The 68,564-nt window shown below is 41.1% G+C and overlaps 3 protein-coding genes and 2 long non-coding RNA genes across 8 annotated transcripts in view; 2 read left to right on the top strand and 3 right to left on the bottom strand.

Moving 5' to 3' along the window:
- LOC139614550 (POU domain class 2-associating factor 1) overlaps nucleotides 1–10,941 on the top strand; it is a 15,681-nt gene extending 4,740 nt beyond the window's left edge. Inside the window, exons 2-5 of the mRNA XM_071471897.1 lie at nucleotides 2,261–2,388; nucleotides 6,117–6,156; nucleotides 6,249–6,526; nucleotides 8,926–10,941. Of these exons, the coding sequence (XP_071327998.1) occupies nucleotides 2,261–2,388; nucleotides 6,117–6,156; nucleotides 6,249–6,526; nucleotides 8,926–9,360 (881 nt within the window). The 3' untranslated portion in view covers nucleotides 9,361–10,941. The remainder of the gene's footprint in view (nucleotides 1–2,260; nucleotides 2,389–6,116; nucleotides 6,157–6,248; nucleotides 6,527–8,925) is intronic.
- A 4,853-nt stretch (nucleotides 10,942–15,794) lies between these two features.
- Nucleotides 15,795–19,089, bottom strand: LOC139614564 (uncharacterized). Its single transcript, XR_011687079.1, has 3 exons — nucleotides 18,573–19,089; nucleotides 16,519–16,566; nucleotides 15,795–15,923 (listed from the first exon to the last, which is right to left on the bottom strand). It is a non-coding gene; the product is annotated as an uncharacterized lncRNA (long non-coding RNA).
- Nucleotides 19,090–25,492: 6,403 nt separating this feature from the next.
- linc.pou2af1 (lnc RNA pou2af1) lies at nucleotides 25,493–30,180 on the bottom strand. 2 transcript variants are annotated; one of them, XM_071471845.1, is made up of 5 exons: nucleotides 30,015–30,180; nucleotides 28,075–28,178; nucleotides 27,569–27,620; nucleotides 26,767–27,062; nucleotides 25,493–26,091 (listed from the first exon to the last, which is right to left on the bottom strand). In XM_071471845.1, the coding sequence occupies exons 1-5, from the start codon at nucleotides 30,019–30,021 to the stop codon at nucleotides 25,741–25,743; spliced, it is 810 nt and encodes a 269-aa protein (XP_071327946.1). In that variant the 5' UTR covers nucleotides 30,022–30,180; the 3' UTR covers nucleotides 25,493–25,740. The 2 variants fall into 2 exon arrangements, with proteins under 2 accessions (XP_071327946.1, XP_071327945.1); XM_071471844.1 differs by lacking the exon at nucleotides 30,015–30,180 and adding an exon at nucleotides 28,303–28,333.
- On the top strand, nucleotides 28,448–31,833 carry LOC139614514 (uncharacterized). Its single transcript, XR_011687069.1, has 2 exons — nucleotides 28,448–28,756; nucleotides 29,964–31,833. It is a non-coding gene; the product is annotated as an uncharacterized lncRNA (long non-coding RNA).
- Nucleotides 31,834–31,865: 32 nt separating this feature from the next.
- pou2af2 (POU class 2 homeobox associating factor 2) lies at nucleotides 31,866–45,128 on the bottom strand. Of its 3 annotated transcripts, XM_071471840.1 has the most exons (5): nucleotides 44,966–45,128; nucleotides 43,803–43,903; nucleotides 36,029–36,068; nucleotides 35,460–35,764; nucleotides 31,866–33,601 (listed from the first exon to the last, which is right to left on the bottom strand). In XM_071471840.1, the coding sequence occupies exons 1-5, from the start codon at nucleotides 44,973–44,975 to the stop codon at nucleotides 33,170–33,172; spliced, it is 888 nt and encodes a 295-aa protein (XP_071327941.1). In that variant the 5' UTR covers nucleotides 44,976–45,128; the 3' UTR covers nucleotides 31,866–33,169. The 3 variants fall into 3 exon arrangements, with proteins under 3 accessions (XP_071327941.1, XP_071327943.1, XP_071327942.1); XM_071471842.1 differs by lacking the exons at nucleotides 43,803–43,903; nucleotides 44,966–45,128 and adding an exon at nucleotides 36,147–36,584; XM_071471841.1 differs by lacking the exons at nucleotides 43,803–43,903; nucleotides 44,966–45,128 and adding an exon at nucleotides 36,287–36,584.
- Between the last annotated feature and the right edge of the window lie 23,436 nt (nucleotides 45,129–68,564).

The raw sequence follows: 68,564 nt of genomic DNA, 5'->3' as shown, positions 1-68,564 counted from the left end.
AAGTAGCATTCTGATGTTGGCTTTTAGCTCAAATCATCAAAGTGCAGCATTTATAGTGTAATACTGGCATTAGTTTATTGGCTTAAATATCACAATAAATATGAAATAGCTACATGATCAAATCAAAAAAAATATTGCATTTACACTGCAAGTCTGTCAACACACACTTGGCAACAGCAACACGTTTTTCTTTCTGTATTCCAGCCGCAGAGGTGCATCCTCACAAGAAGCAAACCAGGCAAATGCTTGGGGCCCCCAGCAGGAAAGGGGGCCCCTGATGGCTCTTCATACTGGCACATTCTGTAATGATGACTATAAACCCCCATAACCCCCTAAGTGGCACCCCTGATTATGTGTCCTGTAGCCAGCATCTACCCATTGCCTGCATATGAGGCATTCAGTGAAAATCTGTGAATTGTAGCATCTCCCATTATCTGCATGTGGGGGTTGGGGGTGCGACTTCTGGGCCTCTTTGCCTGGGGGCCCCCCAGAGTCCAGGATCACTGCTGACAAGAGCAATGATGTCGTTAAAGTGGCTGTCAGGGAATAAGTGGAGGTTACTCATCTCCTGATCTTCCTGTAAAACTACACCTGTCAATGTGCATAAAAGTAAAAGTGGAAAAGGGAGATGGAAGGGTAAGTGTCAAAGTCAGAGTGATGGAGAGAGATGGTGCAGATCAACTTTCTTGGTGCTTAATGAGTTATTCCACCCTCCATTTCCATCCTTCACATTTTAAAAAATACTTATTTTTAGTCATTAATACAGGGTCAGGAAGACTGGGCAAGATGGATGCTCTGGTCAAATCCTGTTCATTTTATTTTATTTCCCCTGAAAAATGAAACTGATCCGATATTGCCCTGCAGCCTTTTTTATCTATTGTGGGTTTAGAGCTGTTTAGGTTCATGTGCTCTGACTTTGTAGCCTCGGGATGCACTGAGGGATGGCACTCTCTGCAGGTTCACAGGTACAGTACTGTGGCTCTGACTTTATTCAAAAGAGGCCCTCGCTGTCAGATCAGATTTCTCCCCATGCTCATACTTGCATGAAATCACTGGTTGTAAACATTTGGATGTACTGGGAAACCATTTACCCTGAAGTGTCTGTCAGTGTGGCTCCACAGGACACTCAGTAAAATATTCAAATCAATACAAGTGTGTGTAAGAACAGAAAATCTTTAACTGGAAAACACAAATAAACTGTTGCTACTCTAATGGTTCACAAGTCAACGGTAACTGGTTATTAAATTATAATAATAATAATATTATAAATATTACTGAAATATTTGTTTGAGGTGTGACTTATGTGAATTATATGTTATTATATTATATTTGTATTTCATTGTATTATTACATTTTATTTCTTATTTTTCCTAATTTGAAAATTAAACACATCTATGATCTATTTCACACAGAATTGTCATCAGCCTTTATAATATGCAGTATTACAGTGTTTTACAATATAATAAGGTATTATGATGCAAGATCATAATTTAGTGTCATTCTGCCATCTTCCATAAAGTTTATAAAATCCAATGAATCTGACCATCCTGTTGAGTGTAGCTGCGGCTTATTGCTTTTTGACAGTTGATTTAAATTTATGAGATTTACAGAATTTACAAAATGAAATTTGTTTAAAATTTATTTGCATGGTTTGGTCAAAAAAAGGAATACATAAAAGAAAAATATCATATATATATAGATTACACTAAAAATACTGTTGTAAATATAAGTTTGTATTTTATTTCACTTTTATTTCATTTTATTTTTTATTTTTGCTGAAAACTATATAGGAACACGAGTTCAGAATAAAATTTCTTGAATTCCACATTTAACTTTGAAAGACAAAAAAAGTGCTCAGAATATTTTTTGCAATATATACAATAAATATACTTTGACAAAGCAATTTCAGCATAGCATCACCATGTCCATGTCCATTAGTAGCTGTTCTGGAGCTTTTGACTATATGACATTATCTTCATCAGCAGATTGCCAAGAAATTGTATATGATCAAATTTCCATTTCTCTGAGGAATAGAGGGAAATAGAAATGTTAGCATCTACAACCTTTACTGGCTGCTTCATGTGTAAATGTGACTCCTTATCACAGGTTTAGCTTTTTACACTGCACAAAAAAAAAAAATTTGTTATGGTTCATGGTCGTGAACCCTGTGAACCCAACATGTCCATCACAGAAACTGCCTCCAGACAACTGACGGGAAATGAAGTCATGTATCTCTGGTTCTCTTTGTGTCTCTCTCTAGCGCCACCAGCAGCACTGGCCAGGTCCAGACCATATCAAGGTGTTCGAGTCAGAGACCCGGTCAAAGAGCTGCTGAGAAGGAAGAGGAGTCTGGAGCCGCAGAGCGCCAAGACAGCACCCCCTGCTGCGGTGAGGACACCGTGACACATGACGTTCACATGTGATAACATGACGCTCTTTATCACACACTTCGGATGATTAACAGATGTGTGTGATCAGTTGCACATCATCATTTTGACTCATTTAAAACTAGGTGCACATTTAAGTAAAAAATTATGTAGAGTCAACCTTATGTATTCTTCATCATGTAATCTTACATTTACATACTGACACATAAACCAAAGTTCCCCACAAGGTTTGGCAGCATGTTGGCCCTCTGCCTTTTCAAAGAAAATCCCTTTCCAAAGAGCCTTGCAAACAGCGAAACCACATTCTTCCCTGTACGTTTAGGATTAGTCATTAAACAAATAAGAAGCACAGGATTTACTGTAGCATCATTTGCTGATTGATTAATCAAACACTGCAAACCTGTCCTTCGTGAGATTTCCAGTACCTGTTCTTTGAAAGAGCAGAAGATACTGAAATAAAGAGAGTTTATGAAATTAAAAAAAAAAAGATCATATAAAGTAGAACAAAGGAGCACAATTACTTTTAAATGCATTTGCCTGGAGAAGACTCACAAACACTGTTGTCAGTCCCGGGTCAGTAGCAGCTACTTCAGGCTTTTAATTGAGTTCAAGTTCATGAACGTTTGTGGTGTTGTGTGGGAATCGTTTCCATGACAAACATGACAATATATTTAAATTTTCTCTTTGATGTACCACAGAATAATCTCTGAATACCATGGTGCATTTCCTAGTAACAGTGCATTGATTGCACTCTGATGATTTATGTGCATTAGTCTCCAGGCTAACATTAAGTCCATGATCTTGATGCTTTCTGCAGCAGGTAGGCCTCTGCAGACATCCAAAGAAATGCACATGTGCTGAAATGCAGGCTGACGGTTGTAAAAGCTGAAGCTGCCACACGACAGATCAAAATTGTTCTGTTTTGGGACATTATGGCTTTCTCAAAAGCAGAAATTAAGGGTCCCCGTGGGGCCATCAGGATGTGAGCAGTCAGGACCCAGGGCCTATCCCAGGGCAAAGAGGGGGGATTTTGCCCTTATATAATCCAGGTGTTTTTCCATGACAGTTACAGCCATTCCCTGCATGGCTTCAGGGCTGGGCACACAGCCTTATGCAAAATAACTTGCAGCCTTGCCAAAGAGCCCTCCCACTTGCTATTTATTACATCCTCCAGACCAGTAGAGGATAGACACAATATGTTCACACACACATGCACAGAAACCCACACATGCGCAAACACCCTGCGAGAAAAAAAAAAGAAAAAAGAAACATCATTTGATACTAAATGTAGTTGTATGTTATGTTCCAGTCGGTTGCAAGATGCAATAAATTATACTCAACTTTCACTGAGAGAGCATTTCTGAGGAACATGACAATAGTTAACTGACATCAGTGACACTGAATATCACCCAAAAGGCTCTTTAATTTCAGTTTTATACATTTATCATGAGCACGATTCATTTCTCTTGTGCACTTTTGGCCTCAGGGTGCATTTTTATGTTTAAATACCCGGGTTTTCAAATGGTTCCTGTTTTTGTAATCACTACAGTAATGCATTCCACCTTATTAAGAATAGTTTGACATTTGGGAAATATGTCTTTTCACTTTTTTAAACGTAGACACGTAGTTTTGTGTCTGATTGTTCCTCTGATTGTCTCATTGTTACTGTGAGAATTCACTGTTCACTGATAAGAAATAAAAAATATCAGCAGCAACTTTTTCTTTTTATACTTTAGTTTGTGCAAAGATTAAACAAACAATGTATACTGCACAACGACTTCATTAAAGAGCTTTAGAGGCGCCTGCAGGCAGTTTCTTTTTACCTGTGCACAGAGACAAGTTTCCCTCTGGTTTTGGTCGGTATGCTAAACTAACTGCTTCATGTTTAGCACACAGAAATGAGAGTGCTATCGATCTTTGAGATTGTTGTACCATTAAAAAACAACCACATAGATCATCAGCAGCTTATTCTGTGTTGGCGTCATTTTTCAAACGCTGATGTTGCTGCTTGGTTTACCTTCAATGGGACATGATGACAGGAGGGAGGGAGGGAGTCAGGTTATGTTGTTATACATAAGGTCTGCATGGGGAGAAGGTCGGGATCGATGGTCTGACAAAACACTGACCTCATTTGAACTCAAACCATCATCTTTCTCTAAACCTAACCAGGTTGTTTTTGTGCCCAGAGCTAACGAAACCTTTCTGGCAGGTTGACTATCACAGCATAAAGAGTTTTCAACAGTGAATTATCCTGCCGCTGCCAGTGCTGATCCAGAATCTGTCCTCAGTATTATTTTCTGAATCTATTCTATGATATAAATTCTGAATGACATTTTGTCAAAAGACAGAGTATATTGGTATTTTACATGTAACAATGTCTGTGCAAATGTGCTTTAATTTTTAATTAGTGTTAGTTTTTATTAACTGATTTTTCTACCATCCTCAGCTCTTTGTTAAAAAGATATTAGGAGCTGAGTAATCTGCCTTTGATGTGATGACTAACACTGTAACACCTGCTGTCAAAGCTGTCACGCTAACCAGCTCCCCGGTGCTCTGCAGCCCTTCAGGTGCCTGACAGCACATGTCCTGCAGGACGCTGTCGTTCACTGCTGCTCGTGTCAAACAGCAGCCTGAACGCTGACACCGGCTGTCACCAGCTGTCACCGCTGCCTCCCTCACTCCCTCTGTGCTGAATCGCTGCTCGCACCCTTATAGAAACCAAATAAAGCAAATACAGTTTTTCATATATTTTCACGTCTTTCAAGAGAGATTACATTATGTGGTTCTGCATGACGGACATTTAGGTTTTCACATTCAACCTAGAGAGGTTACACAGGAAGTAGAGAGGGAATGACTGGACAGATTTTCTTCTTCAGGGTCAGAGAGTTCAAACTGACAAAATGTCAGACAAATGATAAACAGATTCATCCCAGTGAATAACACTCAAACAGCTGAATAACAAATGAAGAGCAACAGTTGGGAAATGTAAATCCAGTGCATTCATTCAAAATAAAAACAGTGATAACACTGAATATAAGTTTAATTTGTGGTCCAGGAACAACAGATGTAAAATTTCATTTTGCCGACCTCTGGTATATTTACAGCTTCGTTAAGGTGAACTCTCCCTGATAAATGAACCGATACATATATTATAGAGATAATTTAAGTTACGCTACTTTCTGGTCAGCTGAGTGTTTACATAGTTATAGATATATATCCTGTCTGTTTACATGGATGTGATCTAAAAACATCAACACTCAACATCAGTTAAGATTTAAAGTTCAGTCTTGACATTGGAGGCAGCGAAAAACTAATCTCAACATATTTTGATCATATGACAGGGTCTTCATTGGTGGACAGAGTTTGCACAGTTGTCATGGAAACGTAATCATTAAAAATTCAGTTTTTCTGAGGAAACTTTTCCAACAGTTCTGATTAAGTCTGATAATGCAACTCATCACAAATATTATGACAAAAAAGAAATGAAACTGAAGATCTGTTTACTAGTCTGTTTTCTCTGTTCTCACACACACACTTTATTTATGATCTTGACAGCTGCTGTTCACACCTGGACTTGATCGGTACAAGTGTAAATACTGAATATTTACATATCAACATGAAAACATGGTCCGGTTCTGCAGCAGCAACATGTTATGAATCTTCTGCAACTAGTGAGTTGCTCAACTTTCTTTTTTTAATTGATATAATCTTTTTTTTTTTCTTTTTAAGGATGTGGTCGCACACAACAACCAGTCACCGTACACACAAGGTATTTGTTCATTGATAATTGATTCCTGTAAGTGAAGCACGTGTCTCTGCATGTTCTTAAAGAGTCACACTCAGCGTCTCTCTGTCTTTCAGCCATCTTTGGCTCTGATGTTGCCGGCGGCTCCACAGCTGAGTCTTCAGCCGCGGCTGGAGATGGAGGGCTGCAGTGCACAGGATGGAAAGCTCCGCCCCCTGCCACCAGCGCCGGCCTGCAGCCGTGGACCTCGCCTGAATACGGCCAGCAGGACCCCTCAGCTCAGCCCCTGGCCTACCCCGCCACCACCCTGACTGCAGACCTGTACATGCAGACTCTGTGCCCCAGCTACACCATGCTGACCTACACACACACCCCACTGCTCACTAACTTTGGGGTGAGTAGGAGACAGCTCCAAAAGTATGTTTAAAGTTTTAACAGGCAGGACCTTATATAGAAAAATAAGCTGGCAGAATGAAAAAAGGAGACTGAAAAAAGAAAGACTTCTTGGGTCCTGCAGTCTCTTCTCCACGAGTCACAACCACTGACTTCAACAACTGATGCAACTGATGTTTATTCCTTTGCTTGTGTGAATCAAAATGACTGGGAACTGGAGGAATTTGTTGCACTATAGTTGATAAAAACAAAGAAAAATGCTGAAAATGAAATAAGCAAGAACCCTGTCTCTGAGACATTATGTCTGTATACAACCAAACTGCAACAGAAGATTTAGAAATACTAAGTAAATAAACATGTGTCTGTTTATCACTGTCACTGAACTTTTTCTGTATTAAACCAGGATCTTTCTCTAAGCTTAACCTTAAGTCCAGTCAGAGTCTGAACATAAACACAAAACAATTTAATAACGCTGCAGCTGCTACAAGTACTTATTGTTTTGGTGGAAAAGAAAAAAAATGTACTGATACATTGAAAAATACATAAATTAACAACATATCCTCGCTTCATCCATTAGAAGAACAAAACAAAACAAACAAACAAAAAAACGTAATCCAGTTGTGATTTCCTGAGACATGTGTTTGCTGCTTCAGTTCAGTTGCACAGAGACATCATTTCTAAGAAGCAGGGTTGTAAGGAAACAGCTGTGGCCAACTTTCGAGTCTTCTTGCCCTGAGTTCAGTCTTGCAGGCACACCTTTGTGCAAACCCCACCTTGGTAGATCCCAACCTGCTCCTAACCTTAAAGTCATACTCCCCTGAAAACCTAGATTTTAGCTTTTTAGTATCAAACACACTCAGTTATCTTTTGGAACCAACCTCCAGTGGCCATTTGAGGAACTGCAGTTTTTGACACTTCCATGTTGGCTTCACTTTTCAGCCCAGGAAGTTGCTGCTTGTTTGGAGCCAGTGCTGGGGAGTAGCGAGGCTATACTGTCAGCAGGGACGTGAGCAGCACTCACATTTTGGGTTGTGCATAGTTTTACAAGAAATTTTTCCAGTAATAAATTACTTTTCCACTCATTAGCAGAAGAAAACACGACATCACTACGTTTTCTCTTGTGGTGAAAGATGTTGCATCAAGCAGTCTGTTAGTCCGCCACAAGCTGTCGACCTGCAGCTGCACATCTTGTGATCCAAAGAGAAACTCCATCAGTTTCACACATCAAGGTTTTACACTTTTACACGTCTTAAGGAGAACCGCTGCATGTTTGAAAAAAAGTTGTATGGAGCCTTTTTTGACTCCAGAGGGAGCTGTGCAAAATCTGGTAAATCATCAAATCAGCTCGAAGCCACAGCTAGCATCCAACCCAAGTTGAGTTGCATTGTGGGTAATGTAGGCACCAGGAAAGCTGGGAGTGATCACGGTTTGCTGGCCTGGAGCTCCAGTCCCTGTCACTCTCTCTGCTTTATCCTGTCAACTCCCTGATGTAGGTGGGGCCAACCAGTCCTACTGCCTGAAAGAGCCACACGACAGAGAGCCCACAACCCGCAGTTAACTTCATGATAATGACGTTTTAAAGAGATTCTATTAATCTGTCAGTGAGAGAGCTGGAGCTCTACACTGCACCGGTCTGACAACCTGGTTAGTTTGTTTTGTGGTGTAATAAATCTCACCAGAAACACTAAGGTGACACTTGTTTATTACTTAATTGAATAGTGTTGTTGTATACCTGGTGGCCTCATTCGCTACAGAAAGTTCCTCAACACTGTTTGAAACATATGCTGGTTACTCGTAGTGTCGACCATAAACTTAGCTCTGATGACTGTCATACATCATCTCTGGCCTTACTATCACTAACTTTACAGGCAAAGTAGATGATGTAGCTCCAGATGTTAATTAAGGAACAGAATGTATTATATATATATATATATATATGTACTGTCTCTGTACTGTAGTTACAATATCTTCAGCTAATTAAATCCTCTCAATAACCCTGAGGAAAATAATGTAATGTACAAAATAAATCTTAAAACTAAATCCCATATGATAATACGAAGGATACAGACGGTCATTTCTCCACCTGTGCATCAACACTGACATTAATACTGACTGACAGCAGCTGCTGTTCTCGCTCCCTCCCTTCAAACCTGCAGTGAGCGGGCCATAAATAACAAGAGAGATTAGCTGTGATGGATGAGGTTAACGTCTTCAAAGCCGCCTAAACTTAAAGGATTTGGTTTTTAGACCTTGTTGAGAGGTTGTGGTCCTGGAGGCTCGATGGTCCTCACCACACAGTTTCCCTGCTCAACATATTTTCCTATTATTTAATTTCAGTTTTAAGCACATTTGTATCTTTGTGATCAACAGTAACATTTCTGTCTTATCTGTTCTATCTAGACCATCCCAGTGGGCCCAGCACCAGCCGCCCTCCCCCAGATGGAGCTCCCAGACTCGGGGCTGACCTACCTCCCCTGGGCCCAGCCCCTCACCACCATATCTACCATGCCCAACCCGGGGGTCCAGTTTGCTCCCGGCTCTGCAGCCCTCTCCGGCTCGCCTCTGGTGCACATGCCCTTGTCCATGTCTTTGACCACCATGATCCCTCAGCTGGAGGCTCAGGGTGCAGACCCTCAGCCCCAGATCCTCGACCTCCCGCAGCGTTCAGAGCACCAGCTGGACCCCGAAGCGCAGGGCCAGTCTCTGGACGAAGATCCAGGGATAGAGCCGGAATCACCGAACCTACTGGATAAACTTCTGGAGGATCAAAAGGAAGATGGTGAAGAGGAGGACAAGGACTCGTACAGCAGCTCGATCTTCATACCTAATGTCTGAAAACATGAGGGCTCATTTAGTCTGTGGTGCAGGTTTCCTCCAGGTGTCATTTCTAATATTAATAGTGACTGTCATAGTGCTGGATAATTTCACTCTGTTATAACTTGGGTCTTGATGTTGCAGCTGTGGACAAAGTAACTTCAAAAATCAAGGCTGGATTGTCAAATGGGCCCCAGAGCTCCTGGTCCTAAAGCCCCCGGTTCTCTGTGTGAAACATAATTTGTGTGATTTGATTCATTTCAAATTTGTTTGGTAGTTGGCACCTTAAGGTCCTGCTTTGTAGCTATAGACTAATTAACTCAGGGTAGGTTATTGTGGGGCAGTAATACTGGTTGGGTTCTCATGCTCTGGGAAAAATGGGTTGGGGGAAGATGCATGTAGGGTGGGGGTCAGTGGGGGCCCATAGTGCAGTTTCGCCCTCTGGGCCCCTCACAGGTTAGTGTGGCCCTGCCTGAGATCTGGGAACATGGCGACAATGATGTCGAACAGGGTGAAAAAAAGTTGTTGTAAAGTTGTAAACAAGCCAAGAGTTAACCAGATTATCTTGTGGAGGTTTATGAGAGACAGTTTGAGTAATAAAAACCTGGTTTATATTAAATACCAACATTTATAATCATGAAACTGTTGCTAAAACCCATCTGATGATCTTTTTAGTGATTTACCATGTTCCCAGATCTCAGTGATTACTTTCATGCTACAATAACCAACAGGCAAAAATAAGACCTGAGCTGTATTAAACCATGTTAATAGTTACAGTTTCACACTTTTCCTCCCCCGCAGGTACAGAGCTGGCCACCGACGTCATTAGATTTAGGTATTTGGGTGAATGTATATTGTGACGTCTGGTGACCAAAATTCAATGTCAGGACACATCTAATGCCAACTTTAATTTGACTTAACGACAGCTGACGTTGATATTTTGCTGGTTTCATGTTGTGTTCAAAATCCAATGTTGACATTCAAGTGAATGTTGGGTTTTGATGTCAACCCAATTTTCATTTCCAACCAAAATTTAACTCTGGTTGACATTAGGGTGGTTTGAGTCTTTCTGAGGGTACATTTACATCCGGTGCCAGGAGGGTCGAATTACAGCCAAAATGCCTGCAATGTCTCTTCTTTCCAATGAGGTTTAGTTTATTTTATGTTTCAAATCATATCAAACTGATGGGATTTTTTTTGGGAATATTTTAAGGCTGTTTTTATTGAGTATGTAATAAGATGTAACACTTTTCTTAACATTTATTGTATTTATATTGTTGTTAGCGGCTCTTTCCTTTTCATGCTGTTGTCCTGATCAGTCATGTTTGCTGGGACACAGTTAACATAATGCTGCCCAGATTTGTTTAACCTTGGTTATAAAAACTGTCATTGATGTTGTCAGTTGACAGAGGAACAAAGATTAAGTTGAACTGTGCAGTGTCACAACACAGAATTTTTAAAGGTTTTCAAAGCTGACAGAAATACTGTGTTAGAAAACAGACCGTGGGTTTGGGAAGTGCTGTTTGAATCCTGCAAGAAAAAGAAGGTCATGGGCACAAAGTGAAAATTAGTGTTTACAAATAAATAATCTGAAGATTCAAACTGAGCCGTCACCAGTGTGTCAACCGACTGACTTTAAACTGCATTAGGAAGGATCTTCATGTGAAAATGCAGCAGTTTTATCAGTGTAAATCACAAGACAGGCTGCAACAGAGAAGCTTCGGACTTCCAATACAGTATTTCTGCTCCCACAGGAAACTGAAACAGTTAATGAAATGCAACACATTACATTTTTCATAGGAAATATACAGCAAATGATAAATCGACACACAGATACAACAGGAATGTTTAGACAAAGTTTTGTAATTCAGTTCACATAAAAAATACTAATAAATAACTAATTCAACAAATTGTCTTTTTGACATCTGGGGCTGCCGACACTAATCTGTTGGTGCAGCTTTAAATTTAAGGAAATGTTCCTGTTTTAAACAACATGTTCAAGCAGAAATATGTGAGATAACTCAGACTTTTTCATCTCTGAGGCTTTTAAGTTTGTAACACTCAGCAGAGAGTTGGACCTGAGCTCAGGATTTTACCCTGGCGCTCATGCTTCCTCTTGGCAGGGAAGGCCTCCGAGTCTCTGGGGTTTTCCTGCAGGGGAAACTGACATCGTGAGAAGGGGCTTCAACTCATCTGTCAAAGTCCACACCTGGAAACACCTGAGATCGTATCACATGGGGAGAAAATGTGCCAAGCCTGCTCATGTGATGGGAACACATGAAAAGAAGTTGGGTTCGGTTCAGTTTTCTCCTGCAGAATTACAAACTGTGCAAACAACAAAACAAACGCTGAGAGTATATGATCGATAGTAGATGATACTAAAAGAGAAAAATAAAGGGAGAGAGAATAAATCAAAATGATTGACATGTGAGGGTAGTGAAGTTGAGAAATTGCATAATTCTCATGCAGGGGGGGTTTGTACGAATTCCAGGAGCTGACGGACATAACGAGAGGTAATATGTAACTATGTGGAACAAACATTTAACTGTTTCACTGTCAAAATCCTTGGTGAACGAAACAGGAAGGTTTTCAGTTTTTGGAAGAAGCAGGAAATGGAGAAACAAACTACTTGTACAAACTCTAAATTTCACCTGAGGATTAATAAAGTATCTATCTATCTATCTATCTATCTATCTATCTATCTATCTATCTATCTATCTATCTATCTATCTATCTATCTTTAGTATCAAGGCAACTTTAAAGCAGAGGTAGTGTGATTTTAAGAGCCATCATCATCATCATTAACAGTGCTAATATGCACCAGCCTCCTCCTGCTCACGTAAACCTCTCATGTCTCTCATCCTCCGTCTGTTCTCTTTGACTCTTGGCAAATGGTTTATCTGATGACTCATCAGCCAACTCGTTTTGTTCTTTAAGTCTCTGCACCAGAACCTTGGTTGTGGATCAGAGACCGTGCAGTTCGTCCTCTGCTGCCTCGCTCTCACAGCTGATGTCTTTCAGCAGCAACGACAGAGATAAATTGTGTTGAAAGGTAACGTCATGTGCGATGCAATAGTTACATTATCTCAGACAGAGCCACGTGTGCTGATTCACAGATTCCCTTTAAAGCGTTCCATTTTGGGCCAAGAGGCGTTGTGGAGACATGCCTGTGCAGCACCTTCGGTACGTGCAGGGGTGGGACACGTGGAGCCCTCCTCCTGGAGGTTGTGTCAGGGTCCCACAGATCTACCACCCCAGGAGGCTGAGAGTGACAGTATTATTATCTCTTTTAACATTCACTCCGCTGTCACTATTACAAACTTATATCTTGGCAGCGCTCTCTATTAACTGGTCCTTTTTAAAGGGTTTATAAGTTAAACTCACAGCTTTATTAACGGATGGTAACTAATTTACTGATGCGTTGTACAGCTTTTATTGATAAGAACAACTTTTGGTTGGGAGTGTTCATCCTTTACTGTTTAGAATATAATACACTTTTAATTTAACTATAAATACTTGTTTTCCCACCTTCTGCTGAGCCATGAAGTTTGAAGTTATAAATATTAGTAAGTCGTTCATTATTGGAAACAGAACTGAAACACTATAGTCTCATTATAAGGTCCATTTAGAGCTTTTGAATTCATTGCATTATTGTAAATGTTGAAAGGCACTTTAAAGGGCCTGTTTGTAAGTTTTGCTATTGCTACATAGCTAACATTAGCATTAACAGCTGTTAGCAACTCACTGCAGCCTCCAATCTGCCCTGAAAACATAGTGCTGCTCAGAGGACGTCTTATAACCTCGTCCTCGAAACACAACGATAGCCGAAAGCTCTTCCCACCTGCACCTAAACAGCCCATTTAAGGACTTATCATGGATTTTGTCTCAAGTGCTCAGAAAAAACTAAATGTTCCATGACAACTGAAGGATTGTGTGATATGATTAAAAGCTCCAGAACAGCCACTAAATGGGCCGTGTGGTGAGATTGTGCAGTTTGTGAGCTGTTGTCTAGGAAGTCAAGGATGAACGTCTACATCAGCTTTACGAAAATCTCTGCCTTGACCTGAGTATGTGAAAAGCCATTGTTGTGTTCATGGCTGGGTGAACCTGCTCAGGGGTCCTGGGACATGTTGGAGCCTCTCTACATGTGCATTATATTCCTATGGTTGCTATTATTAGGTTTGCTGTGTGATCATTTTATTAAACACAAGTTAATTTAGTCACATGCAGTTTAACATGGCGTCCAGAGACATGCAGTTCAGGTTAATTTGCGACTCTAAATTGCCCGTAAGTGTGAATGTGAGCTTGGATTTGCTCCAGGCTCCATGCAACCCTAAAAGGATGAGCAGTTTGGCAAATAGAATAATTATAATCCATATAAAGGCCACTATTGCTATGGCTGATGTTTTGTTTAAGTGGTAAAAATTATGACTTTGAATTGCCTAACAGTGACCAAGGGCTGTTGGGGGTCAGGATCCGTGGGGTTGTTAATGTCACCATCGCGGTTTAATGCATGTGAGTAAATAAAAGTATACAATCAGACCAGAGAGCTGTATCAGGTTACTATAGAGATCAAATTCATGGGAGTGACTCAGGATAAAAACAGTGACTCACTTTGTCAACACTTCCCCACCTCAGTGGCATAGAGTCTATTTTCCCTCTTAAGTGGCTCAAGTGGTTTGTATGTATTTTAGCCTCCTGCACTGTTAAATCATGTTTATCTAGGAGGATCTTCACAGGATGTGAACCGTGAATGACGGAAATGTCATTTAATGATTTCAGCATCTAATATTATGTTAGTCCTTTAATGAGCTGAGTTGCAAATTTATTGGTGATGTAAACAGATGAGTTACAGTGGAGAAAATCTCCTGATGGTTTGACGGTGGCAGAGGGGAAGCAGCACATCCCAGGTACTTGGAAAGTTGCCCCCTTGATGGCATCTCGTGAGGGCCAGGTTTAAGAACTTAAAGGAAAAGTTTGACATTTTGGGAAAATGCATTTATTGACTTTGTGTGTGAGAGTCAGCTGAAAAAGTTTCACTCTCATATCTGTCTGTTAAATATTAAATATTTGCAGCTTTACGGGAAGTTTTGAGTCAATCCCAGCCAAAAAATATTCTGGCACCAAACCTCCTGTACATCGAACTGTGCTTATCACGCTTCAGGAGTTTTAAGAGCTGCTGTGTAGTATCTGAAGTTCTGTATGTTATGTTGTGTGAATTTATGGATTTGGTATGTTTAGCTAGTAGTCCCCTGGTCAATAAGATTTAATGGCCTTAGTCAGAAGGTACTAGGGTAAAAAGATTTAAGGACCTTAGCTAAAAGGTTTTAGGTCAAAAGGTCTAGGTGCCACTGGGAGATGGGTGACTCCCTCATCTTACGTAAGGAAGCCCTTTTTCTGCATTTACAGAAACCATATGTTTTACCTTAGGTTCACGAAAACAACCAACTCATATAGATGGGGAGTTAGAGCAGTTATTCAGAGGAGATTCACATTGGCTTCGACTCCTCTCTCAGGCAATCCATGGTGCTTGATTTGATGCTGGACTTCTTTGTAATAAACCTCATTATATACAAGCAAGACGGTGTCAGCGGAGTTTTCTTCATCATCATCACATCATCGCTGCTTAAGAAACAACAGCTGGTAGGCAGATAATTTTAACCTTTGGACAGAGATAGGCTTTTCTCCCTGCTCCTAATTCTTAGGCCAAAGCTAACTGCAAACTGCCGGCTGTAGCATCATATTTAGCACACACACAGTGAGAGAGTGGTACCAGTCTTTTCATCTGAAAATGTTGAACTCTTCCTTTAAAAGGACCAGAATTTTTGTACATGAACAGACGTCCATTGACTGACTGACTGACTGGATCTGAATGTAACTGGATTCTGGCTCTAAAAATTAGCACAAAGTTTATGGAAAAAAAAAAAAAAGCAAAACGTCAGTGTTAGATTGGCTGGTGCATGATTTTGAAATTCTACTACAGCTTTCCAGAGGGTTTTTCTAAAAGCCCTGTGGGGCATCTATGTTCTGCAAATCTTGTTCAGACAATGCACAACATCTGCCTTCATTTTTTACACATCAGCTTTATCTCGGTTTCCATCTGAGAAGTAAAACAGCCCTTTGCAGGAGGGACAACATCAACAACAGGAGCTGTGCTGGCACCAGTGCAGTCATGCCAAGGCCCGTTCTTCCTGCTCTGCTCTCAGACACTTAATGCAAACGTTTTTTTTTTCCTGAAACAGTCCAAGAGCAACAGAGATCAAGATTGCAAGTTCACAAGTACGCTTTCTGAAATTTTGTCACCAGTTCTCACGCAGAGGTATCTCCACGGTTATCTAATAAGAAGAGCGATGCAGGTAGAGTCTTACTGCAGGAATGTTGTGGTTGAACAAAGAAGGGGTTGACAATTATCTGCCCTTGATTTTATTTACATTACACCTATATATTATGAAGTACCTGACAGGTGAACTCTGCCTGTTCCCTGGAAATTTCCATATTAATTTCTGTAGATGGTGCTGGAGTGTGAATTATACAGCGTCAATCGGGGGGATCCAGCGCAGACATGTGCCTCAGTCAACTGAAAGCTGTCAAAGAAATGAAGCAGATTAGAAAGAACAATATTTCCCTCTGAAATGTAGAGGAGTGGAAGTGCAAAGTAGCATAAAATGGAAATACTCAAGTAAGGAGTAAGAATAAATATAAGTAAACATAAATGTACATAATTGTTTTCCACCACTGCTGATACAATTCAGTACACAAACTAAATTCCTGAGTGAAAACAAAGATGCCGCCTATTTTTGAAGCATCAAAAAGGTAAAAGACTATAACAAAAGCACCACAGACACACAAAAAGACCATTAAAATGAAATAATAAAGTCTAATACCCAATACCGCAACTAACCCTTCATTGTCTCACTACTCATGACTTAGCACCAGTGTTTGCTAAAATTATAGCATATATGACATTTTATATTGGAAATGAAATGTCAAGCCTGCATTGGAAATGAAAGCCAGCTAACGTTAGTTGTCTAAACTGTAACTTACGGCTAAAGTTAGAACCTAGCTAACATTAGTTTTCATTTGTAGCTACTTGACACAATCCAGTTCAGAAACTCTGAAGGTAAGACAGTAAAGTGTATTAAACTGGCTCAGTAATTAGCTACTGATACATTTACTTACGGTGTCTGAATTTGCTTGTGCGACGTTCAGGGGCAGAGACTTGAGGCACTGATGGAGTGAAGCAGAGACAAGACGTCAAGGTTAACGACCTGTATGATCCACTTTAGGTGCGTCTGAAATCATATCACAAGTTTCTTCCAGACAGGAATATGGGAAATATATTGTTACAATTATAGGTAAGTAGGATATATACATGTTTCAACCCCCCAAACTGTTGCTTTCACCCCTTTTAGGGGGTCCAAGTCTTCATTAGGGGGTCACATCCCCCCAATAATTGAACCCTGGATGGTGCTCTTTTGTTCTGCCGAAGCAGCTATCATGGATCTCTGGTAACTAAACACCTGGTTAACATAAAAACATTCACAGAGGGTTATTCTTTGGAAAGTGCTACCAGACTGAACAGGTTGATTCATCTTCATGTTCTTTTTCACAGCAACTGATTTACATGAAAACTATGACTCTGTACATGTTGGCTAATCTGCCTCCCCTTCCACCTCAGGTGTGTCCGCCCTCCACTTCCTCTGTTTGATGTGTAAATAGGACTTTCCTGTCACTCTCCCAGTGTGTGACCTGTCGACCCACTCTCTGTTATCAGGCCTGGGTGTGTGTCGGTGTTATGTGCAGAAAACATGAATGAGTGCAAACAGCCCTCGATTTACTCAATAAAGAAAGCACCTATAAGATATGAGTACACACATGTCAAGAGCTCACTTATCAGTTGTTGTGAAATACAGTGTGATGTTATCTGCACTGCTTTCCATCCACCTTTGCTTTATCCATGATGGGGTTTTATTTAAAGGCTTCCAGAGTTTAATGTTACTGAGATCAAACATGTTTCCATAGTTATCAGATGATAGTTGTTAAATGGCATCCAATCGAAAAAACATTAATTCTGCCGTTTAAATATTAACAAGAACAAAAGAAGCTCTATGTCTAGACCCAATAAATCTGATCATAAAACTTCAAAGAAGTCTCATAAAGGTGTACAACAGCATCACAGTGAACATCTTGTTTAATTTGGAGCATTTGTTTAATTTCCAGGGCGGTGAAGATACTTTGAAAACACAGCTTTGCAGCTACCAATCACTTTACAGTGGAAGAAGTTGAACTAGGGAGAAATCTAGTTTAGTTTACTAAAGCTATTTAGAAAAAGAAGTTCGACATGCTTTGTAAAAAAATGATCAAACTGACAATGATACAAAATTATAAGAAAATATGATACAAAACAGTGACAAAAAATAGCTGGAAAAGTGCTGGAATCTGGTTTGGTTCAGTGAGAGGATGTGTGTAGATGTGGCAGCCGTGTCACCACCGAGCAACACCCACCGTTGGCTTTTGCACATGCATTAAACAAAGGTGAAGTGTGGTGGTGGCTGTCTGACAAATGCATTGTCTGGGCTGCTTTCACAGTGGTCGACTGTGGTTTGACACTGGTCAAAGGGGTTCAACTACAGTGGAGAAGCAATGATAAAATAAAAGTAAGAAATCAGTCATTTCCTTTAATGGCCCAAGATGTTTTTTAGTTTCAGTAGGTAGGTACACAAAAATAGCAAAAAGGTAATTTAACGACTTGAATCACTATGTATATATGAATGTAGTTGAACTACCAGCATCTACTGCAAAATGTAGTTAAACGAATGGAGTCAAGTCGTGTTACATGAAATTCTGATGATCAGCCCAGATTCCCACATTTAAATTAGATTTGTACCAAACTCGGTGAAGGGATGGGGGCAGGCTGAGATATTATACATCGAAGTTCATTCTAGCAAATTTTCTGTTTAAGAAACTTGCTCCATTTCCTTATTCATGGCACTTTATTGCATTTTTACCAGTTGTCAGTGTGTCTTTGTTGGACCTATGATGCTGCACAATCCTAACACACTCACACACACACCGTTCCTGCAGATCAGTAACCAGGTGAACAATGATCTGCTGTAAATTTGCTTTTTATAGAGACAAAATGTTCCTGTTAAAGAGCACAGAGGAAAAACATAGCAAACAAAAAAACCCAAAAAAACATTGTTGTCTTTGTTGGCGTGTTCAAACGTCAGCACCTGCAAATGAGTGAGGAGCTGTGCTGAGGTCTGATGTGGGAGTTTCCTCACACCGATGTGGTGCTGCCAAGGTCTGCAGGGGGATTTCCACAAGTGCCAGTTCAGCAGGAGCATGAGGGGAACTCGCCAACAGGATCTGTGCAACACACACACACACACACACACTCACTCACTCACCAACCAATCTCTCAGTGTTTAACTTTGACACATACCATCCAGTTTCAGGTGTGAAAGTTGGGCGTGACGAGCAGTCAGGAGCGAAAACACAAAACCCTCTTCAGGTTTCTGGTGGTTTTTTTTGTTTGTATGTTTTGCTCAGACTGTGACCAGGATCAAGTCCTCAGAGAATCAGGTTGACATCAAAATTCAACATCAGCAGATTGACACCGTGACGTTTAGCAGACGTTGGGTTTTGCTCTGGACTAGAACGTCAGTATTTTATGTGTCAGGATGGAACAACCAGACCAGATTGAGTCTTTTGTTCCAGAGCTCTGAGTTTAGTTTTTACTTATGCTAAAAAAAAAAACTTTCAAGGATACCAAAATAAAGTAGTAGTGCTTTCTCACCGGGTATATAAACCTGGAGTCTCTACCAACTCATTCACCCCCTTTAGCAAATATATTTACATTTTAACATGATCCATGTTTACATACACACATAGCACTCGACTACTACCTAATACAGGATGAATAAATTCATAACAAACTCAATAGATGCTAAACAAAAGGCCAAACCAAAGCCCCCACCCCCCACCCCTCCTCTCTGACCACTTGGTTCAGCCTGACCAGGTAAGTGGCCTCAGCTGAGCCTCTGCAGCTCCATGAACACACGCCCCCGGAAGTAGATCTCAAAGAGGGAGTGGTTGGTAGACTTCAAAATAAAAGCACAGCATAACAAAAATGAACTTCCTGTATTAGTATGTCCAACTTTACACCATCAGTGTTTTTTTTTCCTTAGTCAGGGGGACGTTATTTGGGGACCTCCCTTCATCACCATGGTTACTATATTAACAGTCATGGCTTGGTTAGGTTTAGGAAAAGATGGTGATTTGGGTTGAAATAAGTACAATAATAACAATGAACGGTCATGGATAATAGAAACAACATAAACTGCTACTGTCACATGGGAATCGAACACCGCTCTCCTGTGTCATATTCATCCATCCACCCCAACCTCCTCCTGACGTGGACTTTGTCGCTCTATAAACTACGTCACCGCACTTTTCCCTTCGCTCCTGTCATCATTACTACGACCACTAGATGTCGCCTAGCAACAAAAGGTAACTATGGGTCATAATAACCTCCTGGCAGACGACCTGTGGGCTCGTTTTTTACAGAGGAACAATCTCCTTAAAACCAACAAAATATCAACATCAGCTGTCGTGAGTTTTCTACTTTAAATGGATGTTTTCACTACACGTCGTCCTGACACTGAATTTCATCACAGCCAAATGTCATCACCGAGTGATGCTGGCGGCTGACTACACGCCTGCAGGAATGAGCCCGTCTGGCACCTGGCGTCAAGCAAAACTGTTGCAGAAACTCATCATGCTTAGGTTTTCACGACTAGATTCAACTTGTCATCTTAATGATATAAAACACCAGCAGAGAAATATTTCACATATTTGTCCTGCTGCTTCATCTTTCTGATTACAAGTCATGATACTGAGCAAAATCCCACGGGCCAAGTTTCAGAGTAAAACGTGCCAAGAAAAGTTTTTAAAAAAATCTATCCTTAAAGGTGAAAGGTATCTCTGGGTCCTTTTTGGTGTTTTGTGGTTTTGTGTATATTTTTTAGAAGTGGCCAAAATTAAGATCCTGTGATAAAGAAACATCACAGTGTAACATCAGGGATTAATGTTGGTCCAGGAATTTATGGGAGAGTCCTTTCAGTGAAAGTGTTGGAAATGTTCAGATATGATTGGATACACTGTCTTCCGAAAGTATTCAGGCTACTTCATTTTCTGCACAGTTTATTGTGTTGTAAATTTTATTTTTTACAGTTTTTACTTTTGGAAATGAGAGATTTCAGTTTTTACTTCGTCATTATGCATTATTGAGTGTAGATTGATGGACGAAAACGATAATTTTATTCATTTAAAATTTAATCTACAACACAATAAACTGTGCAGAAAGTGACAGGGTCTGAACTTGAAACCCGAAACCACTGGATGCAGTTAGAGTTGCAGTTACATCCATAGAAATTCAGTGTCCTGTTTGTTCACACAATAAATCAAAATTAATTACAGTAAGTCTTGAATTGAATCTTTGAGGGGAAAGATGAAGTAAAATACAAACCTGAAAGTTCAGACGACACCCTCAAGCAAATAAACGAACAAAAAACACAAATGCATAATTCTCCATAATAATTTTCATACAGCCCCTTAGAATCAAACAGTGAACTACAGGCTGTGAGGTTAATTTCCTCAGTTAACCAGAATGCAGTGCAGCTACAATCAGGTTATAATGGCTGGACTGTACTGGCATGAGTATTATTGGATAATATTGAGTAATTGTATTATTATTGATACTGACCTTTACCTGTTGTACTTCTTGCAGATGAGACTCAGACTCAGGTGCTCTAACTTTCAGTTTTACCTCTGAAGAAAGTGGTTGGGATAATTATCTTAAACTGTTGGTTATCTTGTCAAGGGCTGGATTAAGGTGGGATTACCAATCATGCAAAGTAGGCATCTATCCTGGGGGCCCCCAGAGCCTCAGGCAACCGGAGGCTGCAGGTTCAACGTATGGTAATCAGTTTGTGGTGATTTAAAGGATTGGTTGACATTTCTTAAAAATCTGTGTTAAAGTGATGGTCCGGTGCCCGTATGTACATTAGAAATGGTTTTACTTCCTGTCATCACTGCTCCTGTTCACACCGGCCGTTAGGCGATCTCACAAATGTACTGAATTTCTATACATGACATATAAATACTTACAAAATAAAAGCACATATGAACAAATTATATATAAAACCTATTAGTTTTTATATATAAAATATATATATTAGTTTTTTATATATAAAAAATTGGAACAATTTCATAAATTAACAAATATGTCCAGCCCATACAAACATGTATATTTAGGTCCAAAAGTCTGGCACCACTACAGAATGGGAGAAGATTAAAAAGAAAAATATACAGCATATAAGCATAAAGAATTTAAATTTTTTTATGTGTATGTTGTTTTAATAAACTTGCATATATAAATTAAATATGTGTCATTAACATATATAGTTCAGTATATATTATACCATTTTTATTATATGAACAATTTTACTTTGGGTATTTCATCAGCATATGTGTGTGTGTTAATGATATAAGCGACATATACGGCAACATCACTCTTGATAGAGGAACAAATATGTCATATATTACATGTCTGCACAGGGATCTTCTTAAGTGATGTGGGACAAAATTCACAGTCCTGGTTTTGTGTCAGAAAATATACAAAGTTCATCTGAGGTTAGACTGAGTTCGACAAATTCAATGAGCGTCTTTCAAAGCACCAGCAATAAATGATTCCCTACATGTGCAATACATTGAGATTTTAGACACTTTTGATATTAGTCGATCAAGGAGAAAACAGTGCAGCTAACAGAGCTGCCCAGCTGTTTCCCAGAATGAGATTTCGAGTGGTTTTGTTTATGCAGCCTCCTCTGTGGCGGGGCCCCCAGCTCCGAGAGATAACTGATATGGAGATTAGAGCTGTTGTGATAAATGGATTGAAACTTCACAAAAGGCCAGACAGTGTGAGCCACTAATTCCTTGTTTTCTCATCAGAAGCTATCAGAGCCTTATCAAACACCTGAAGGGATGAAGCATGTCAACACACACACAATACACACTCTCTCACACACAAACACACACACACCCACTCCTCCCCTCTCGTGCAGCCTTGTTGAACCACTTGCCGGTCGGACCCTGGAGGGGACTTGCAGCAGAATGCAGAGGCTTGTTTACGGCACGGGATCAGAGTGAGGAGCTGCAGACAGATCAGGTTTGGGTGGATCAGATCTCGATCTGTTTGAACTCCCCTGCTGTCAGTTAGGAGCCCCACATTCCCCAGCCCTTTGACTTTAATGCCTGAGAGCCCTAACTTTGCCACTGTCTGCAGCAGCTCGCCGTCCGCCTTGCAGGGGATTACAGCTTTGACATTCAGCCCTCGGTCAGGCTCAGGGTTAAAGAAAAATCATACTAAAGGCTGCTGTTGTCGGCGGTTTGTGCACGAAGCTTCACTCCTTGAAGTTTTCAGCGATATACAAGGAGAAACATTTGGGACTTCATTTAAGAAACAGTCAAAACTGTGCACGAAAGACTTTCTGCAACAACCATTAACAGCAGCAGGAGGAGGAGTGTTGCATGTATTCCACGACCTGTGTGTGAAAACATTCGAGAAAAAAAACAGAATATGGTAAAAAACTAAAATTGAAATGTATTCATTTCACTCTTCATTTCAAATGACTCATTATTCTTCTAATTACGAACCGTGTCACGACATGCAGATGAATGGCTGCGCTGTGATGTTATTTCGTACGCTCTTTACGCACAAGAATGGGGTCACGCCCTCAGGCAAACCTGCGCCAGATTTGTGGCCCCTGCCAGCAGGTCAGCAACAACAGCTAACTGCTGCCTCCACAGTGAATGGGGGGAGGAGGAAGGTGAGGCTGTCTCCAGTGCCCCCCCACCCCCCCGCAGCTTTAAGACACTGGAGCACAGCTACACACACCAAGCACCTGTGACACAGTCTGACACCTCCCTGCTCTAATTTGAGTTTTCATTATTAGATCATTGTGATTTAGCAGCTAATAAATCAATGAATCAATTTCTCCTGTTCAGTAAAATCAATAACCCACTGGATCTTGTGACAAAGCTGGAAACAGACTTCCTGATAAGTTATTGATTTGGACTTGCATGGTGTTTCATGGCGTTGCTACGGTAACAATAAATCAAACACTTGAACGACCTGATTTATATGTGGAGTCTGTTTCTATTAACATTTATAGTCAATGATATATTAATGTTAAGTTATTATGAGCCTGGCGCAGAAATATCAAGTATAATATAAGTTTACGGCTCAGAGGTGAGTTTGTGTCAGGTTTTTTTTCACTTTTGAATAAAGAAAACTTTAAAATGTGAATTCTGTAAAAATTAAAGGCCCAAAATTTAGAGGAGAATGTGACTTAATCATATTAGTTCTTCTAGTGCTTTCAATCAATACTGATGGACTTTCCTTTTTTAGACTTTGTTAGACTTTGATTTGGACTTTTCATGACCACTCGGAGAGATTTGAGATAAAAATGGAACAGAAATAAAGTAAGGACACAGTGACACTTGTCTCCCTACAGTAAGAATGAAGTGATAAAAGTATTCACTATTGTCTCTAATAACTTATTTACTTAAATCTTACTTATAGCTCGCTCCCCTGGTGTGTTTGTGTATGATTAGGTGGGTTTTGGGTTATTGATTTTATGTGGTTTATATGCTGATATGAAAATGTGTCATTAAAAATAATACCAAGATTAGTCGACTCTGATGTTTTTATTTTTATTTTAATTTTATTGGCAGTACTTTTATTCTACAGAAACTAATCTATTTCTTTCATCCAATCTATTTCTCAACAAACTGAAATGTCAGTGTCTCTCTGTCAAAGTGAGAGAATGAGCAGCTCACTCTGTAAAGTTTTTGTTTTATTTCATTCACCCAGAAAAAGTGTTAAATTGTGGTTTACCTCCCTAAAGTGCTGGAGTCTGATCCTCGTTTGCAGGTGAACCCAGGATCCAATTGATCATTAATAGAAACGGTCATGTTGAGACCTGCTGTGGCCCTGTTTTGTGTTTTGTGTTGCTTTGTCATGTAAATATATGGGATTGACATAAGATATTGAATCTGGTGCTGAGTAATGTTCAAGAGCAGGATCATGAAGTTTAAGTGGATAAATCTGGTGTTTGAGATTAATTATAAAGATAATGATGCTTAAATATTAATCAGTCCAAATTCAATCCAGCTTGTAATTTTTTGACAAACCAAATTTAAAAAGGCAAATTTTATTCATTAAATTAACAGTTCAATTATATTTTCTATAAATTTTATTTCTTTAAATTATGATCCTTTTTGTTTTTGCTGAGAATAAGTACATTTTATTTTGTTAAAAACATTTCATAATTAGTGTTAAATCATGGTGCTGCCTGAGAAAGAGTGCCAGCAGCTGCCCACACTGAACATATTAAAGTCATCGGACAGTTTTCTCCTTTTTTATCTCAGTATTATCACTGTTTCCTGCTCATGTCATCAACCAGGCACATTGACCTTAATATTTACGATACATCTCTGATAATACGACGACTGAAACAACTTGAGAAACCGCCCACAGGAGCCTGAGCTGAGAGAACATTCACGCCTTCGCCCATTAAGTTTCGCTTCAAACATTTCATGTCAAGAGTCCAAGAAACCTTCAGTCACACTATCTACAGTTCAGGTTTGAGCAAGTCAAGAACCTCACAGCTCCAGAAGCTCGGAGAGCAACACAGACACATGGTCATTACGTAAGCTGAGGAGAAGCACCGCAGAGTCTTTCATGTGACCCAGAGCCTCTTAGCTCCTCAAAAACTCTGACCTCTCTCATCTAGAAGTGCCACTGAACTTTCCTCCTGATGAACTCAGATCGCTCAGGATTCCTTGCAGTACAGCCCAGCTCAGACCCACGATTTATTTTACTCTCCTCCCTCTCAGATGGTCGTGTGGTGAAGGAAGGAGACCTGATGTTAGACAACATGAAGGATCACGGTGGTGTTGTGAACCTGCAGGACCAGACGCTGGTGAACTTGACCGAGACCGTGACTGAGAACACGGCGGCAGTGAGCTCAGGCGTCACCGCGCCACACTTTGCTTTCTGCTCAGTAAATGAACACGAGGACACTGCTGAGTTCAACGCATTTTTATTTAGTGCGGCAACAAGTTATGTGTATGAAAATAAATCTAAATAGTAAAAAAAAAAACAGTAATCAGTAAAAAAATATCAGCATTTCCATCCACTCAACATTCATCATATTCACTCCACCAAAGCACAAACCAGTAAAGTCACACTGAAATGCAGAGGGGACCATCAAGCAGCCTCACCGAGCACCTGACGGGAATCATATTTACAGTCGGACGACACAACAGGTCTCATCATAGCACATTGTAACACATTTCAGAGCCCATCTGCAAATCCCTCTTAAAAATGTTGTCTTCCACAGGGCAGGCGTACGGATAGTCTGTGGGGTTGTAGTAAGGCGCGTATTCAGGGGCAGAGAGGCTCTCCTGCTGGGCCGGCCAGCAGTGGGGCAGGCAGTAACAGTCCTGGAGGTTGCAGTGTTGGTAGTGGTAGTGCTCTGAGGCGAAGCCGTGGTAGCTGGGCTCCATCCTGGTGGGAGAGTCGTAGCAGGAGGAGGAGGAGGAGGAGAAAGAGTCCTGTGGCGAGTAGCTGTTGTGATCCACGGGGCTGCAGAGCTTCAGCGACTCTGGCGGGGAGCACGGAGCCTGACAGAGGAGGAGAAGACATGCAGGATTATTTTCTGAGCAGGAGTTTGCAATGGTGTCAGAGACACCAGTGAGTGGGGATTTTGTTTTGGTTTTCAATGTGAATCAGGTTAATTATTCCTTTATTAAAGCTACTGAAATAATAATGTTCCCTCAATCATGTGTGCATAGCTAAACTGACTTTATTTAAGCTTGTGTAAGTATTTTGTTATCTGTCATTCTCATGTTGTTATTTGTCAAACAAAACCAGATCTGATAACAAACAAAACAAAATTAGGAAGGCTCCTGTAAATGTACCTGCAGGCCACATAAATATATCATCATCACTACACATGTCAACATGGCATCACATGTGGAATTCAAGTCCTAACAAGTCTCTGCTGAGGACACACATCTGTGCCAAACCTCCATTCCAAAACCACACAATTTGATGTTGCCTGAGACGCTCATCACTGTAAGACCACGATTTAAGGCGTTTACCAAAGGTCTTAAACGACCCTTTAATTCGGCGTGATCCTGGTTACATTTTTTATTTTTATTTTAGAAACATTTATTTTTTAAGAATTGTAAATGTGCAGCTGCTGCACATATTTATAACGCACATAGGAATTGCAGTTTTCTTAAAGGCACCGTTTTTTAAATGGAGTTTGGTCAGTGTCAGAGGCCGATACCTACCATCCCGTTTCCATAGCAGTCCGCATCCGAGGACAGTCCGTGGCACCAGGGCAGCGGGAAGGCGGGCGGGGGGGGCAGGGAGGCGTTGTAGCCGCCGCCGGTGCTGCTGTCGGTGCTGCCGCCGCCACTGTAGCAGTTGCCGGGCAACATCATGTCCCCAACCTGCGGCTGGATGTCGTTAAATGCGTCCCCCTGCATCTGGAAGCTGCACGAGCTGTCAGGTATTTGCAGGTGGACGGCTCGCGCCCCACAGCTGGCGGGAGGAGGCTCCACGAAACGAGCCGCGGGAATCAAACCTGGCCACGAGAAAACAAACCGACATTATAAAGACGATCGCGGACATTAGCTCAGCTGTCGCGTTAAAGTCCGAGGACCCCCGGGATTTACGACGCTTTTCAAAATAAAAGTTTTTTGTTTTCTTTTCTCTTGCTCCAATCTGTCTGCGGGAGCGCGCACGGCGGAGGCGCCGCGCAGCCTCTGTGGCGGCGCCGGAGCTCGGGATGAGATTTAAATAGGCCCATAAGTTCACAGAGTGATGTCATAACAACATCAGCACACATGTGGTTTATAAAGAGGACCCTGCTCCTCCGACCGGGGCTGTCAATGGCTGACTACAAACAGTGACCGAGCCTCTCACTCAGCTGGTTTTTCTCTCTCTCTTTATCTGCAGCTCTTTGTTTTCCAGATGTTTGCAGGAGCAGCTGGAGCTGAGCTTAAGGCTGCATCTTCATGTGGGAGGAGGTGGCTTCACCTGCTGCTGCAGCTCTGCTGGATTCATCTGACCGGACTCTGCTGAACTTACCCGGAAAAGTGGACACGTAGAGATCCTGGAGGTCGACGCACGGCGGAGGCACCTGTGGGGTGGGGGGGGGTGGGGGAGGATGAGGGAGAGGAAGAGGAAGGAGAGGAAGAGGAGGGAGAGGGAGAGGAAGAGGAGCAGGAGGAGGAGGAGGAGGAGGAAGGAGAGGAGGAAGAGGAGGGAGAGGAGGAAGAGGAGGAGGAGGGAGGAAGAGGAGGAGGAGGAGGAGGAGGGAGAGGGAGAGGAGGAGGAGGAAGAGGAGGAGGAGGGAGAGGAGGAAGAGGAGGAAGAGGAGGAGGAGGAGGAGGAGGGAGAGGAGGAGGAGGAGGAGGAGGGAGAGAGAGGGAGAAACTATCAGACACTTTTCTCAGAACATTTGAGCGACCACTTTACTTTTCTTTATTTTTTCTTTCTTGCAAATGTGTCTGCAGGTGTGTTGACTGCGCATGCGCGGGATTTTGTTGTGGAAGGGGGGAGGGGGGGGCAGAAGGGGGGAGGGGGGTATTTACCGTCTTCAGCTTGTTGCTGTCGGCCTCGCGGGCTCTGTGCCGCTGCAGCAGCTCTTTCACGGTGGTCTTCACGCGGACGCCCTGGTACACCTTCACGTGCTTACCTGCGTGACGAAAACAGCGCGTTCGTCATGTTTACTAAACACGTGCATCTCAGCAGACAGTAACAGACACTGACCCCGCCCCTCCCCAGCCCCGCCCCCTCCCGCTGCAGAACACACACATCACCTGAAAACACTGACATAAATAAAATGTCTTTAATTTCTTTCTTTTTTTATTCCAGTTTGTCCATGAAGTGACTCTGTCGCCACATTTTCCTCCCGATCAACAGCTGAATGTGATGTTATTCAGGTGGAAACTTTGGTAACACACAACATGTTATAATAAACAATAAATGGTTTATTCTGTGTGCGGTGCTTCTTTGTGGGAGGAATCGGAAACAGCAGGTTTTCAGGGCCGGTTTCGGGCTGTGGTTTCGGGTGTTTTCGCCCGCTTGTCCCGCTTGTCCCGCTTGTCCCGCTTGTCCCGCTTGTCCCGGCCTCGGAGCCCGAGAGCTCCGGGCCGGGACTCGCTCCTCGCGGTGTTTCCGCTCCCGCCGCCACTGCCGCGCTGTGTGCGCCGCGCTGCCGACGCGCCTCCGTCCAGACCAGGAACAAAGGACAGCGACACGAAGTGCGCCACCGTAAGTGTGTTTTTCTGATCATAAACGCAGATATGGCCGCCTGCATGTTGTGGTAACGGACACGGGTCGATCTGGAGCTTGAAGTCCGTTCAGGATGGTTTGTTTCGGCTGGATGGAGGCGCTGGGGGCGACCGCGTAAAAGGCACAAAGACAAGAGCCGGAGAGACTCCGGGAAGCGGCCCGGGACCGAAACCACGACCTTTTCTCAGCGAACGCGTTAAAGCTGCTGATGTGAGGTGCAGCTGTGGACGTGAGTCGGTCTCAAAGTAAACTTTGTGTCGGTGAAGCGGCCCCGCAGAGATCCACCCAAACAACCCGCTGTTTGCGCGTCTGAGCGCCATGTTCCCTGCGTGTGCTCGTTCCGGAAAAAGTTAGATTTGCGCTTCGGTTTGATCAGATTGAGGGAAATTCAGCTTTCGCTCTGTTCATAAACTCAGCCCGAGCTCCTTCTCCGTTCTCTGACATTCAGTTCACTTCTCCCGCCTTTGGGTATGAAATGCTGCGGCACCTTTACGCGGCCCTGCTCACAGATTTTTACCTATAGTGGAGTTTGGTGAAGGGACGCGCAGAGAGGGTGCGCGGAATTCAGACCCAAAGGCGGAATGTGAAGCCCGGGAGTGACGAGCTGCCTGGAAAAAGGCGATTTGATAAGAGACGAAGAACTGCTGAAACCTCATCTGATAAATATTCATACAGCTAAACTACTTCATGATTTGTCTTAAATGAGCCAAATACTGGGCCAAAATCGCACAGCAGACACATCCCACTCTAACGCGGCTTACTCAGCCTCCTGTTACGCAAAAAGCAACTCGGGGAAGATGCGGCTGAAATGTCTGATCCAGCAGTAATTATCTGAAATAAAAATGTCTCTGAAAGTGATCACCCACATGTTCTGGCCTGTGTTAATGCATGTGGGCAACACGGAACACACCGTGAATCTATAGCAGCCGCTGAGGCTGTGAGGGGAGCCTGGATGGAGGGAAGGCGACTCTCCTGAGCCACACAGCAGCCAGGAGACAGGTGGCATAAACTACTACATTCACCCCCTGAACTTTCATTTCACTGTTGCTCATTTTATAAATGACTAAAAACAATAATGAAATCTACATTTAAAGGAAAAACCTGCTCATTTTACATGTGACTCTGGTGTGTTTTCCAAATTTGCTTCTAAACTTTCCATTTTCTTCTTTTCTTTTCTGTCTAACAGGACAAAAGCTGCAAAAATGATTTCCAGATGAAAATCCAGTGTGAAACTCACCAGACATGATGGCAGAGATGAGGAGAGGCTCTCTGGAGAAGACCTGAGGGACTCCACAACGTCCTTTTCTGCCTCAGCAAAATGGCCAAGAACGAAATTTGTGCAAAATTCACAAAAAAACTCAACACAAAAGTCTCACAGCAGAGTCAGAGCATACAATAATATTGTAATATAGCTGTGAACATATTAGTTTGAGATTTTCTCCCTCCATGCCTACTATTTAAAACCCCTAGAACTCAATGATTTGACAATGATTTGATTGCGCGTTACTTTCAATTTGAATATTCAGAGGCAACGGAGTTTTATCGATTTTTCTTTAAAAATCACTACGCAGGGACATTGTATAAGCACTACTTTAATGTAATATGTTAGTATTTTATACTTTGACCAAACAGAAACCATACTTTTATTAATTTTATCCTCCATTTGCAATATGAGGGCATCACACCCCCTCATTAAGCACTGCAGCACTGGGTGCCTCATAAACGCAACTTTTAACACCGTAAATCACCTTATATCTGCGGCCAGGCATCCACTGAGCTCCTTCCACACGCCTGCAGTACTTTGGAGCAGATTTTTAAGCTTTTTTCTGAGAAAAACATAAAATTGTGAGAGAAGTGGGCGTGGCAAAGGGCAGCAGCCATCTTTGGCTCTGCAGGCCTTGTGAGCTCCGGTGCTGGGCACTCACCTGCTGCAGGCTGCAGGGGGACCACTCTGCTGCTCTCAGCTCCTCTCACTTCACCTTAGGGACACTTTTAATTCTTAAAAAGAAAAACTTACTCAACAATAATTAAGATTTTTCCAGTGAAGTTTAATAAGATGTTTATTAATGTTTAAAAACACCATCTTGATTCAGCACTAAATCTCCTCCATCCAGCTGATTTAAACTAAAATCTATTCATGTGTTAATAATTTATAAAAGGCTGTTTTATTAATTTCATTTTATTAATTACTATTAGTCAATATATTCACTTCACTTCACTTCACTTGTGTAACAGGCTGCATTAAACCTTTAGTAATCTATTTTTAAGAACGTGGAACAAACATTAATGATTTAATTGTCAGAAATTACAACAAATGACAAACATTTTGATTTATTTGAAATGTTTCACATTCAGGCAGCTGTAAACATCTGGAGCAGCTTGGTCTCTGGAGCTGGTCAAACATTATTCTGTAAATGCTGCTGTTATTACTGTTGTTATCATGACTTTTCTCAGTTATAGAAACCTTATTATTAGTAGCAGCAGCAGTTAAAGAGTCACTGTCCTCACTCCAGAGAGAAAACCTGGCCTTTAGACTGATGTTAGCCGCCGGTTTGTTTTATATATTTATAACTTGAAAGCCCTTCTTTTGTCATCTGAAGCTCTTTGCACTAAGTCCCTCTTGTATTCCACAGTCGGACACTTCCCTGCCCTCCCTGCTCTCCGGCCTCTGCTGCAGCAGCGCGTCAGTGGCTCCACCTAGTGGCCAAACTCCCTCCTCCCCGCAGCGGCTCAGGAATTAAACCCCAACAGCCTCATATAATCAACTACAACACACACAAAACCCCTTTGTAACAGATTCTGGACAGTGTTGTGTGTATATAACAGTGTTGTTATATACACACATATATACACAAGGGGGCTGCAGGGTTAGACAGTATAAAGGCTGCTGAATCAGTATCTGCCTTTACTCTGACTGCAGCTGATTTCTAGCTTAAAAAATAAAAAAATTAAAAAAATAAAGAGAAGAAAAAAGGAAAACATGGCACTCATTGTAAATTACAACTGTACAAATGCTGAACATGATAAAGTGTTGGAAAATAAAGCAGAACAGATCTGATTCGTGTTTCTGTTTGATAAAGTTTGATGGAAAACACTTTATTTTAACCCCCATTATGGTTGAGTACAGTGGAAGACACTATAGAGTAGCTGTAAACATATTTATAAGTGTTTATTAATGTCTTTGTTAATATAACTGATGAAGAAAGAGTTGATGAATATTTGATAATATATTATATAGTTTAAATTTGATTTGTATAATAATAACACATTAATCGCCACACACTGTAAATTCAGTCAGGATGTAAGTGTCTCTGGATATTATAAACATTTTTAAATGTCACCTCATGGTTTATTACACACAATAAAATCACTGTAAGCAATAATATTCATAGATTTTAACTCATAATAAAGCAGGTGTAAGTGATTCATTAAGGTTTTTAATGATAAACACAAATAAGGCAGTGACAGAAACATTAATGTATAATGAGCAGTGCTGATTCACTTCATTCAGCTGTTTTAGACGAACAAAGGATGTTGAAGTTAGACGTTATTAGCTGTGTCATTAAGATGTTATTAATTGTTTACATAAAGCTGTTTAAGTGCAAAAGAGAGAGAGGGGGGGGGTTAAAGTAAAGTGTTAGAGGATCCAGGGCCCCCCAACAGAGTTTCACTCTATCCACAACAATGTCTTTTTTTCAACAATTTTCTTTTTTAAATGACGTCCACTCAAAGACTCTGTACATTTAACAATCTCCTTTAAAAAAGGCCAATGATCCTCCAGAATATGGATCCATGTGCTAAAGCAGTGATTTGTTTCTGGTCCTGGACATTTTAACCATTTATCAGCTACTTTAACTCTGTTACTAGCTGTCACAAATCCTCAAGCACAGTATGTTCCAGCTGACTCAGGCTGCCTGTAGCTGGCTGGTTATTGGTTATCTGGACGGTAAAGATCAGCCTCACAAATCTGAAATCCTATATATTTTCACCTAAACACAAACATGTTGACATATATGCACTGTACAATTTACTGAATCATTATTTTGGTTTTTTCTAAGTAGCCCACACCCACTGCTAACTGCAGAAGTGCTCACTGTGTTCCAGATGTACGTACTACATCACTAAATGTTTGTTTATGTTCAGTTTTTGCGCTTATCATGAGTTATTTTCCCCGTTTTAATATAAATTATACAAAAAGACTTTTTTTGTAGTGTTTTTTTTCTTCTTAGAAATAAGCAGGATTTCCCATCAGATGAGGCTGTCATATCAGCACCTCGATACTCACATCAACAAAACACCTCCCAGAATTTTCTCTCTACTGTCACGAGCTTGTCGAGTTCATCGTTTAAGTGTCTGTGAAACCTCCATGTGAACCTCCAGCTCGTCACCCAGTCAGTAGGCCCTTCTGATCTCGTAGGGCGACCAGGAGCTCACCCCGTCCTCTTTTACCCAGGAGGCTTGAGCCTCACCGGTGGGTGGGAGGCTGCCGTGGCTGTCGGCCTCCTCTGCCACCATCTTGGACACCAGGTCACTGGTGGGGCTGCTCATGTAGGGAGTACAGGGGAAGGAGGAGGAGACGGGGTAGGAGCTGCTGGTGGTTAATGGATGGTAGTGGGCGTCCTCCAGGGGGTGCAGGGTGTAGGGCTGGCTGGTGGAGACGGAGCCCATGGAGGAGCCGCGGCTGGTGGAGCGGTACTGGGAGGGGCTGCCGGGGGGCTCTGGGCTGGGCATGGAGGGTGGGACGCTGACGGAGGCCATGCTGTCCGCACACAGAGCCTCCACCTGGGACACTGGCTCAGGAACTGACTGCTCCCATGAGTCTCTCTGAAGCAGAGAGCAGAGAGAAGGGAGGATGAGTCATTCATTCACGTGTTTCCTCTCTGACATCAGATACCGTCACACGCCAGAGTCATATCAGAACAGGACTTCTATTGTCTGATGAACCTGCAGAGAACTTTCCTCTGAATCCTCAGCTCCCCTCAGCTCTACAGTGAGTTTATCTGTCCCGGCTGCAAGATAAACTGTCAGCACCGCTTGCTCTAACTGTAAATACAAGATCAGAACATCACTCTGCCTGTCCAGGTTTTTCCATCTTGTCAGAGGCAACATTTTACTTTCACTTTCCACACTAACACAGAAAGTCTGTCTCTGTCAATGTGGGCACAGACGTATATATAAAACAAACCAACTAATTGCAGCAGTTGGTTGATGCTCCTGTTTTTAATCTACAACATCGTACGTTTTCTGCCAAAACGTGACATTTAGAAGATGTGATGTATAATGATCTGCTCTCAAACCTGTGTGACCTACAGTTGTACAGCTGTCCATAAAATCAACACAGGTGTGTCCTGATGGGCTGTAGTTTAAGATGCTTGATGCTTGAAGATGTTTGATTCTTCATTGTATGTTTGTATTTACATTGTCACAATGTAAATAAAGCAAAATGATTACAAAAATTATTTAAAATTACACTAAGAACCAAATGGACTAAGAAATGTGAAGTACTACATGATAAACACTAGAGCTGAGCTGCAGAGGCACATTTACATTTCAGAAGGAAAGTATCTGAAGTTTCAACATTAAACTAAATTTTGTCTGAAAACTCTGGAGTTACTCTGTGAACTCCACTGTTTTTCTCCACAAGCCTTTCCCAGCATGCACCAGGTTTAAAGGATAGGCTCACAAGTCTGTTTTTTAACAACAGTCAGGTTCTCATATGAACATTAAAACTGGTTTCTTCCTCCTCATACTGCCCATGAAGAAATCCCTTCCTCAAACACTTTCAATGGAAGTGATGGGAGACAAAATCCAGTCTTTGTTCTGTGTCCACATGTAATCAGGAGATTATCTGAAGTCTGAGTTAGACAACAGTTACAGTGAATTTAGTCTTTAAGTCCCTCTTTGTGTTTCCCTGGACAGTTTCCTTGTTAAGCTGCAGAGGAGGGGAAGAAATTTAGTTCTAAAAAGACAGAAACTTGGGAAGATGCTCATTTCATTTCTTTAATCTGGATGACTGAAGCCTCGTGACTCACCTCAAATATATTTTTACACAGAGTCAGGACTGTGGATTACATTGAAAATGGTCCAGTAAGGACAGGAGGAATGTTTCAGTGTTAATATGAGAACCTGACTAATTCTTTTAAAGTTATTTTTTTAGGCACTTTAAGTGGACAGTCGCAGTGAGAGAGAGAGAGAGACAGGAACGTCAGGGGAGAGATGCAGAAAACTGGCTGGACTTGAACCTCTGTGGTTAGGACTAAGCCTTTGTGGTATGTGCTCTACCAGGTGAGCCACTGGGGTCAGACTTTAGTTTTAAGGGACTATAGTTTTAAGACAAAGGAAGACCCACTTACACAAACAGACATTTATTCCTGGACAAATGCACAAAAGTCTCTTGTCCAACTTGATTTGAACATCTCTATGGACTATGCACATTTTACTTTAATGCACAAAACTCATCTAACCTGCAGTTCCTCTTACTTACTGTGGAACTCTCATTCAGCACACACATTCCTCACCAATGATGTGGTAAATTAAAGAAAGGCAGGCTGTTAACTCAACACAATCCTCACTATGTTATCAAAATTTATTTTCCCTAAACCCAATTTTCTGTTGCAATAAACTTGGATGATAACTTTGCTTTCTGTCCTAAACAAACACAAATCCTGATCCTGAACCCTACCAGAAATAGATGTGAGGACTCTCCACTGAAAGGGGGCAGCAGGGATGACAAGGCCGAGGAGGGCAGGAAGGATCCTCCAGAGCTGGAGAAGGTGGCAGCGCTGCGGTAATCCCCAAAGGCCTCTGGGTAGTAGCTGTCAATGAGGGAGGAGTAGCTGGTCATTGTGGAGGGCTCGCAGCCCAGAGGTTTACCCCCGAGGGTGGAGGAGTAGACGTCGGGGGAGAACTGCTTAGAGGACTGACAGAAGTCGGAGTCGGACATGAAGGGACGCCTCATGCCGTAGTAGCCGGGCAGCATGTGAGACCCTGCAGAGAACAATATAAATCATATCCTCATCTTCACCATGGCAGCGGTAGATGACAATGATTACTGGCAGACTGCTCTGTCTAACCCGTCATTACACACCTCAGATATCTGAAATGTGCAGACAGCAGAGGCAAAATGCTGACGGGGTCCTCTAAGTATTAAGTATAGTAATAATGACAGTGCCGATGGAGACTGTGTTGACAGATTTATGTCGCAGGCAGTGAAGAGTGAATGAGGGAGACGTTTGATGTTTGCAGTCTCACCTGGCATCTGGACAAATGAAGGTGGAGTGGTCGATCCGCCCTGTGGCACAGAAATGAGACATGAAGTGAGCCATGCAAACTGCATGTTATTTTAATTATCAAACAATTTCGTTCTTACATGTACTGGATGTTTGGTTGGTTGGTTTTAGTAATGTATTGTTATTCCATAGTGCCATTTCCCAATAACACGTTTATCTCATGTTAAGTGTTATTTCATTGTCTCCTTCCATAATAATGCCGTTGTCCCCGCCCTCTCACCTTTCAGCCAATCATATGCCCCCTGCCTCTCTGACTAGCAAGTTCAACGGCTGCTAGCATTTTAGCCAGCTAGCTCCCGTTAGCTACAACAACAACAACAGTACCAGCGTAATTCTGATTCAACCAACTAGGTCGCTAATAGGCGGACCGCGGTCTGGACCCGGTCCCAGATGCCGTCCTCTCCGGAACCGGACTTATAACCAATAAATCACCGAGAATTAAAAAAATTTATCGGAGCGTTTCGTTTTTTAACCGTCGCTACAGCGCTGCACTGGTCACATGACGCCACTCAGCCAATCAGAGCGAAGACTGTAGAACTAGACCGTAGAGACACAAAAACACAGTTTTTACTTTTCTAAAATTAAACACTCTGTTTTCAGATGCACATATTTGTAAAGCTCTGTTATTTGGTTACTGCAGAACATATTATTAGAGAAGTTATTGTCATAACTGAGATTATGTAACAAACAGACTTTTATAAAAAGGTATTTTGAAATAAAAGTTTCTTACAAGAAAGTATTCTTAAAGTAAGAATGACAAACAGTTTACTTTTAATAATTTCTTAAATTCTTCCACAAATTATTGTTTCATTCATATATTTTGCACACTTTATTCATATGGCTATTTACTTAACAATTACTTGTTTGGGGTTCGCTCATAAAATGTAAATTAATCCCACTTTGATTGCACTTTTATTCCCACACATCCTCTACATACAACATGCACATGTGGCTACAGAATATGAATACAATACACATAATTACACAAACTGTATAGAAGTAAATGCCCATGTGTTTTCTTCCTATTTTCAAATACCCAGCTGTCACAATATTACGTTGTTCATTAACTATATCAACATTTTTATACTTATATATTAATATGATATTATTATTATTATTATATTAATTTTGCATTCAGGAATCTCTTGGACAAAACAGAGAGAAGATCACTCTGTCCTTGTGGTGTCCTTCAGGGTACCTCCATTCACAAATAAATAACAGTTTTTTCCTGATTTGTTAATTCAAATCAATAACAGTGGACGATTGCTATTAATGTCATAAACACAAAATGCAAGAAAATCTGTGAGTACTCTCCCTGCTGAAATCAGTGCTCCTGTTTTGCGCAGCATAACAAAACTGAATTGACTGCAGAGGACAATTTAGGAAATCCACATAACAAGCAAAGGAAAAATTAAATCAGAAAGAAGATATAAGAGCACAGGTCCAGGAATAAGAGTATAAGAGTAAATAATAGAATGGGCAGCTATAACTTCACCAGCAGAGAGATTCCTACTCTCTGTGGCCATATTGGTGGTTTACATCATTAAAGCCTCTGAATATTAGAGTCAAGGTAAAAGACAAGTTATCTGCCCCACACAGCAATATCACAATACAGTTTGTTTAGATTATAATGCATCGGTCCCCAACCTGTGGATCTCGACACCCCTGCAAGGTCACAAGATTCATCTGAGGGGTCGAGAGATGATAAAGGGGATAGAAGAGCAGAAAAATAAATATTTTTTCCACAAAAATTATTTTATCAGACATACATCTAATCTTTGTGTTGTTTTTTTTTTATTATTATTAAGAACTGTTTACATTTGTATGTCTAAAGATATTCAGATAGAACAAATAACCCACGTGTCCCACGTGTGTTCAGTGAGAGGACAAGTTTTTTCATTCAAAAGGTCACAAGTCAAAAACGGTTGAGAACCAACATTATGATGCAATTGTCCAATTTTTTTTTTTTTTAAGGAATGAACAATACGTCCGACATAGTTAATCATTATCTCTGGTGGTTATTCCTGTTCAGAGAATGTGTTACATATCATGTCATCTTATACTCCCCTGTAACAGGAGTACTGTACGTCCCCTCATAAATGTTTTACTGTTCACACTCAAACTGTTTTACTCCAAAGATTCCTCTTTTAAAAAATCACAAGGCTAATTAATTAAGGTTATAGGTCCAGACTTGTAACAGAGACCCTGATATTTTTCTTAAATAATTATTCTTAATTCTTTAATTCTTAAAAAGAAATGATCAAATTCACCTGATGACTTGATGGTTCACTAAATGCTGGATTGTTTTAATACAGAGGAGGCTGAGGAACTGTGTTATCATCCATATGTTTGCTTCACTTTATTGTCTCTTTTTGTGACAGTATCATATTCTGCATTTTCAGTATTAACTCGTTCCAGTTAAAATATTTGAAGCTACGACCCCAGCATTTATTTCCCCCTAATTCAGATGTTTTGGGCATTTTCTTGAAACTGTGCAACCTGCATTAGAATTTAAAATCAAGACCTGCAGGAATGATCCACCCTGTTTGCCAATTCATCTCTCGCCTATTGTCTTGAATAAAGAACAGATGTGATATCTCATTATTGCTGAGATGCTCTATACATGTTCACATTGTTAATTTGAAAAACATGCTGAACAACAACATTAATAATGTATGTCTCTGATCTAAAAGCAGAGTCAGAGGGAGCAGAGTGCAGGGACACACAGACAGGGTTTGACAGGACAGACTTGTTTGCATATTGCTAGCATGAAAGAGTTGATATCAAGCCTATGTTGGCTGGGAGGCAAGCAAATTTTGAGGGCAGAATTTGAATGTGATTTGCCAGTGCCAAGACTTCCTCATGTGGCCCAGGTATGGCTCAGTGCATCTCTGAAGGCTGTGTATGGAAATCAGCTCACTCAAGCTCAGGCAGCCATACTGTGTGTGTGTTTGTGGTGGAGGAGAGGGGGAGGGGTGGCTGTGTAATGGTAATGATGGATTTATCAACCTTATTTCACAGAAAAACTCTTCCTTCCTATGCAAAACACTCTTTGTATTCTCATATTCCCACTACCTGTTACACACTGGGAATTTAAAAAGAGTCTATTTCTAATCTATTTCACATTTGAATGAGTGAACACACATTTTGCAGGAATATTCCTGCATTAAACATGTTTCATTTCTTTCTTGGTCTCCTGCTTCAGCTGCGGTTCCTTCACTTGCTCTTTACTCATTTGTATCTAACATGGTATGTTCTTAATTTTTCAGGATTTTATTTTTTAATTTATTTCTATATTTTGTTTCGCTTTCATTATTTGTTATTTCATCCGACCACAGGAATCATTACAGTTCAGGATTGTGGGTTCTTGTTGCTCATCATTAACTGACCTGAGCTCTCCACATCACACAGCTCCACTTCTCACGGTCCTGGATCATTTATGTAACGGCAGCGTGTTTGGGCAGTCCACCTTCATAAAAACGTTCCCACTAAAGAGGAGCTGATGAAGTGAAACGATGTAAGATCTTTATATTGTCACTGCGGCTCTCTCCGTGTCCCAACACGAAGAGACTCGGCCTGTGGTCAGAGTTTGCTCTTCTCTCTCAATGGCCTTTTATTCTCCCTGATAAAAGAGAAGCAGCAGCTAACATAAAGAGGTGGACGGCTTTAGTTATAGTGTGTCTTTGTGCATCGTTAGGGCTTCATGCGCCATTTATAAACATACAAGTAAACACTGTTGAAAAGGTGCTGAGCTGCAGATACAGACGGGTGACAAACTAAAGGTTAAACCTGGGTTACATAACGACTTCTACACATCTGCACTGCACAGTAGAAAATATAAAATATTCATATATTATAAAACTGCAGGAAGAGTTAAGTCTGATTTTATATCAAGATAAAAAGAAAAAATCTGAGTGACTTTAAAAGATGGTTGATTGGATGGAAGCAGCTTCAGTCATAAAGAAGATCAACTGGCTGGTGTTTCCACAGGAGCAGTGACTAAGGTGACATCTGCATTTAGATCTATGGGAAAGACGTCAGCAACAGGAGTCCGTCCACAGTCACGTAGAGAGTGATGCATCAAGCCTCATCACAAAGATGAATCCACATCTGAGAGTTCAGTGGTGCAGAACCCAGAGGATCTGGTCTGCAGAGATGTGGACAGTCATCCTTCACCATATTCTCCAGGCCTGAAAGCTTGACCCCCACAGCGAGGGATGGTATAGTCCCCTTAGAGGGAGGGGTCAGTGCAAATCAACAAAGAGCAGCTCTGAGAGATCACATTTATCCTGTGATGGAACATGTCTCTCCTGGTCTCTTCCATGTGACAGTGCCCCCGTCCACAGGTCACGAGGATGTGAATCTTGTGCTGTGGCCTCCACAGTCAGTTAAACCCCTGTGGGGGGTATTTGATAGACAGCGCTCTCCACCACCATCATCAAAACACTGAATGAAGGGATGTGTTCATCCCTCCAGCAGAGAATCAAAGCCACGGTGAAGCAGCATCACCTCACTGAGCCTCTTGCTGCTTCTCACCCGTCTACACCTGCATATCCAGTGTGAGGAAGGACTGACCTGCATATACACTGTGTGCTTATTATAGAAGTGATGTTTTTCATCATATAAAAATACCCTAGAAAACAGAGTGAGGTTATTTAAAATGACTTAAAATGTGCTTAAAAACACAATTAAACCGTCTTAAAGTGAGACTAAGTGACTTCTGTCGAACTGTGGCCACAAGTGACACTTCGAGGATAAAGTCAGTGAACTGACTCTTCACTGTTTGATACACAGCTACAGATAAATAAAGTTTTCCAACGTTAGACTGTTTAATTTGTATAATGTGTCGTTATTTTCTATCAACAGTTACTTACTAACACACCTGAAGAAGAGCAGTTTCAGATTTAAACATTCCCCTAGAATAAAAAGCTGATCAACTGTAAAAATAAATCAACATGTTAAGAGTTAAAGTGTGTGACCAGTCCCAGCCTGGTCAGGTGCGAGAAAGAGCTGATGAAGCCTCTTGGATGAGAGGTGAAACGTCTTCCTAGACAAATAACCAAGTCCAGTTGCTTTCGATTTAAAACTCCTTTGAGATACTATGACCTGGACAAATGAGAATATTCACAGGCCGTGTGAGAGAGGTTGAAGCAGAAACTGGCTGCTGCTGGTGTCTCATCTGTGGACTCCCTGACCCCCGGCAGAGACACTTGTTTCCTCTCCAGCCTCCAGCTGCTGCTTCCACACTCACTCACATGCTGTTTGAACGTTGAGCTCGTGTTTGTGATAAGACGCAGCCACAGTATTCTGCTGTTGCTCCGCTCGTGTCTGGCTTCAGTGAAATGTGGCTCAGCCTCACTTCTCAACAGTGATGCAAGTTCTAGTTTTACTCTCACAAAGAGGCTGAAGCTTTGCATTTTTACAAGGTTTTTCTACTTGTCATTAAATCCCATGAAAAGACCAAAACCAATAATAATGCCCCGGCAGCACCTTTGACCTCTGTCACAGTGACAAGTCCTATTGGCTCCTTGTGAAACAGGTAAGAAAGATAAGATAATAATGTTGTCAGGGAATGAAGCTAAAAGGCAAATCTGGACTTTAACTCCATCCATCCATTAACTACACTACTAAGTCTTTGAGTGTTGTGGGGGGGGCTGAAGCCAGTCCAGACATTGGGCAAGGGTGGGGTACACCAGCCTGACATGTAGAAACAAACAACCATTCACGCTCACATTAACACCTACAGGTCATTCAGAGATGTTAATTATTGAATCTGCATTTCTTTGGATTGTGGGAGGAAGCTGGCAAACGCAGAGGAAACCCACACAGGCAACGTTCACACTACTACGTTTTAGTTTTAAAACACGTTTACTCCTGGAGTCCACACTTCTTCAGAGTGTCCGAGCGTGTAAAGCTGAGACCTTTGGAAACGCTGCTGGACCTGTTTTAGTTTGAAAACTTCAGGGTTGTGTTGTAGTCTGGACGAGCAGAAACAGACGCGTTAGGAAACAATGACGTGGAAACCTGACAGGACCTCCCTGGTTGGGTCTTATCAGCCTCGACTACCAGCGGTGAAAGCAACATGAATGGATTACAGTCGTTGCTGACCTTTGCTAGCAGCTGTTGCACAGTCGAGTCCTTTCATGTGTGTTAGTATGGACGGAAATGATTTCTGACACGGAGCTAAAACGCTCGTCTGGATGGAGATTGTTTTCATTTTAAAAGAAAAATGAATTACTGAGGACGTAGCTGCAGAAAGGCCCCAGCTGAACCTGAACCTGGATTCAAACCCACAACCTTCCTGCTGTGAGGCAACACTGCTAACCACCACCTGTACCTAAACCATAACAGATACGTAATGACACTGACCTGAGGAGTTAATCTTAAAAACCAGCATCTGTGAGTTTGAAGTCTTGAGTTCAAGAGTTAAACTTGTGTTTCAATAAAACACAAGTTACTGTTGTTGTTATTGTTGCCCCCCCGACACATCCACTGAAGGCACAGAACTCTGAGGGAAAAGTGCGGTGACGTAGTTCATGGAGCAACAAAGTCCACGTCAGGAGGAGGTCGGGTTGGATGGATGAATATGACACAGGAGAGCAGTGTTGTAACCATGACAACAAAGATCAGATAATGATGAGGATGTTTTTATTTTAACCCAAACCATCACATTTTCCTAAACCTAACCAAGCCATGACTGTTATTATAGTAACCATGGTGATGAAGGTAGGTAATGGGGGGGGGGGGGGGGGGGGGGGGGGGGGGCAATCACATAAATACGCAACAAATATAAATAAGAGGTTGAAAAGTGCAGATATTAAAATCATTAAAATCAGCAGCAGGTTGAGAGCATATGATAAAACATACAAAGACCAGGTTGGATTCACTTCTGTGAGCCCAGACCTGCTCTCAGGTACAGCCGCTGTGTTTAGGGTTGTGTTGGAAACATTAAACCAACATCTGTAAATGTCTCGATGAGCACGAGAGACGGGTACGTTTGGCTGCATGCGAAGGTATCCTCTCCTTTGTCTTCCTGCTGCTCTTCTGCAGAGTGGACATGCCGATGCTGAGCAGAAACCAAACAATGAACCCGGTCTGTAAAAGCCTTTTGACAGGCAGCCTGTGGGAAATGAAAAGCCAGTCTTGCTTGTGCACGCAGACGTCTAACGCAGAGCGAGAGTGTGTTTCTGAAACAACAATAGGAGGTTTGTCTGCGGCCTGTACACAGCAGAGCACAATGTCAGCTGGCAGGTGTGTTCGGATTAAACTTTGCATAGGCAGCCTCCTACACATGCCCCCTTTTCTCTGTCTGTCTATGCTCCCTGTCCACCTCAACCCCCCACCACCACCACCACCACACCCCGACCTCCACCGCTGGGGCAGTTTTTGGGAGATCATGACCGTCGCATTGTGTTAGTGTTCTTTTGTGAGGTCGGGATGGGACTTGGCGCTTTGTGTTTCTCTCCACACACACGGTGCTCAGCTATTTACAGATTGGCTTTGCGAGCACTCGAGGGGAGCAGAGACAGAGGTGGGGGGAGGGGTACAGGTAGTCAATGGATCAACCACGGATCGTTAGTCCACAAAACAAGCCAGAATGTAAACACGGAGAGGAGATTTGTAAAAGGCGACCTCTTAATTGTGAATGTCAACTGTGGTTGTGCTGTTTGGTTTGGGAGAAAAATGAAGTGGGAAGAGACAGGACGGGACAAAAGCAGGGCGGCGGAGACACTCACACTGTATCTGGGCCCCGGCGTCTGCCTGGATCTCTTCTCCGCCAGCAGGTCTTTGACCGTGTGCTTGACTCGGACGCCCTGGTACACTCTCTTAGAATATTCTGGACACAACAGACAAAACACGTTAGACCAACATTAAACACAGTTTGACTTTGTAACACAACTTCATACAAATTTTCATTCATCCCCACAAATGTGTGTTGATTTGAATGTTTCACAGTTTTATGCATATAGGCCAATGACTCTTTGGGATTGGTGTGTAAATGTCATGGAAATTGCCTTTGGTTTGGGCGATGCAAATGGACTGCTAAAAAGACGCAATTTACTCCAAACCCTCGCTCACACAGATCAGAGGGTCGACGACGGTTTCAACAAAAAAATGAAGCAGTTAAATAAAACATTGCATTAATAATATTAATAATGATAATAATAACAATAATAATAATAATTGTCACAAATCTGAAAGGTGTGCTGGTGTGATTTGGGGACATTCCTGGGAAGCAGAGGCATAAACTCAATGAAAATGCAAACTTTATTATGCAAACAGATATTGCATGCAAAAAACTTTATGTAAAAGATCTCAGCTTTTTGAATGGATCTTTTAGATAAGAACCCCAACTTTGCTCAACCTGAGAGATTCTTGAAAATATGAGGTGTAAAAAAAAAAAAAAAAAAAAAAAATACAGAATAAAAAACATATATCATCACATCACAATATCATCCTGTGAGGTTTAACTTCATGTTCAAATATCTGGTATGAATGATATTAATTAGCTTGCAGATGCTCGATATTAAAAACGACAGATTAACTGTATTTAGAAACACATTTTCTGACGTATTATTTTCTTCTTGCTGATACATTTACTGTGGCACAGATGTTAAACCGACCTGGTTTTTTAGAAAATCAACATCAGCAAAGGAAATTATTGATTTAACAGGCACAGATTTCATCAATTTATTCCCAAAAATACAACTCAAACTGTCACACACATTAAAAAAAAGGTTCAGGCTAATTTTTTTTTGTAAAATTATTTTTTTCTTCAATTATTTATGAAATTGAAAAAAATCTGATGTTTAACAAGTTAAAAAAACTATTTTTGCAGCACACTCTCTATTAGACATTATATGTACTACAACAGTCAGTATATAAGTGAGTGTCTCACCTGTGTCCATGATGCTGTTGAGTAGTCTGATGCACACACACACACACACACTCTCTCTCTCACACACACACACAGGCCTCTCTGTTGTCCCTCTGCTGTATTTGCCTACAGTAGTTAAATCCCAGTGTGCAGCACCATACTGAGTGGTGTGGCGTGCCACGGTGGGGGCTTTAACCACGCTGACAGGGAGGGCAGGGACACATGGAACATGCCACCTCACACTGCAGTCATGAGGAGGCAGCTTTTCAAAATGACCTTTATCTATTTGTTTAAATGCAAATATTTGGTAGGGACGTTTTTTAGACTATTTGCATCTGCAGTCAAGATTAGGGGGGCATGGACGAGAGAGACTGGGAAGCAATGTCACTCCTCCCCGAGCCCCCACTCGTCATCCACATTTAAAGAGGATATATTGTTTCCACATTTTGGTTTGGAGCTGCAGGAGTTTTTTTTCTGCAGGTTTATGGGACGGAGTCTGTTTTTAAATGAAAGCCACAGCTCAGGATGCACCACAGCATCTTCACGTGTCAGCGAGCTGAGGGTTTGCATCTCAGCTCAGACAGTTGATGAAACACTTTGAAGCCTGCTGCCAAAAATTATTATTTAAAAATAAATATGAGACGTTTTTGCATAAAAAATACATTAGTGTGTAATTTTTCCACTCAAACAGATATGAGGAAATTTGTATAAAACACTCTGAGCAAACTAAAAACAAATTAATCATCTCAACCTTGGGTTTGAAGGAGAGGGGAGAAGAGCTGGAGGCACGCTATGGAGTTTTAACAAAGCGCCGGTCTGACTCTTTAACTGCTTCCTGCCTGAACATCCCAGTGTTTAGTTGTCTGACTGAGACCCTGTCGTGACAAAAGTGAAGAGCATCGATGACAATTTACATGAGTTTTGAGATGATAAAGACCGACCCTGGTCACATTTCGACACACAATTTCATAACGACACCGACACCAGTCAGATAAACTGGCTAAACATTAAAGTGACACAGTTTATGCCTGCTTGGATTTGCATTTGCATTTAAATAGAGATCCTTCATGTTTAATGTACTCTCAGCTAAAAGCCTGCAAAGTTCTCACGCTGACTGTATGAGCCGAGTCACAGGTGGCGGTGGCAGGAATATGTCGCACGTAAACTGACACAGTGACGTTCACACAGCAGCAGCAGCGTCACGCTCAGGAGCCGACAGGGTACACACTGGACAGCAGGTTATTCATGTGACGTTCAGCTTCCTGTCACTGTGACAGACCGATGTTCAGAGTGTCGGCAGCTGAGGAGAGATCAGCACATTACAGAGCATCTCAAGCTAAAACAACAGCAAAATAACTCGTTTGTTTTCTTCTGGCCCAATATACGGCCGATACTGGCCCATATACAGCGTGACTGTAAGAAGCTATTTCCACATCTGGATCCATCCAAACCTTCAGCCAATAACAGAGGATAACAGCCAGAATCTGCCCAGATGTGGATGTATATGGGCCAGACTCGGGCCGAGGACCCAAGCCTGGACCTGTTGGGGCAGATGTTTCTTTTTGCTAACGAGCAAACTGTAATAAAACCAGCTTGTTTATGTTTTTGTTTTTTAACCCTCATGGTTCTACGAGACACTTGAAGTACAGCTGCAGAGATCGAACATTTCATTTTCTCACAAAACTACAGGATATTTTACAGCTCGGTCTTAAACAAAATATTCTGTCTTCTCTCCTGAGTTTAGCAAATAAAATCTGCTAAAAAAGAAAAATCCCTTCCTCAAACACAAATCAAGTTTTTCGTAATCATCCAGCCAGAAGAAATGAACACAAACAGATAACGTTTTACTGAAAATCACTCACGTCCTCACAAAACAAGCCTCATCCTCAGTTTCAGCTGCTGTAGCTCACACTGATGCTGACTCTTTGTTCAAAATTATACTTCACAAGTTCTACACTTTAATTTTTCTATATGAGACAATAAGTTTGTAATTTCATTTATCAACAGAACATTTTGCTCCTGATCGCTTGAATATCACAAATATGTCTTAAAATAATTCAAATTAATAACAAATCGCTCAAATAAAATAAGGATTTGAACTCAGTGGCCCTGGGTTGGCCATGCAAAGTGTCCCAGATAAATACAGTCTCTGGTTGGACTTCTTCATACGTCTGCTCCAAAGCTGAAGCATGTTCCCATCCCACAAATCCACTAACGGCAGAACTGCAGCAAAATTATAGACTTCAGGGGGAAAAAAAATCAAATAACTTGTTGAACAAACAACTTGTACGTTCACATAAACACCAGAGGCACAGTCAGACACACACACACACACACACACACACACACACACACACACACACACACACACACACACACGAAGCTGAGCTCCACCCACTGACTGAGCCTCAGCATTAACAGCTTCTTTAAACATCATGACCTTGTTCAGCGTCGAGCTCAGATATTTGTTCTGACAGCACCAATTAAGCAGCATTAAAAACACCTCCCTCTCTATCCAGCTGAGAAGACGTCACTTTGAATGTTTCAGACTCTTGGGGACAAGTATCTGTATTATACAACTTATTGCCAAGAGTCTTCACACAACATACTGTGAGCCTGGAGAACAGATTTTCACCTGAGGTCAGGAGCTGTTCCTCCGCTCAATCTCACATGTTCCTCACTTTAACCCCAGCAGCCCTGATACCTGCACTAAATGTAACGGCCAGAAAGGTTCTGTGTTTCACTGCGTGTGGGGGTGTCCCCAGAGGAAGATGGTGCTGGACTGGATCCGGTTCCTCTTCACCCTGAACTGTGTGTATTGAATATTTACCCAGATGGTTTAGTGACTTCTAGAAAATGTCAACTCCCGACTCAGGATCTGCTTCCTGGAAACAGAGCATTGTAAACAACCTGTGCAGTTTCACAACAGCTGAAGGGAATGAAAAGATAAGTTACACCACAAGAACAAACATGTGGAACATGTAGAAGCTGAAGGGTGGAACTTTTTAGTATCATTTATTTTCTATTATCATCCAATTTTATTCATTATTGTTTATTTATTGTGATATAGTCATATATGTTGTATTTTAGTGCCACCTTCAGTATTTCTGTCGTTCCTGTGCTTAAATAAACAATTCAATAAAGAAATGTTTCAAACACACACACACAAAAACCAACAGCTGGACCTCTCCCCAGTGATTTAAGTCTAAAATGTTCTGATTGTGTTTTGTCTCCAACTCCAGAACCGTTCTGCACCAATGTTCTGCAGAGTCTGCAGCTCTTCATCATGTTCTTCTTTATTCATTCATATCAATGGAAAACAATGTTTTCTCCTTCAGTGCCTTAGGTCCTAGACTCTGGGGGGCCCCAGGCAACTAAGTCCACTGAGGAGCCCCACCCCCACCCCACACACATGCAGACGCATCTGTAGACGCTACAATTTGCTGATGTCCCCTGAATGCCTCACGTACAGACTGTCAGTAGAGGTAAACTGCAGCACACACCATCAGGGGCCACAACGACTCTGTATTGTGTCTTTAGGGGGTTTACAGTTGTCATTACAAAATATGCCGATATCAGGGGCCATCGGGGGCCACTTTTCTTCTTGGGGCCCCAAACATTTGCCTGGTTCGCCACTCTTCCTCAGATCTCCTTCCTTTACACCAACCATCCAGTTGTATATTCATTAACCTGAACACACCTGGCAACAGGTGTTTGATAAAGAGACTTAATGGTATAATAAAACTTTAACAACTGATACTGAAGAAGTTCCCTGTTGATCACTAAAGCTAACAGATGTAAATTCTCCTCAATACTTCTGTGTGTCATTGAAGTGACACCATTAATATTAATTAATATGATTAATTCATGCTGCTGCAGGTGGTCACAGGTCTGCAGGTGAAAAGTGAGGGAAACAGTTTATACACACAGCGAGAGAGACTGACCCTCTGGGCACTGACAGTGATCTGGGATCATTTTTTAAAGGTTTAAGAAAAGTTTTAATAACAGTCTTATTCCACTGTGCATGAATGACACCACCGTCAGACTCACAACACATTAAACGACATCAGGGATTCAAGACTTCATTGGAAATTTGCTCATTTTCAGCAGCTTTTTTTCACTTTGCATTTATGATACTTTTTCTTTTACTACATCAAATTAAAAAACATACATAAAAAGTACGATGGTTATTTACAACTCTTACAGCCGCCTTCATTTCAGATTCCACTACCTCTTAAATAGTTATGTCCTTCAAAAATAAAAAATAAAATCTGCACAGTCCATTTCCCACTTTGCTAAAACAAACTTTAAAACGGTGCAACATTCACTTCCTGTAGTTTCAGCTCCACAGGTTTATTCCCGGATGTCCTGAGACCCAGTTGTTCAATTTCCTATCAAAACCCTGAAAAACCTCTAATACAGCTAAGTCTGTGTGTAACCTCTTGTCTTGTCTTAAACTCTACCTCTCCGCTGTTCTTAAATTGTCTTAAATCATCTCATAAAGTCTTTCGTGTTTTAACAAAGTGACTGTGACTTCTATTCTGTTGACATTAAACCAGAGAGATCGAGCTGTTAAATGTTTTCACCTGTGTCCAGAGCCTCCACATGGTCAGCTGGTATTCAGCACCTCAGGATAATAAAACAACATGGTTTCAGTACGAAATGAAAGCATGGAAAGTATACATGTTTAAAGCCTGATTCTCTGATTCTCTATCTTGACTTGTACAGACATAGAGCCAGTTTCCCTCTGTCCTGCAGAGAGAGGATCATTGAAGGAGTTTTCCTGTCTCACAACCTGGATTTAATGCTCCAGACACATGGAAAAAAGCTTCAGAGCATTTTAACAGTGGGAAGTTTTAGAAATTATCCACAATTTAGAAACAAGTTTTTAAACCTTCCCAATACAGACGGTTATGGTTTTAACTGTTTTTTTTACTCACTGGATAAATGTCTGTGTTTTATAATCTTAGCATTTTCCTTGTGTGTTATTTTCATTACAGTTAAATCGTATTGTAAATTATTTTTGGACTATCTGCTCATGAACTGTTTTTTATGTACATTCAGTTCTGTCTTGAAAAGAATATTCCCGATGGGAGTCACCTGAATAAATAAATGATATAATAAATAAATAATATAAACAAATATATAAATAAATATTTACGATTTGTTCAGGCTCCAAACTCATTTAATCTCACTCCCTAGATCAAGCAGATTCTCCTCTTTTTGGTCTTTTGTGTCAACAAAATTATGCAGATCTACAGTGAAATTGTCAACAATTAGATTTTTATGTATAATTATTTTATTAGATTTTTTTTCAATTAAACCATGCATCACTGCACTGGATGCTGGAGGACGTGCAGGCAGCTGGACTGAGTGAAGGGGGAACTCCAACAATATTAATCATCAGTCTGTTTACAGGTCTCAGGGACAACGTGAAATAAGTGGAACAAAGCCTTTTGTATCTCAAGAGGGAGCGGTAAGAAAAGAGCCTCAAGTCATGTCATTTGAGTCAATGTCAACTACAAGTTTGCAAATGAAAACAAACATGGGCGTGTGGAGTTTCCCAGACCTGCAGCCTGCTCCACGTCTCTGCTCCAGGCTACAGAAGCCACGACAAGCACAACATACCCAAATCTCTGCCTGCACGCTCACCAGTGCAGTCAGTGATGAAGGCACCAGAGGAAGAAGAATGTGTGGAATAAAAAAGAAAGTATCTCCGGTTTTTGACTGTCCATCATGAGTCTGACAGTGTTGTAGCAGTGTAATGTTGTGTTGCACTCCCTGCTTCCTGTTCAGTGTGCGACAGTGTGCTGTATAAGCCACAGTGGAGCTCTGAGCTAAATGCTAACATTAGCATGTTAACATCTTGACAATGACCATGTTAACATGCTGATGCAGATCAGCTGCAATGTTTACTTTAAGTTCACTATCTCAGTTAGGTGTGCTAGCCAGCTAACATTTGCTAATTACACCAAACACTAATTAGCAACTCCTGCTAATTAGCACAAGCACATTAGGGTGATGGGATGTCATTAGGCTTGCAGACACTACAGTGACCTCTGTCTGGATGAACTGCAGGCAGCAGTTTCAAGCATCTGCTGTGGTTATTTTAGCTAAAAGTAGCTAATTAGCTACTGACAGTGGCCCAACTGCATTAACTGTTGTTCATCAGCGCAAACGGCCTGGAAAAGAGGCCTTTTCTCAAACAATGAAAGTCTTCATAGTTTAAACACACACACACACACACACACACACACACACACACACACCCTGGTCCATGTAGGCACAGTGGAGCAGACACTGAGCGGGAGATTTATTTTGAAATGGCACTGATGATCAAATGTTATTGGACTAAACAGACATCTACAAAGCTGGTGTTGATGTGTCTGCATCTGAGCATTTTCTGGTTTTAATTAATAAGTCAAGATGAACCAACAGTAATCTAGATATACCAACCATTCTCTCAGTACCCGTTATTGGTTTAATATTGTAAATCTATAACTTTGGGTTTTGGACTGTTGGTCAGATGGGAAGAGATGAAATCATCTATGAATTCAGCACAAATGAAAATAACTGTTGGCTGCAGCCGCAGACGTAAAAAAAACAAAGAGAGGGACAGATAAGAGTCAATGGGCCCCTGGGCACAGACATGTAAAAGGGCCCCTCCTACTGAGCAGTGTTAGTCACTCTGAATCTCTTTCAGCAGCTTTTTGCAGGTTAACTGTAACTGTCAACTACAGTTGTTGATTGAAACCAGGACCTATTGTTTTTATGTCTTTATTTGATAGAATGATTAGAAACAGACAGAAACACAGGGAGAGAGTCACAGCAGATCCACTGATTTTACTCAACACAGCAGAGATGATAATGAACCATCAAAGAAAACGTGACGCAGGTTAAAGCAGAGCTACTCCTCTGTCAAACATATACAAACTCTTTTACTGTTATAGTATCAATGTAGCTTTACCGTAGCCGACTAGTCCCCTGGCCCCGGGGCCCCTGCTAGATAGGCCCATTCATTAATCCATCCATGGAAGCACATAGATTAAGTCCATGAGTCCAGGTTACAGTTCATATTATGATCCAACAAGATAAATGTAACATAAGGAAAAAATGAAATGAAAAGTTAGAACTCAACATGAGGCAGTGAGATCCGACTGAAAGCTCTGGAGTAAGATTAATCAGTGGATTATTTTCCACAGTTCAACATGACAATTAAATTTTAAGACATGTTATCCTGCAATGCATTTTAGATTATATTAATATTAAATGATTTAAAACATACTTAATATTTAGAGTTAATTGTTTGATATTATTCTTATTAGCAGCTATTATTTTTTTGTGTGAAGAAGTTTGATCTACAAAATGAAAACATCCCAAATGTGATTATTAAAGAGTCAAAGCATTATTATAATTTGCAGCTCTTAACCCAGTTCATTCAGTCAGATTTTACGATGGGGGGGGGGGGGGGGTGAAGGGAGTTTTCACAGGGACACACTGAAGAAACACACTTTCCATCCACAGCAGAGTTTCCTAATCAACACGGCACATTTGAGCCCGGCCTGGTATTTACTCTGAATTACAGGAGCCGACTTCCTTGTCAATAGCAGTATTGTGACTCTGTGTACTTTTTTTTTTTTTTTTTTAAAGAGATGATGTTATGTGTGCTGGCTGCTGTGTGGAGTTTTTATCAGTTAATGACTCAGAGATAAGAGGGATGCACAGCTCTCCTCTGCAACGGACATGTGGGACAGAAGAGGAAGGAAAAGATCCCACTGTGCTGCACACACTGTCATTCTGCCACTGGCAGGACGAGGCTGAATGATTCCACCGTCCCGATGCTCTCATGTCTTCACATTTGCTTTTTGTGCATTTAATTTAACACCACAGTGATTACACTGCGAGAGCTTTTCCTTCTGAGCTTCTAAATAACGTCCAGTTTCTCTGGTAGCCTCTACCTGGGGAATTCCTCAGGTGAACAATGTCTCACTGTGTTGTAGGCAGTGTGTGGAAAAAAATATGCAGAGGGTTGCCATAAACAAAACAAAAAAACACTCAATGTGCCCACCAGCCTGCCAGGTTTTACTTTGTGAGATAAAAGCCATACATTAACATCAACAATGTGAATTTGCATTCGCTAAAGGTCCAAATTAAATAAAATCTCCTATCTTGTGTTTGTCCATTTGACACAGCTAAATCCACACAATCATATTTTCATTTGTTATTTTGTGACTAAGCATCAAAAAGCACCAGAAGTCACATGTTAACACATGTAACTTAACATATGTCCTGTCCATGCTTCAGTTTTGCTCTGGATGGATCCTAAAGTCAACACATTTCACCATCTCATCACTCTATTCTTTTGTGGCTGCAGGCAGATGTTGCAGAAACAGAACATGTTAAAGTGAAGTTGCTTAACATAAGCACCCAAATGTTGAATTGCATCACATATTCATGGCAACAGACGGAGAGAAATTCCACTGCATCAAAAGCTGAACGTTCAAAATGTAGCTGCAGCGCCTCACAGAGGACGACTGCGCCTGCAGAGCGTCTCAGTTGCAAATCCTGGTATCCAGGTATTTAAATGTGCATCTTTACTGTAACATCGCTGGTGCATGAACTCGCTTCACATTTTACAGAACTGCTCATTGGAGCACCTCAACAAAATCTGTTTGCAAAGTCAAGAACGATGGCAGTGCTGCCTCAGCAGCCACACCGATCTCTTCCCTCTCTTTCCCAAGACATGAGAGCAGGTCCCACACACACACACACACACACACATCATCATCATCATCATCATCATCATCATCATCATCATCAAACCAGCAACACCATGACTCATGCTGTCATTTATGGGTTTCCATTTGTGCCAAAAATATGTCCATGTGTTCTTTATGTCGAATGAACGTGTGACAAAACTGTTCTGCTCAGATTGTCTTTGTCAATTCATCTTCAAACTGGACTTTTGTCTTCTTTTTGTTCTCACTGTTGTTTCACTGTGTGTTGCTACATGTCGTCTTGATGCATTTAGACAACACAGCACAACACAACACAACTACACAGTCCTGTGTCCAACACACCTGCACACAGTCAGCTTAACTAATGGCAGGTTTAGAAGTCATGTGATGACAGAGGTGTGTTTCCTTAAAGGGGCCGATCCCCTTGTAGAGAACGGTTTTCATATTAAAGGATCTTTTTCTGTTGATCACTGTCAAAAAATAAAGATAAAACATGAAAACAATGACCCCCACTGCCACTAACACCCCCCCCCCTCCCCCCACCCCATCCTACAGAACTAACGCACATTCCCCCAGTCACTTACACATATTTGTAGTGTATATATTTATATTTTTCTATGATATTTTTTTCACATCTTTATTGTAAATATTTCATTTTATTTTATTGTGAAACTCTCTATGTATATTTAAGTGATCTGACCTGCAGCACTTGCTTGTTTGCATGTTTTCCTACTTACTGTGCTCACTGTTTAGCACCAAAACAAACTCCCCATAAGTTGGAAAACCTCCTCATTAATAAACCAGATTCTGATTCTGATTCTAAATAACTGAGAATTTAACACATTAAATGGAACTTGCACGAGAATTTGATTTTGTCCGGTTCCAAACTGAATAAACCAAAGAAATGAATAAACCTTTTGAAAGAAAGAAAGAAAGAATCTGTATTATATATCACGGTTAATAGTCATTTTTCTTTTAGAAAAACCAAGGTCCTTGTGTGTCCATTAACAGATGTTGTGTGTCTGTGCGCTGACCTCCAGTGGAACCATTGAGTCATGACACCTGAGGCACTTTGCTCTTTATCCACTAGAGGACAGTAAGAGACAACTGAAGTCCCAGGAGTTTGACCCTGACACAGCAGTTAGAGAGAGAACAGAGCACTGAAATATGTTAACAAGTAAAGAGTAAACACTGCTGAGAGGGATGAATAATAATGATCAATAAGAGGATTATAAAGTAAAAAAGTGAATGAATTTTAGACCTTCATGTATAGAAAGAGTAAACACATATTACATCATAGAGCGAGGAGCAGAAATACAGTGTCTCTCATCTCTCCGTCATCCGGGCTTGTTCAAACAGCTTTTACTTATCATGCTACACTGCTGAGTCATGATTCCTCACAGGCTCGGCCTGATCACACATCTCCTCGGCTGTTGTTAGTCTCCACCGTCAACAGAGAACAGACTGTGCTCAGGTCAGCCTGATATATCAGCCTGAGCTTTTTATTGGAAACTGGACCAGCCAGCCCTGTCTGCTCAAACTACTCTGCTCTAATGCTGCTGCTAACACCACTGCCATCATTATAACGTCCCTATTGACTGTACTACTAACAACTACACCAGCAATGATGAGAGCACTGTCTGATGACGATGATTTTAAGGGGTTTAAAGAAAAGAAATCAGCAACAATCACTGAAAACATTTAGTATTAGTACATTTCCTGCTCTGAAGTGCAATGTAAACATGTTGATCTAAAACTAAAAGGAAAATGTTCTGCTTTTTTTCTCAGGCAGTTTCTTAGCTTTGGTTACTTTGTGGATATTTACAGATATCTTGTATTTCAGTTCCTTCATTTATATAAACAGCTCAGCAAATATGATGCACTGTTTTAGATTCAACTACCCACAGTTCATAAAGCAGACTGAGGACTTGTTCAATTTACTGGGAAATACACTTAATTTGCTTCCTTGCAGACAGTCACGTGAAAACAAGTATCATCTTATACAGTGGGGTCCAAACATCTGAGACCACTTTCCCATTCAAGTGAGTGCCATGTCTGAAGGTAAGAAACTGCACCTCCTACGTTAAACTGCAGCCTCATAATTAAAAGAAGGTATGAGATTGGTGTTGATGTTTGTCTTTGCAAGTGAGTGGGTCATCCTTCTTTTATCCTTCCTGCCTTTATTAGACAGCCGGGGACAGTGCACAGTCAGGGTCTTAACCCCTCAGACGTGGGTCCACATCACAAATGAGCCGTCTTCCTAAAATGTAAAGTTCTTTAAAATTAGCTCCACAACATTAAAATGATGCTTAATGCATCAGTAATTATAATCCAGTTATATAAAAGTCTCCACATGATAATACAACAATCTGAATAATTAATATTTTCACCTTAATACTTAAAGAAAGCTTATTTAATGCTATTTAATATGAAAACACAATGAAATTCAGTTCTTAGCAGCTCATAAAAATCAAATAAATAGTGAAGTAAATAATATATATTATGCATAAATTGTATTTGTTTAACTAAAAATAGATTAGATTGCACAGTTAGTGATTGCACTTTTGTTGCTTGTCCACAGCTCTAAGGAAGAAGCTGTTTTTCAGTCTGTTTGTCCGTGACCTTATGACCTTAAGCCTGCCAGAGGGGAGTGTGGTGAACAGGCAGTGGTCAGGGTGTGAAGGGTCTCTACTGATATTGAACCAAATCCTGCAAGGTTGGATGGTGGGTCCAGGTGGGCGGAGCTTGGGACATGGTCGAGAGCGGTGACTGCTTTGTTGTGACATCACAAAGTTCCAGAAGTCCTGACGGCTGGTTTTAAGGCTCAGTTTCTGAATACAGGCTGTGTGCATTTCTCTGTGGACTGAGGCTTTGATACTTTCACAGTATTAATATAGAACCTAGACCTGCTTTATAATCACAAACACATGGACATCTACCTTTATACAACATGGCACCATTAGAAATTACTGATTACAGCTGCTTTAAATAACATGTTCAATGCAAAACTCCTGTGAGTATTTTTAAATTGTTGAATTCAAACTTTTACTTAAATTCAGGATCTCAGTGTTTCTCCTTCCACTGTAATATAAATACTGATTGACCTTAAAATACTTTTCTATCCAAAAATATCCCCATCACCTTCAGAAATGATTTAAGTGGTAGACTGAGTACATTCTTTACTCCCTTGTTAGAAAGGGACACTTCTCTGCCCTTCCTTTTCCACTGCTACCTGTTACATAAAACAGTCCTGCTCCTGTCTCCAAACTCTGATTACTTTCCTTCTTTATAAAAAAAAAAAAACAGATAAAATATTGTGAGAATATCTTTCTAAATTATATAACAAAACTAACAGAACCTTGTAAACTTTATGACTCATTTTGGATTTTCAGCCTCTTACAAAAATCCCAAACAATTATTTTCTCTGTCACCATCATGAATAACAGGTTTTCTTATCGCAGGACATGGTCTTGGAACGCTGAGTGGAATTTTCCAGAGGACAGAGTCTTCTGTCTCGGACAGAGGAGGAAGCTGTGTTGGAGAGGATTCTTTGTGGGTTCCTGTGCGTATCATGCACATATAGGGATTATTCTCATAAAACTAAATTCCAGCTTGTAAAGCTTTGGTATGTCTCTGAGCCCAAGCCACTCGCTCTTTCTTGGAAATTTTAGTGCTTCGTCACACTCGAGAGAAATACTTTAAATTCTTCAAAGAGTCTGGAAGATGTATTTTGCTGAGTGGGGTAATATAAATGTTTATTCAGGCCCAGCCTGCACAGATACTCACATCACTCTGACACAAGGAGGACGACCCACATGAATCTCACATTATTATTTGTCTGAAGATCTACATCACATTGCATCTGTGTGTTGACGAATCCAACGTGTCACTGCTCAAATGGTCAGTTTCACCAAATATGGGGAAGACTGGATTAATACTGATCTGATCTGAGCCACGATAATCTGAGGTCACACTTCTCAATCAATAACAATCAATCAATCAATTAATAAATCAATCAATAACACATGTCAACCTGTCCTGAACCTGAAGAACCACACAGGTTGTTTTCTTCTGGTTCGAACCATACGGCGGCAGGCATACCAGACCTTGGTTGTCATGGTTACTGTCATAAACACGTGCACTGTACGAAGAGTGGCGTACCTACCTTCATCGCCATGGTTACTATAATAACGGTCATGACTTGGTTGGGTTTAGGAAAAGATGGTGATTTGGGTTAAAATAAGTACTTCCTCAACATTAGACAGTCTTTGTTGTCATGGTTACAATAATAACAAACGGTCATGGATAATAGAAACAATGGCCACTAGATGTCGCCTAGCAACAAAAGGTAACTATGGGTCATAACAACCTGCTGCACAGACGACCTGTGGGCTCGTTTTTTCTCCACATTTTGTCACGTTACAGTAAAATGGAAATGTACTCATCAAAGCAAGAACAATTAATTCAAGCAACGGGGACCAGCTGGTGTACTCTTACGTTCAAGTAGTGATATATTACAGTAGGCTACCCAGCTCTTGGACAAGCACATGGAAACATATTAAGGTGAAGGGAATCTAATCCCTTTCTTCAGCACTTTATAAACAATTTCTCTTTTTAAATGTGCAGCAGTGAGAGTGAGCAAGACACGTTATTTGAGCTGAGCAGAGAGAGATGGAAAGATGAGGTAAACCAGGCCGCTGGAGAGAGCCTTATCAACCCGGTGTTGTAATCCTGACAGTCCTGATAATGCTGCACAGCTACATTAAATTTAGAGGGACTAAGATGAAGACATGAATAAGAGAGTGAGGATAAGCTACTGCCTGTGTTTAGCTGTATTTCTCCTGTGGAAATCTTTCACGGTGACAAGATGTGCAGGAGTAGACAGAGTAATGTGAACTCCTCATGGAAAAGGATTTGAACTCTGAAGCAATCACAACAACAAGTCAGCTACCTGAGGCGCTCCGAGTGCAGGTGCAACAGTAAAAAACAAACAAAAAAACAAAAAGAAACGCACAATGATTTTCTGTGTCAACAGTAAGAGTCTGGAGCACGCCTCAGACGAACTGCACTGCGTGTCATTCAACCTAATATGACCCTCAACCTAATATGTTTTCAGTAGGGATTTGTTTACTCTGGAGTTAATGCCCTCTAGTGCGGTTTTCCCAGACAGGGTTTAAGCCTAGCCCCCATAAGCTCCGGGAAGTGGCTGCGTGCTCCTCTTTACTGGAGGTGGGGAGTTTAACCAGGCCTGCTTTTGCCAAACCAACCCTTCATCTTCCTCCTTTAACTCAAACCGCAATGGGCTCATTACAGCTGCAGCTGAAGTTGGTGTTTTTCCCCAATTGGCCTCAAGGGGCAACAGTAAACCTTTTCCCATCTCCTGAACAAACCTGGACAGACTGATGCTTCATCAGTACTAAGTGTTGGTTTTACAATGAGGCATAAAGAATGAAGACTAACTGGTTGGTTTGGCAAATGCGCCTCTGGTTAACCTTCCTTGCAATAAAAAGCAGTTTATAGCTTCTTCCCTACACTACTGTATGGGAAGCATCCAGAACTGTCTCAGAGAGTGGAGGGGAGCGGGAGACAAACACAAGCAGGACATTAAACCCGGTTTTAGGTTAATGTAGGTTTTCATGCCTTTGCACCAGCGGCACCGGAGGCATTTTGTTTTTAGGGTTGTCTGTCTGTCCAGTTCTAATATCTCAATAACACACTGAACGAATTTCTTCAAATTCAGCAGAAATGTTCAATTGGACTCAGGGATGAACTGATTAGAATTTGGCAGTCAAAGGTCAAAAGGTCAAGGTCTCGATGAACTCATGTTCTTTTGAATACACTATATCAGGAACACCCAGAGGGAATTTCATAACTCCTGACACAAACATTCACTTGGACTCAGGGCTGAACTCATTAGAATTTAGTGGTCAAAGGTCAAAGGTCAAGGTCACTATGACCTCACAAAAAACACATTTTGGCCACATGTATTCACTAATTATGACACAATTTAAGTCAAATTTCTATAAGAATAAAATGAAGCGATGATATTTATATTGAGATGGTCAAAGGTCAACTTCAGTGTGACATCATAATGTTCTGCAAAAACACTTCTGGCCATTATTTAACACTGACTCAGGAAGGAGAGGTTGTGGCCATATTTCCTGCAACTTGGCCGGTTGGTGGAGGGATACAGCCATGAGGGGGTGATTCTAGGTAAACCAGATTTACTTGTGATTTTAACCTGGTCTTACGTTAACTGGATGATTTCCTGAAGGACAATCAGGATTTTCTCCAAGTAATGTCTTAAGGTTCAAAGGTGGAAGTTTTGACCTCAGGTTTGGGGTCTCAATATTCATACTCAGTATTCAAGGTATATAAACTTTTGCCTTTAGACATGGTCAGACATCGAATTACCAAGTTTGTTTCAAACACACCAAACCATTAAAACTGACCAGAACACCCAACTCAACAAGATGGGGACTCTGCAGTAACCAGAACTCGTCTTAAACCACTAAGCCACAAGGACGCCCTACTCTACAATCTTTTAATACATGAAGAAATGCAGTGAAGACCATTTCCCTCCTGGAGTTTCTGTCTCCTCAAGTACCGTCACTTTAAGGTTTTGTTGCAGTCCTTGACAACTGGTTCTGCTTTTTTGTGCATCTATTGTTTGGGTCTGTTTTTACTTATCCAAATTATGGGCTTTTGTGTTCAGTTCTAGCTCTTCTGAGCATCCTCAGGCAAGTGCAGTGCTGTGTGCACGTACTCTTACGAACGAGAACTAGGATAGCTGGTATTCATCAGTTTTAATTTAGTCCAGGTCTCCATAGTCTAGAAGTGACTGATGCAAGTTTACAGCTCCACTGAGAAGCATTTTTGATGTCTACACTGAATCAAAAGACCTGGTCATATGAAAGGAGCGGCACCGACGAGCTGTAATGGGCTCATACTGCGCTACACAGTGTTAAGCCTCTTTTAGCTCATTGTTTTCAATGGTCAAACAAGGGCTGCAGTCAAAAAGTCTTTTCTGCTTAGGAAGGTTCCTGAGTGAGATGACCCGGAAGCATCTCTAAATGATAAGGAAAGGAGCTACAATGCTTCCTACCTTATGTCCTTAAGCATAGGAAACACTGGACCTTTCTTTATGAAAGGAGAAAATGCTATCACACAATTCCTTGCTGCACCAACATTGAAAATGATTCACGATTGTGGCTTTACCATCGCAGACCCACACAGAAACAGTGTCTGTTTCACATTTGTGAAAAAACGCAGAACTAATGGATCCTTTTATGATTGGCTGAGCTCCAAATCCATAAATATAAAACTCTTCTCTTTAAAATCCTGTTAGATGTCATAATGAAGAACAAGCATATCGTCTTTATCATCATCATAATCTATACAGAAATGTAATTTCAAAACTCTTTACTGTACTAAAAAATAAGTTTCTGTACTTAACAAATGTATAAAAAAAGGTCACAACTCTATAAAAACCTACTTACATCTGAATATAATTAATTCTGGCCCCTACTCAGTTTCTTATTTTTATTGAATTATTATTTTAATGGCTCAACTCTTTCTACTTGTATACTTATTTCAACTTTTCAGTCCTGTTTGTTTGGTGTTTGTGGTTAGGGAAGGAGTATATATTGTTCTTGTGTTATAAATAAAGTTGGTTAAAAAAAAAAAATCCTTGTGAAAGTGCCGTCGGATACTCTCCGCAGCATGGTTGTTTTTTCCTTATGAATTCTTTCCTCAACCTCATGAGGTTTTCCATCAGGGTCAGGTAAAATAAATAAATAAGTAAATAAAAATAATACGGAAACAAAACTGTGATTGAATGATAACGTTGCTTTGTTTCTCGTTCAGTTTCAAAAACCGACTCCTCCAGCCAGAAACTTCTCCTGGTTCAATTTACACCCTCTGAAGAAAAACGACCCCTGGAATTTACGTTATCTTCTCCACCGGCAATATGTTTCCTCTTACAACACTCTGCTCATCTCACAGAACTCCTGCTGCCAGGCGAAATCATCCCATTCTCAAACACCCAGTTTGGCCTAATTAGGGGATTAAGGGCAGACGCAAATGTTTATATTCCCCCTGTGACTCCTCTAGTCTGGATCACACTGTACAGTCCCAGCCAGGCCCTGCTTCACAGACAGGAGCTGCCCTCAGTTCACAGACAGGCCAACGTCCTGTCGGGCCCAGAGGTTGGCATGTGGTGCGGCTAGACATCAGCAGACGCTGCAGGTTCGTCAGAAAGACATAAGCAGAATTAACGTAAGAACTGTAGGAATGTGGAGGAGCAAGAGGTTATGTGTATTGTGTTGGGTGTAAGAGTGGGAGGGGGACACAGAGAGGTAGAAAGTGCAGCAGAACATAAATATTTCCTCTTCACTTCCTGGGTGAATATGTCTTTCTCCCAGGTTCTGTGGCAAAGCAATTTTCACAGCTTCAGTCTCCTCACACACTCACACACACTCACACACACACACACACACACACACACACACACACACACACAGAAGCATGTATAGTGGGTGCATGGATCCATCAGGCCACCCAGCATCCAGTGTTTTAGTGGAGTCTGAGCACAGAGCCGACCCTGATCTTTTAGCCACGACTTGTTTCCAGTCGGTGGAAATGAACTGAAACATTGAAGAAGTTTCACTAATGAGCTGATCACGAGGTCCCAGTGACCCTCAGTAAAATAAAAGGTAAAATAAAAGGTACGAACAACAGATTCATCACCAGACTCTGAGCTTTTAGCCTCTTTTAGCCTCTTTTAGCTCATTGTTTTGATTTTATGACCTGCAACTCTGATGTTTTAAGTCTCGACATTCAACCTCGATTACAGGAGCAGCCACTGGATGTTTTAGCAAAATAACTCCAACAAACTACCAAACAGCTGAAAGGTTATCAACTAAGCTGGTGAACATGGTGGAGCTCTCAGCTGCTGACAGTTCAAATGAGAACCTTACAGGGTGATAACATGTCAGCGTTTCCTTATCTGTGCCCCAAAGAAATGAATCCACACAACTTCAAGATGATGGAAAAATAATCAACTTGTTACTCTTCTGTTTTCTTTTTAAATATTGAATAAATCACGTTCAAATCAACGTTTATTCATTTGGCAGATGCTTTTATTCAAAGCGTCTTAGAAGCGCTTGGTGTGAGGACTGAGACCTACATCTGTTTAATAAGTGCAGGACGATCAGGTGAAGAAGTGAACTGAGAGTCAGAGTCAGAGCAGGTTAGACCTGTGAGGGTGTTAGAGGAGTGAGGAGAGGAGGTGCTCTCTGAGGAGAGAGAGGGACACCTCTGCTCTAATAGACTTCAGGAGCTGGTTCCACCATCAGGGAACCACAGACCAAAACAGTCTGGACTGAGACTGTCTGTGTGCAGGGACGGTGATGAGAGACGACATCCCCCGGAGGAACACAGTGGCTGAGAAGGAGCATAAGTCTGTATGATTGAGCTCAAGTGGACGAGTTGGGCTGCTGCATTCTGGGCCATCTGTAGGAGCCTCCCCATATCTATGACATAACCAACTTCACATTAACCTACTAATTTTGCAGAACTATTTGAACTGATGCAAGAAATAAGTGTTTAAGTCTTGATTTCTCTTCATGTGTAATACTGCAGGCTGGAACACCTGAGGCAGCACTACAGCTAACAGTCTGTCGTCAGCAGCTCTGCATCTGTCGATGAGGTTTTCTTCATTTGATGCTTTGCAGAACAGCCAGGAGAGAAATAAAATGTGGAAAGCAGTGACATATGAAGTGAGGCCTGCAGGATTGAAAAAGAATATGTCCAAACCAAACTGATGTACAATGTGTGGTCTATTTGAGAAGCCTTTTGCCATGGGCACTCCAAGGCCTGATGTTGATTTCCAGATGTGTCTTCGAGCCCTGACTTATGTAAGGTAGGGAGTCTGCACAGTGGGGGCAGGCGTTGGCTGTCTGCTCTCTTGATTGAAGAAGTTCAAATGTTGATTCAGTCTCAGTACACTAAGTATTTCTCTTTTCCCTGCAGCAGGCATCATTAACCCTCTCCTCATTCGCTCCCCTTGTGCCCGAGCTTGGATGTTTGCTTTCCAAACGTACCTCATGAATGAAAACATATAGGCTGCATTTCATAACTTCTTGGCCGACAGAAGCAGGACTGACAACTTCAATTCATTTGTCATGCGAAAGCACAGAGAGGTGGGCCTGTCAGTCCGCTCCTCTCCCCACATGAGCTGACACGAAGGATTAAAAGAAAACACAACCCAGAGTTTACTTAAATCTCTCCTTTATGTACATTGTCTTCCCTCAGATATGTGTGTTTGGTTTACTCACCTGTGTGGACCTGCAAGTGATCCCCAACAGGTGCAGGTGCTTCTGCGGTCCAGGGTACAGTGTGTACAGATGTTTAGTTAAGTGTGTGTGTGTGTGTGTGTGTGTGTGTGTGTGTTAAGTGGGTGGGGCTGCATGCCTGCTCAGAGTAGAAGAAGGAAGAACTGCTGCTACTTCACTCAACCATTGTCTGAGTTAAAGCTAATTTAATGTAAAACAGCTCAGTGAGAAGTAAAAGGTTTGAAATGTTAGTAAGATAATTTATTTCAAGAGACACTGTTCTATGTGAGTATTCCCACGTGTAGGAAAGACGAGACATGGTCTCTTCTTCCACTTTAAAGGACCATTTTGTGTTTTTTTAAAATCAAAATAACAGCTTTATGTCTACACCAAATAATACGTCTTTTTTAAACTTTGTTAAACTAAAGCAGGAATCAGTGTAGCAGGCAAACTTAGTCAACAGGCTAAAAACAAATTAGGCTAGCAGCTGTCAAGAGCCTTAAATAAAAAAATCCAGACGTCCTATAGCTAAAACTTTTTTATCCAAGTCAAAGATAAAAGTAAAATGACCAGACCAACAAAAATTTATCATAAAATTTTACCTTAAAATATGTTGTGATAGAGCTTCTTCCAGGCATACAACCGGCCGTGCATGTGTAATAAAAAAATATTGACAAATAGGTGAAAAATAAAAATTTCTTGGCCACTCGGGGGCAGTGGAAACGATCTGTAAACACCACACTGACACAGCGTCACCTTTTAAAAGCTCAACAATGGAGCTCTATGGCTCAGAGGAAAACAGTTAATGGGTCTGATTCATTGTTGGATTTCATGGGATTTGGAGACAATAAAAACAGAATATTATCAGCCTTCCTATTGTTTTAGTAGAAATTTGTTCTCAATGAAAACGGTTGTTTTCTGGGGTTTCAAGGAATTCTGGGAAAAGCCCCGTAGAAGGAAATCACACATTTTCAAAGGATGGATTTGCAGACAGACAAAGAGATCCCGAGATGCAGTGGACATCACTGGATCACTGATTTCAAAACATGTGATAGTGATTTTCTAAACTCAACACAAGCCCCTCGGTCGCAGGAACAACAACCGTCTTCATCTACAGCTGCTATAAAACACACTGACAATAAAAGCCTTTGTTCAGGCTGACAAATAAATTAACTTCTTATATAATGCCTCACTGACAGTTTCTTACACAAGGAGTCTATTAAAGGTTAAATTAAATGTTGTTCTCAAACCATAAAACTGGCTTTGCTATAGTGGACATACCTGAGCTGAGCCTTTAAGCAGATCAGCTGTATACGCAGCCTATCTGCTCATCATCTTTATTATAAACCGGCTGTTTTTAATCCAAGGCCACTGCTGACGTCAGCACTTTTGGAGAGGAACCTGCACACATTCCTGAGATGAGGAGGGATCCAGACCCAGGCTCATTACCCCTCCTCCTCCTCCTCCTCCTCTCCCCCTGCACTGCACTTATCAGCCAGGACAACAAGCAGAGCTCTCTGCAGACAGGCTGATTGATGGATCAATTTGAGCAAACTCTTTTTTTTTTCCCTCCCGGCTGCCAAAGAAAATGACAGTGGTGCATTTTCTGCAACACAATGATGTGACATTATTGTTGAACAGCCAATGCAGGGTGATCTGAACATGTCATGAGAGGGGAAAGATTATTTATGAGGTACATCTGCTGACCCAGAAACCCAGGTACAAACATGCTTTGACTGTGTGGACAGTGAGTTTCCAATACAGCTATATTATACACTATATGGACAACTTTCATATTATGCAAAACACTTAAACTGAGTGTACTCATAAGACAGACGTCTTGGCAAGAAGACATCTTTCTTCCACAGGAAAATCTTCCTTTCGTTCTTTTCTAATAGTTTTTATTCTTGATATATTGAAGCTGCAGCTCAACCTTCTTGAACTGTTCTCTACGTCTTCCACAAACCACTGTGAAGTTTACAGTTTACAGTGAGAAAAGCCCACATCGCTGTTTGCTCAAAAACACAAAATAGCTTATTGTGCAACTGCATCCCTCTAGAACATGTGCCGGGCTGCTTTTAGGAACATGAACTTTAACTGTGCTCATTACAGGTCCTGTAAATCTGCTAGTAAATACTAGTCTGAAAGGCCCTTCCACATGCCTCCACTATCTCTGTGAGCTGGTTTGAAATCTTGGTCTGAATCTCAGTCTGAATTCTTTTATAGTTTTGAGATTGAAAATAGAATTAAATATGAAATAAGCATCAAAATAAACCTCCTCTTGTCTCTTTTTCACTCAAGACAAAAACATGTCAACTGGTTAAAATGTCTTCAAATAATAAGTTAAGTGAAAACACCTGAAGCTGTTGAAGTTAAATCACTAAAAAAGGTTGAGGTGAAAAATTCAAAAGCAGTTTAAACTTTAGTTTGGAGTAATCTGTCCTGTGGGCAGTTTGAGCAGTGAAGCATTTACAGAGTATGAAATAAAAGTTTAGCTGTAAACTATGAACGTAAGTGAAATTTCAGCTGAAGCTGAAGAGCCAGAGATAAAGTGCAGTGTAAATAGCTGCGGTCTGAGCTGGTATGTGACAGCAGTCGAAATGGCAGCTGAACTATAAACAATGGAAGCCAGTGAAGTCCAAGCGCCAGAGGTGGTTTAAGTGGCTGTAAATAGTTAAAGTATCAGCTGTAAGGACTGAGTCAGTGTATGAGCTCAGCTGAAATGTAAAAATGAGCAACAGATCTGAGAAGGTCTGAAAAGAGCCTGAAACTATGAAAGGTATGAAAAAGCTGAATAACACCATCGTGTAAAAACTGTGGTGACTGGTTTAAAGTTTGAATAAAGTTTCTGTGACAGTTCAAGGCTTTGAGGCTGAAGAGGCGAAACGCTACTGACCGTGTTATATTGAACTGGAAAAAAAAGAAATGATAGATTTCTTTAGGCATCTTTTTTCTAGTAAAACATCTTAAAAAATCTTGAAGTTCCTTTACAAAGTCTATTTTCTCTGTGGTGGCGTGTGGTAACAGCAAAGTTGTGATTGTAGGAGAATCACACACCTTTGAAGTAAAAGTTGTTGCGTCAGTATGTTGTGCGCAGCTGTTCAGTCCTTTTGTGGCGTTTCAGTCACCGTCAGCACTGAGAGCTCAATTAAACTAAATGAAATTAGCTTACGTTTTATTTTGAGTGTTTACAGATAGTATGTGTAACTTTTCACTAATCTTTGCTGAACGTGCAAATGTTCAACAATGTGTTTGACCAACAATTAATAAATCATTTAAAGGAGCTATTTGTAAGTTTTGCTACCGCTAACGTTAGCATGAGCAGCTGCTTACTCACCAGTCTAGAAGAAAAATTACGAGTTCAATTTTAAAACTTTATTTCTTTATTCTTTTACTCACCAACAGCTGTCTCCAGTGGTGGAAAGCAACGACAATGCTAACTCTTGTTTTGTGTCTATTTCTATCACTTCTTGTCTTCTGCTGACGTTAGCATGCTAATCAGCTAGCTCAGAGGGCGGATTATAACCTTTTGCATTAAAACACAACGATGGCTGAAGCTCTTTGCGAGACTGGTAGGTATTTGTTAATGCTAACACTGGCTACTTGCAAACAGCTCCTTTAATGGTTAAGGTTAGTGAAACAGTTGAACTGCTGAACTTTAACAACCTTTTGAAATGTTACTCTGTAAACTCTCTGTAGGCCGAGTTAATATAATTAATCTAATTTAATTCAATTAATCATTTTTAATTGGTTACTCCATCTGTCCATTTGTCAATGTCATAATCAGGAATTATCTTTGGCTTTTCTGACCATGAAAAAGGTTTTATATTGCACATAAGAAAAGGGTCTTGGAGTTTAATGTTTGTAGTACGGTTGATTTTGACAAAAAAAGGCAAAAAAGGGACAAAAAAGATTTCATATTATTGTTATTTTTATTATTGAAAGATAAATAAAAATGAGTCTACATCCCTGAAGGAGAGCTCAGTACTGACCCACCTCTGGATAAACTCCAGACGACGTTTAAATCAACTGGAGAATCAAAACTCGTCATGTTTACTTCAGGTTGTGTGACGTTCAGCCATGTGTGGAGAGTGCATACACATTCTTCTTGAGCTATCGTGATGAAAAGTGCCCGTCCATGTTCCCTGAAAATCATATGCAGGTTCTGGCCCCCACAAATTGGCCACATGTGCTGGCTGACACCGGGACTACTGGAAAATGTCACAGGTGTCAGAGGCGTTTTACTGTCACTGCTGTCAGGTCGGCTTTTCCATGACTTCCCAGAAATGCAATGGAAAGACTCTGCCATGAAAGAATGGAAAAAACAGCTCCAGACCCTTTTCTGATGGTTGGTTGGTGGGTTGGAAATCACTGCGTTGCCTAAAGAAATCCCTTATATGCTCCAAATATCGGACCTATAAATTTCAACCTTGTCTCGAAATGAAACACAGCCGTTGCAGACAATGGCCGTGCACTAATGAGGGAAAAAGTGAAAGCATGCTTTTAATATCTGCAGCACGTGCCTAATGTCACAAATCTGCCATCCTC

Source organism: Trachinotus anak, unplaced genomic scaffold (assembly GCF_046630095.1).
Source record: "Trachinotus anak isolate AG129_WGS33_773 ecotype Australia unplaced genomic scaffold, CSIRO_AGI_Tana_v1 ptg000034l, whole genome shotgun sequence".
Lineage (NCBI taxonomy): Eukaryota > Metazoa > Chordata > Actinopteri > Carangiformes > Carangidae > Trachinotus > Trachinotus anak.
This window is presented reverse-complemented; position numbering and strand designations above follow the sequence as displayed.

Coding starts and splice junctions, on each gene's coding strand:
- linc.pou2af1 (XM_071471844.1), bottom strand. Junction 27,621..28,074: donor ACAGCAACAAGCTGAAGACG/GTAAATACCCCC, acceptor CCCACCCCACAG/GTGCCTCCGCCGTGCGTCGA. Junction 27,063..27,568: donor CTACGTGTCCACTTTTCCGG/GTAAGTTCAGCA, acceptor TCTCGTGGCCAG/GTTTGATTCCCGCGGCTCGT.
- pou2af2 (XM_071471840.1), bottom strand. Junction 36,069..43,802: donor CGCCGGGGCCCAGATACAGT/GTGAGTGTCTCC, acceptor TCTGTGCCACAG/GGCGGATCGACCACTCCACC. Junction 35,765..36,028: donor TTCATTTGTCCAGATGCCAG/GTGAGACTGCAA, acceptor TGTTCTCTGCAG/GGTCTCACATGCTGCCCGGC.